Source organism: Lactuca serriola, chromosome 1, assembly GCF_051521515.1.
Source record: "Lactuca serriola cultivar US96UC23 chromosome 1, Lser_US96UC23_V15, whole genome shotgun sequence".
Lineage (NCBI taxonomy): Eukaryota > Viridiplantae > Streptophyta > Magnoliopsida > Asterales > Asteraceae > Lactuca > Lactuca serriola.
The window spans coordinates 10,952,165-11,023,735 of NC_136408.1; the positions used below are offsets into that span (position 1 = coordinate 10,952,165).

The window sequence follows — 71,571 nt, forward strand, 5'->3', positions numbered from 1 at the left end:
GCTTCTTACCATAGATACAAAATCACTATAACTAATATACTCAGAAAATATCAAAGCAAATTCAGAAATACCTCCCTGTGGACATATGTATTCCAGATTAGTTCCATTAACTTGCCATCTCCCACCGGTTACAAGACAAACCAAATATTCAATCATTTTTTGAGCAAATTGTAGAGATAGAGAGTATTTCACAAACCAAATAACAACCAAAATGATATTTTTTCTACAAAAATTTTTATATACCAAAGCCCATTTCGTAGTCAAACCAATTCATTTCGTAGTCAACCTTAAAAAAAAAAAAAAAAAAAAAAAAAAAAAAAAAAAAAATTCATCATTTCGCAGATAGGATCAGAGGATTTCGCAGATGGGACCTATTCCATCTGCGAAATTACCCCTATTTATACCGAAAAAATTTAAAAAAAAAAAAAAATTCTCATCTGCGAAAGTACAAGTGCCTGAAGCACAACTGTGCTTCAGGCACTTGTACTTTCGCAGATGAGATGCCCATTTCGCAGATGGGGCCTTCTCATCTGCGAAATGGGTGGCTAAATATGTAATCCCGATTTTTTTTGGCTATTTTTGTAATGCAATTAGTGTAATTGGCTATTTTTGTCATTTTCTCTTAAAAAATTGCTTATTGAAGCTATAAAGTAAAATTAATATTTATTGATAAACAATATATAAATTGAATATTTAATTTAAGAGAAAAAGATAAATCATGCTAATCTCATGATACATTTTCTAAGATTTAAGAAAAAATAGTTATTTGAATTTTCACAAATGATTGAGATTTCACAATATTGAAAATCTTCAAAACGATGTTGATCATTTTAGAGATTTTTACAGGTGTCATATGCAAAAATCAAAGATAATTTGGTCCGGTAAATGTGGTTAACATGATTAGCCTTATTTATCTTTTTCTCCTAACTTAATGTTATATATTTTTAAACTTTAATAATTTTTAATAATTTCTACTATATGCAAAAAATATTTTGATTTTTTTATTAGTTACTAAAATAATTAGAACTTATATATTAATATTTTTTCATCTCATATATATATATATATATATATATATATATATATATATATATATATATATATATAAAGTGAGTATACCCTTAAAGATATATACGCTTAGATACTCAAAAACACCATAATACGTCATTTTGTTTGATATATTCATTATAATTTTCTTATAGTTTAACCTCTAACTTGATTTATTTTTAAGATTTTAGAAATTTCACTATTATCTTCCTCTTACATCACTTTTTTTTGCCGACCACCTACTAGGCTATATATATTAGTTGAAAATGAAAATTATGTAAGAGGAAGATAAATGTTTAATTTATAAAAATCATGGAAATAAATCAAGTTAGAAGTTAAATTATAAGAACATTGGACAATTAAAATGTATTATATAATAGAAAACGACGTGGTATGATGAATTTGGATACCTAAGATTATATACCCTTAAGGGATATTCACTTTTCCATATATATATATATATATATATATATATATATATATATATATATATATATATATATATATATATATATATATATAGAAAGACCATTGGTCAATAAAAAGTGTTTAGGGTAAAAATAAATTAAATAGAAAAACTAAGGACAAACACACCAAACATATTCTTACTAATCCTTGTAGTAAGTCTTTTGTTTTCCTTGATTAGGTATATATCTGTTCACAAATTGATATATTTATCATATACGATTATGGTTGTTGGTGGCAAAGAAGGTGGTGGTCGTGGTTGCAGTGAGGATTTTGGCAATGAAAAAAAGAAACGAATGACACTAAATAATCATTTACAAGTATAACTATCCGGCTGCACCAGACACCAGTACACTAAAGTGTAATGACAAATGAAAATATGTGGTTTAAATTGAATCTTAAAATCTTTATTTTTTTACGGAATTTAAACGAAACATCTCTCTCTCTCTCTCTCTCTCTCTCTATATATATATATATATATATATATATATATATATATATATATATATATATATATATATATATATATATTGTTAGGTTATTTTGTTTTCACTATCTATTGTGTGCATTTATGACTGATTCTATACCAATCATTTTAGTTATTTTAAGAAACTAATTAATGCATATTACATGTTGAAGATATAATAGGTATTAATTACATCTTCAACATTTAATAAACATTAATTACTTTCTTAAAATAATTAAAATGATTGGTCCAGAATTAATCACAATAGATAGTGAAAACATTTGAACCTATATATATATATATATATATATATATATATATATATATATATATATATATATATATATATATATATATATATATATATATATATATATATATATATATAGTGTGAGCCCAAAAACTAACTATGAACAACAAATTTTACTGGTTTTTTTTTCCTTTGTGTTTTGGGGTTTAAAAGATGTTTTGATTTAGCTGGTTTGACTTAGTCGATCTCTTCATTTTGGGTAATTATTTGAACTGGAAGTTTGATTGACATGCCAATAGATATTAACGTCTTTATGGAAATTACTAATAACAGTAATAAGTTTTGAGATTCTCTCTCTCTCTCTCTCTCTCTCTCTCTCTCTCTCTCTCTCTCTCTCTCTCTCTCTCTCTCTCTCTCTCTCTCTCTTTTCTTTGTTTTTCCTTGAAAGATCTGGTTATTTGAGGTTCTTACAGTAGGTTTGCCAAAAAGATGTCATGTAACATAAAACATGAATTATATGAGCAAATCTACATATAGATCGAAGAGGATCCAGCTATTTGTCAAAAAGAGTTTATGAGATGTTACATCCATCACCAGATCTGGTAGTAACTTCTTTCCTCTGTGTTCCTTTTACTTGCAAAAACCCAAGTAATCTAGTGTTTTATACTTTGATTGAAATATATGGAGACAGTGAAACAAATTATCCACCACTGAGTAGGTATAGGTTTAAGACAGATCTTTATTTGTTTGATGATTGATGTTTCCTGAAATTGATAGAATCAAGGAAGAGAACAAGTGAACGCAAATTGAACTCAAGTACTTTTCTAATGTTTGTCTGTGTGTTAATTAAAGAACAAGTTTTAAGGAGGATTACACCAACTTTTCTTCTTATGATTAGGTTACGTTCTTATTAAATTTAAGGGTATTCATCCTATAACTTTTTTTCTTTGTAAGCCATTTTATGAAATTATTATATTTTCTTAACTATTTACAAATAACCGAACTTAATTGCGATTTTGAAAAAAAACTTTCAAAATACTTGTTTTTTTTTTCTCTCATCTTCTCTTCTTCCTATAAATTCATTTTTTTAGTGAATACAAATACAAGATTTAGTATATTTTTTCTCCAATCTCTTTCTATTATATCACTAGGTGTGAGACCCGTATATTATACGGGTTGATTTAAAAAAAAATTAAACATTAAAATGTAAACATAAAATATTTTTTAATATATAACTTTAAAATAAGAAAGGAATAAATGTATTTATTGTAATTTAATATCATATATATGATATTTAATACTTTACATATATAAGTATATGAGTTTAATTTAAAAATTGAAACAAACCAAAAATTGACAAGTGGATAATATTTATTTCAAAATTACTACAAAATGACAAGTGTCAAAACTCACGAGAGATTGACACGTGGCAAAAAAAAACCTTCATTTATTAAAGAAGATTTCAATGCAGCGTCGCACAATATTAGTAGCCCCTCATATCTTCAAATTTTTTCAAAAAAATGTAATATTTTTTATAAAAAGGAAACTAGTTGTGAGACCAATGTTTTATATTAGTTAATTTAGAAAAAAAAAGTTAAATATAAAGGTCAAAATATTTAACAACTTTGAATTTATAAGAAAAATAATGACTTATTATAATGAAAATGTTTTTTATCTTTTAAATTTAAACAAATAATTTAAATAAATAAACAAAAGAAACTAATGAGTTTTAATTTGAAAATTTTGAAATTAAAAGACTTTTTTTAACCGGCAAACGAGGATATTATATGTAAAAATGAAAAGCCATTCCTAGCAAGTTATTGGGAGTGGAAAATTCAAAAACAAACAAAGCAGTAAATCAAAACAAATCCAAAAAGAACCATTGTAACGAATTGAAGGGAAGAACATTCCATTCCGTCCAATTTAAACCACCACCATCGCCTCTGTGCCTGAACCAAAGGAAAGTTATTGATTGGATTATGTTCACCACTTTCAAAGCACACATCAATTGGTTATTGAACAGTCTTTCATTTCTTGCTTTCCAGATACCCCATAATGTTCCATAGCAGATTCCTAGCAGTCTTTTCTTTTTCTTTGGACAGTTTCCCTAATTGGATGCATAATCTAGAACCTCGTTCACCGTGTGGAAGTTAACAATTGTAATGTTACACCATTTGAGTATCCATGTCATGACCTTTCTTGCAAAAGAGCACCGTATCAATGCATGATCAGAGGTTTCCTCCACCAGGTTGCATTGGCAGCACGTAGTGGATGGTAATATTATCCCCTACTTAGAGAGTGCCATCGCAGATGGGATGCGACCCATTTTTGCCCTCCAAATGAAACACTTGACCTTTAGTGGAATTTCCTTAATCCAGTTAATCCTGCCAATATCCATGGGGCCAGTGTTTTCCAAGGCTTGACGGAGGGCACTTACAGATTACTTTTCGTCCCTAGTAAGATCGCATTTCCATAAGACTTCGTTTGCCTCCTGATATTTTTTTAATGATTTTTCATGTGGAATGCCTGCTTTGTCGAGATCGTGTTTGATGCATGTTATATTATTCCATACCTCAGTCAACGTCTTTAAGGAGTAACAATCATCATCTTTATCATGACGTTTATGGATACTTGTAATAACCTTCGCCCACAACGAGAAGGGTTCTGAACGGAGTCGCCACCACCATTTCACCAGAAGTGATATATTTAGGGATTTAATTGATCCAACCCCAAGCCCGCCCTTTGCCTTATCTACAATAATTTTATCCCAAAAAACTCAATGTATCTTCTTTCTACCCTCTGAACCACCCCAAAGAAAGCGCTGTCTAATTCCTTCCAATTTGTTCAAGACTCTAGTGGGGGTAGCAAATAATGACATGTAATAGTTTGGTAGATTTACCAACAGTGATTTGATTGTTGTCAAACGTCCACCAAAGGATAACGTTTTCGACTTTCATAGTGATAACCTTTTTTAGAATCTTTCAATTATGGGCATCCAGTGTTTTGTGAGTATCATATTAGAACCCATAGGTACTCCAAGGTATGTAAAGCGTAGTGTAGAGGGTTCGCAACCAAGGGGCCGAGACCAACGGGATACTTTATTCATGTTAGCCCCGACATCAAATACTCTTGATTTGTTGATGTAACGCCCGTAGATCCGGGCTAGACAATGTAGAGGCAATAAGTGTCAAAAATGACTTTTCAACAAAAGATTATTTAGAATAAATAATCTTAACCAAGTTGTAGAATACGTCACGAGGTTTCCGTACATATAAAGAATGCCGAGATCCGAGTTATAACGAAGAAGTTATGACCCGTCGAAGTTTCGCGACGGAACCGACACAATACCGGGAAGCGTAAATAGTGAATTTACGATAGAGCGAGTTTTAGCCTTAGCGACCTAAACAACAGTTGTAGAATACATTAAACCGAGAGCGTCCATAAAAAGAACGCCCAAATCTGACTTCGTATGAGGAAGTTATGATTTTTCAAAGTTTTGGCTTAGCAATGAACAACCCGAAGTTCGAATATTAGATCGGGTGGTTTTTAGCCGACACAACCTAAACAAGAATCGAATATCTCGTTATTTTTAGCGTAACGATAAAAAGACTGACGAAAACAGACGTCGGATGAAGAAGTTATGAGACTTTAACGGACCAATCCTGTCCCGGCCTGTTAAATATTATAACTTTTAAAATAAATTCTAAATTAGTTGATGGAGTCTAAACAAAAGTTGTAGAGTACGTTCCCGCCTACGTGTGGATATAAAGAACGTTGAAATCAGAGCTCGTATGTGAAAGTTACGAATTTTTAAAGTCGAGTGTGCAAATTATGAAATCCGATGTGAAATTGATGACGTGGCTCGATCAGGGCTGTCGCTTGCTGACCACGGTGCTCGCTTCGGATCTTGACATGTCGCATCTCGGACGCCCAATGCTCGCATCGGACACCCCGCGTACCGTGTATGCCTCACGTACAAACCTCGCACGCTCCGTGTTCTAGCCTTCCTCGGTCCACAAGCAGCCACGTCGCACCAAGAGACTTCGGACGCGTGTCTTCGGTGTACGCCCAACGTAGTGCAAGCCCTCGCGGCTATAGAAGGAGGCCGAGGGTAGCCTAATTCTTCACTCCGAAATTCACTATCTCTCTACAATCTTTCTCTCTCTAACCCATTTTAATCCCCCAAAACCCTTGGAAAACCCGCTAACACCCGAAGGAAGCCCCGAAGCTCCCGGAGTCCCGAGAAAGAGGGTCTTTCGGTTTCGAAACGCTACTCCAAACAAAGCCCCGGTTTTCTATAAAACCTACTGTAAGTAAGCTACGCCTACGCTATTTTTAATATAGCTTCTAATTAATTATAATAACATCATTAGGACCTTAAGATAATTATTTGGGATATTATTATGAGTTATATAGAGTGTTGTTTAACGCTTATACAATAATAATAAAAGTTAGACTATTAATTAGTCGTGGTTAACGTTAGACTAAACCCTAGTGGTATTGATACTAGGTTTTGTCGAGGGAGAACTATTTTGAGATAACGAAGCGTTGTTTGAGTACAGAGTCACCACCTTTCAAGTGAGTGCATAGTACCTTATCATGAACATGATTTTAATACAAGTATTGATTGAATGTATTAAATATATGTTTATGTGCGAATTATTTGATGTTGTCTGAATTACGTGTTAAAGAACATACCTAGTTATTTATAATGATTTTGGGTAATGAGTAAACCTAAAATATATTATGAGGGTCATTGGGTAGTATCTCCTTATGAGTACGAGTGAGATATATACGGGGAATAGAACCCTTAAAAATGTCATTGATCCAGAAGCACAGATTAGACATAATCATTCGTCCCTAGTCCGAGAGTATGGATTGGACTCAGTCAACTGTCGTTAATCCGGGAGTATTGATTAAGACATAGTCAGTTGTCCTTAATCCGGGAGTATGGATTAAGACATAGTCAGTTGTCCTTAGTCCGGGAGTATGGACAGGACATAGTTATATGTCATTAATTCGGTAGTATGGATTTAGACACAGACCAATTGTCCCTCATCCAAGAGTATGGAATAGGTACAATCAAGGACTCGAGAGAATGGATTAGATCCGGAGTAAGAGGTAAAATTTAAGGTCTGTGAGTATGGATAGTCTCGTTGTGAGGATTGACGGGGTGGGGTAAGAGTCGATTATATAAATGGGGAAATCCTATATTGTGTGAATATATATATATATATATATATATATATATATATATATATATATAACATTGTAGGATTGAAATCCCGATGTACTCACCGGGTTTCCCAACCTGACCCACTCAGTTTATTTATATCTCAGGTGTTGGTATGAAGTCACATTACACTGAGAGATTAAGGAGATATAAATCACTAGTGATAATAAGTGTAAGTTCTGTTTATGCTTATGTTTCTGTATTGATGATGACATCCCAAATGTTTTAAAATGAATAAAAATACATTTCTTCGGAAATGTATTGATAATGTAATTATCACGTTTTTCTGGGAAAAAATTCCGCAACGTTTTTTTTTAAAAGATACTCTGGTTTTTATAAAGCATAAACAAAATCGGTCTTTTCTGGCCGTGAAAATGGGGATATCACAGTTGGTATAAGAGCATTAGTTTAAGCGAGCTAGGAATTTGTAGGATTTCTAGACTTAAACTTAGAATTCTAAGCGATAATTGTGAGGTGTGAGCACTAGCTTATTTTAGGAATTGTGCCTAAAATGCTTTTATGTGCTAAATGCTTGTGCCTGATATGTTGTTGTTTGTTCGGATCAATGGTCTATTGCCGACCAGATCTGGGAACCTTATGTGTTTAGGATTCTAAGCGTTTAACTACGATATTAGAACTAGTATATAAACGTTCCGGAGTGATAAGGATGATTTAAACGTCTATCCTAAGTAAAAATCTAAATTCACCCTATTCGGTGTGAAGATCAAAATGGCAAGAACCCGAAGTGGGGTCGGGAATGCAAATGGGAACAAGAATCAACCTCTAGTGATTGAGCAAATACCCGTTATGGTAGCCTCTCCAGAGCCAATCACCATGGCCGGAGTGCAAGCAATGATTCAAACGATGTTGGATCGTCAAATGAAGGAAACAAGACGTTTACTTAAACAACATTGAGAGGAACTTACGATGCCTATTGAGCAGCCCGAACTGAATGATGGGCAGTCGGAGGAAGGGAACTATAGTGGGACCGTTGGTCAAGCCGATGCACTGATGATTAGGAGGATTAATCAAGATGACGGAGTCGAGAGGAATGGATGCAATTACAAGGATTTTCTGACTTGCTACCCATCGACTTTCACTGGAAAGGAAGATCCGATCGGAGTTATGGATTGGATCTCGGAGATGGAGTTGGCCTTCATGACATGTGGTTGCAGAGGCAAATTACAGACCACGTTTGCAGTACGACAGTTCCGAGGAGGTGTTGTTCGTTGGTGGAACACCCTGGGGATGACTTTAAGTCCCAATGAGCCCCTGCAACTGACATGGGCAGAGTTTTTGGTGTAATTCAAACGTAAGTACTGTTCAGCCCAAAACCTGTTCGAACTGGAGAACCAATTCCTAACCTTGAAGACAGGAAGCATGACCATCGATGAATACAACAACAACTTCACGGACAACATGGAGTTTTCTTTGCGCCTTGTCCCAAACAAGCTAACAAAAATTGACAAGTACGCAAAGGGACTTCCATGGGAGTATGCGGTGCCAGTACGTCAGGCACCTACTCTGGAGGCAGCTATCTGGGCTGCCAAGTCTGTTGAAGATATGATCAAGGGAAGAGCCGCCTTCAAGATGGAGGTTGGCGAGAAGAGAAAGTTTGAAGGATCCTTAAGGTCCGACGAGAAGAGAAAATTCTCGAAGTCTGGTTCAAAGAAGTTCGAAGAAGGAACGCAATGGTGTGACAAGTGCAGAAAGAAGCACATTGGGAAATGCTCTAAAGAGATGACCTACTTTAAATGCGGGAAGACTGATCATTAGGCCAACGAATGCACAACCAAGAGAGAAGTCTGCTTTAAGTGTGGTGAAGAGGGACACTTCAAGCAAGACTGCCCAAAGAGAGAAGGGGATACAAAGCCAAATGTGCCGCCAAAGCCAAAGGCGAGAACATTTCAAATGATCCTTGACGAGGCAGATGACAATGCAAGGATTCAGGAGTGAAGGCTTGACATCCAAAGATCGAGTTATGAAGTAGTCGTGTAGATAGTATCACGTGATGTAGCCTGTTAGAGGCATAGTCTAGGGTGAACTTGAACACCTATGTAATCATTTCAAGGAATATTATAAAACCTTCATTTTGATAGTTGATGTGTTAAGTTGTTATGTGATTTTCTTGTATGGTGACTTGGAAAACTGCGGGACAATACTTGGGACGAGTATGAGTAGGTGTGAATGGTAGTAGAGGCCTATACTACCGGAAGCACAAGACTCGCACTTGGATCAGGGAAAGTCACAAGGTTACCAAGAAGCTAGTAATTGATTTCGTTTTATTCAAGTATACCGTTACCATAGTTTCGGTAATGACTAAGAAGATGATTTTTATTCCGACCCTAATGGTCATATCAAATTGAGTCCGACTACGATGAGTATGTTATATGGTTCAGAAAACCAAGTTCGATGTAGCATCTGACTTAAGCCGGAAGATTAAAGAGAAAGACAATCAATGCAATCAGTAGAGGTATCGTGATAGTTGTTTGTAGCTAGAAATGCTACCTTTTAAGATGAGATTAGAACATGAATGAAAGTATAGTCTGTTTTGGAAGAATATAAGAGACTTGAGTCTAAGCATTGCAACATACAATGATAGGTCAATAGAATACGACACATCATTCCATTGTAGTAATAAAAGAACTTATCTTAAGTTCGTATCCAGTGAGGATCGAGATTGTGACTTGAAGGTTTTAATTTGCAGTCTAACGTGAGATAGGGAGCAAGTGCAAGATCGAGCACCGCCTGTAGTCAAGAAATCTTAGAGTTAGATACTCGTTCAAAGAAACATGAAAGTTACGGTTATTACTTAGTATGAAGAGATAGCGTATGGAGTCATCATGTGAGCCTTGTTTCGTTGATGATTCTGGGACGTAATCATCCTAAAGAGGAGACAATTGTAACGCCCGTAGATCCGGGCTAGACAATTTAGAGGCAATAAGTGTCGAAAACGAATTTTCAACAAAAGATTATTTAGAATAAATAATCTTAACCAAGTTGTAGAATATGTCACGAGGTTTCCGTACATATAAAGAACGCCGAAATCCGAGTTATAACGAATAAGTTATGACCCGTCGAAGTTTCGCGACGGAACTGGCACAATACTAGGAAGCGTAAATAGTGAATTTATGATAAAGTGAGTTTTAGCCTTAGTGACCTAAATGAAAGTCGTAGAATACATTAATCCGAGAGCGTCCACAAAACGAACGCCGAAATCTAACTTCGTATGAGGAAGTTATGATTTTTCGAAGTCTCGGCTTAGCAGTGAACAGCCCGAAGTTCGAATATTAGATCGGGTGGTTTTTAGTAGACACAACCTAAACAAGAATCGAATATCTCGTTATTTTTAGCGTAACGATAAAAAGACAGACGAAAACAGACGTCGGATGAAGAAGTTATGAGACTTTAATGGACCAATCATGTCCCGGCTTGTTAAATATTATAACTTTTAAAATAAATTCAGAATTAGCTGACGGAGTCTAAACGAAAGTTGTAGAGTACATTCCCGCCTACGCGTGGATATAAAGAACGTCAAAAACGGAGCTCGTATGTGAAAGTTACGAATTTTTAAAGTCGAGTATGCAAATTATGAAATCTGACACGTCGCATCTCGGACGCCCAACGCTCGCATCGGACGCCCCAGGTACCATGTACGCCTCACATACAAACCTCACATGCTCCGTGTTCTAGCCTTCCTCGGTCCACAAGCAGCCACGTCGCACCAAGAGACTTTGGACACGTGTCTTCGGTGTACGCCCAACGTACTTGAAACTACGCACAGCGTAGTGTGAGCCCTCGCGGCTATAAAAGGAGGCCGAGGGCAGCCTAATTCTTCACTCCAAAATTCACTATCTCTCTACAATCTTTCTCTCTCTAACCCATTTTAACCCCCCAAAACCCTAGGAAACCCCCTATAACACCCGAAGGAAGCCCCGAGGCTCCCAGAGTCCCGAGAAAAAGGGTCTTTCGGTTTCGAAACACTGCTCCAAACAATGCCCGATTTTTTATAAAACCCGTTGTAAGTAAGCTACGCCTACGCTATTTTTAATATAACTTCTAATTAATTATAGTAACATCATTAGGACCTTAAAATAATTATTTGGGATATTATTATGAGTTATATAGAGTGTTGTTTAACGCTTATATAATAATAATAAAAGCTAGACTATTAATTAGTCGCGGTTAACGTTAGACTAAACCCTAGTGGTATTGATACTAGGTTTTGTCGGAGGAGAATTATTTTGAGATAACGAAGCGTTGCTCGAGTACAAAGTCACCACCTTTCAAGTGAGTGCATATTACCTTTTCATGAACATGATTTTAATACAAGTATTGATTGAATGTATTAAATATATGTTTATGTGCGAATTATTTGATGTTGTCTGAATTACGTGTTAAAGAACATACCTAGTTATTTATAATGATTTAGGGTAATGAGTAAACCTAAAATTTATTATGAGGGTCATTGGGTAGTATCTCCTTATGAGTACGAGTGAGATATATATGGGGAATAGAACCCTTAAACATGTCATTGATCCAGAAGCACGCATTAGACATAATCATTCGTCCCTAGTCCGAGAGTATGGATTGGACTCAGTCAATTGTCGTTAATCCGAGAGTATGGATTAAGACATAGTCAGTTGTCCTTAATCCAGGAGTATGGATTAAGACATAGTCAGTTGTCCTTAGTCCGGGAGTATGGACAGGACATAGTTATCTGTCATTAATCCGGGAGTATGGATTTAGACACAGACCAATTGTCCCTCATCCGAGAGTATGGAATAGGTACAATCAAGGACTCGAGAGCATGGATTAGATCCGGAGTAAGAGGTAAAATTTAAGGTCTGTGAGTATGGATAGTCTCGTTGTGAGGATTGACAGGGTGAGGTAAGAGTCGATTATATAAATGGGTAAATCCTATATTGTGTGAATTTATATATATATATATATATATATATATATATATATATATATATATATATACACACAACATTGTGGGATTGAAATCCATATCTACTCACCAGGTTTCCCAACCTGACCCACTCAGTTTATTTATATCTCAGGTGTTGGTATGAAGTCACATTACACCGAGAGATTAAGGAGATATAAATCACTGGTGATAATAAGTGTAAGTTCTGTTTATGCTTATGTTTCTGTATTGACGATGACATCCCAAATGTTTTTAAATGAATAAAAATACATTTCTTCGGAAATTCCTTGATAATGTAATCATCACGTTTTTCTGGGAACAAATTCCGCAATGTTTTTCTTAAAAGAGATACTCTGATTTTTATAAATTATAAACAAAATCGGTCTTTTCTGGCCGTGAAAATGGGGATTGCACAGTTGAAATTGACCTTTAGTGCAGAGGCAAGTTGGAAGCAATGTAGGACTCGTGACAGATTTTTGAGATTTTGTTTAGACCACTCACCCACAAATAATGCATCGTCAGCGTATGAAAGATGTGAGACTATTGGGCCATCGTTCGGTAATTGCAGTCCTAGAAAGACCCCCGTTTAATGGGCTCTTGCATCGTCACGCTCAAGCCTTCCATGGCAACAATAAAGAGGAAGGGGGAGAGGGAGTCTCCTTGTTGAACGCCTTTCGAGGTCTTGAATTCTATTGTTGGGTTTCCATTGACTAAAACAGAGGCGTACGATGATTGTAAACACCCTTTCATCCATATTCACCACCTATCACCGAAACCCATTTGCATTAAATTGTTGTCCAAAAATTCCCAATTTATTGAATCGAATGCCTTGTCAAAGTCAACCTTAAAAAGCAGTATCTTTTTATTTGTCTTTTTTGCCCACGAACAAATCTCGTTAACCACCAGCAGTCCATCTAATATGTTCATGTTGTCCACATATGCCGACTGCACTTCATTGATGCATCTCCCCATTACTTTCTTTATCCGCATTGCAAGAATTTTGGCTATGATCTTGTAAATACACCCAATGAGGCTGATTGGATTAAAGTCACTAATCTTTAAAGGGTCTTTAACCTTGGGTATTAAGGAAATGAAGGAAGAGGTGCATGATTTGTCGAGTTGACCATGCCACTCAAAATGTTTAACCACAACTGCGATGTCTCCGAGTAACACCTCCCAATATTTTTTATGAACTGGAACGTAAACCCATCTGGACCCGACGACTTTTCATTCCCACATGCCCAAACGGCTGCCTTTATTTCTTTGAGTGAGAATGTCATTTCTAAGGCTTGAGAATCCGATTATGGTATTTTCTTAAACAAGGGACTCCTAAATTTAGGTCTTTGAGACCATTGTTCAGTAAATTTCTCCTGAAAGAATCGTAAAACCTCTGCTTTTATTTTCGTTGGATACGTGCACCATTCACCATTGATCATAATATCGTTGATTCGATTACTTCGACTTTTGTTGTTTGCATAGCTATGAAAAAATCTAGTATTTTCATCTCCGTCTATTAGCCATTTAATTTTTGCTTTTTTTGCTCCGCATCAATGACCGCTATTTTTTCTTTTTCAGCAATCTCTTTATATCCATTTTTCCTAGTTTCCATTTCCGCCTAATTGTGAGAGGTTTGGGTTCAGCCTCTCTATCAAGGTCATTCACCACCTTTTGAATTTTCAAAATGTGTTCTTCTTCTTTTAGGTAATCTACCGCCATTTATCTTTCTAATTCCTCTTTGACGTGTTTGAGTTTTACAGCTAAGTATTGATATGGGTTTCCGAATCCTTTAAAATTATTCCACGCTTTTATAAATACAAGCTCAAAACCTTCTCTCAACATCCATGGGTTGAAAAGTTTAAAAGGTTGGGGTCCGAAGTCGCACCATGTGGATGAAAGTAGGATCGGATAGTGGTCTGAGTGTTTCCTTGGTAATGTTGTGACTGAGATGGATGGGATTAGGTCAATGAGACTTAGGCAAACAAGGAATCTGTCAAGTTTGCTTAGTTTCGAGTCTCTATTACAAAAACAGGTAAAACGATGTCCCCCCATTTTTAAATCAGTAAGGCCAACTTGATGGATGAAAAGGTTGAAGTCTCTAGCGGATCTTGAGCAAAACAACGAATTGAATCTTTCATCGAACCTCCGAACTACATTGAAATCCCCCACTATTACACATATTCCTTCCTTCTAGTTTTTGATGTTTACCGATTCTTCCCAAAGCACTTTTTTGTTACAGGATGCTTGTGGCCCATAAATTTTTGCAAAAATGATTTGCGATTGAATACCAGACTAGTGTACAATATTTATCAGGTAATGTCTTGAGGTAATAACCTCCGTTGAAGTGAAAATTTGATTATTCCAAATGTTTAAAAGACCTCCTGATCTCCCCACCGAGTTTGTTCTTTCTACCCCAAAATCACTAGACCCCCAACATGCTGCTACATCAATGAGATCTGCATCCAACAGTTGTGTTTCTTGAATTGCAACAAAAAAAAATTTCTATGTTTAGCCTTTAGTTTCCTAACCCACTTCAGCTTATATTCTTCCCCCATCCCACGTATATAAAGAGATAATAAATTCATTGATCTACATTGTCCTCACCGTTTTATCCGATGATTTCAGCCAATATTGGGTTCCTGGCATTCACTTCAAAACCAATTAAACTCCCAATTGTCGTAGTGACTTCTAGTTCTAGTAGGTTAGGCTCTCTTTCAAAGGTGGTATACCCAACCTCAATTGTTGTGGAAGTCTGAGGTCGAGGATGATTTCGACAATCTGAAGTGAGTGTGGGGTGAGCTGCAGACTCTGGGGGTCTATCATAAATCGGAGGGGTAGGGTGTTGGCGATCAGCGCAATTAAGATGGAAGGGCACAACTTCGGGTTTCGATGATCTCTCATTCCTTTTCCTTTTAAGTGTTGATCTCCCGTTATGTAACGACCCAAAAATCAAGGGTAAAAATTTCATTTTTATTATAGTCAAAACACAAATATCTTCTAAATCCAAGCATTCCAAAAAACATTGCTATTTAAAAACATTTATCAGAGTTCGTCCCAAAATCACATTTTGCGGAAAACACGGGTGTGTGAGCTGCGATCAAGTCGGACCCTTCCTTTCCAAACCAGTGACATCTGAAACCATAAACAAAACTGTAAGCATGAAACTTAGTGAGTTCCCCAGATCATACCCCACATAATCCACATAATAACATAATCCATGCATATAACATATAAGGATGTCGTGGGCTCCCCCCAAGGTCTTACTCTAGGATGTCGTGGGCTCCCCCGGGGTCTTACACCTATGTGCCATGGGCTCCCCATGGTCTTTACCCACAAAGCCACGGGCTCCCCCACATGATCTAATATCCAAGTGTCATGGGCTCCCCCACATGGTCTGACATCCAAGTGTCATGGGCTCCCCCATGGTCTTTCATGCAAATATCACAGAGACAACTAGCATACCACACAACACATAACCAACTAGTATACCACATATCACTAAATCAACTAGTATACCACATATCACAAAATGGGCCGGCCTTGGTGCCTTCGACACATTGGTATTATGAGGAGACTCACCTCGAATGTTGAAGCTCCTCGAATGAAATCCTTAGTTGTTGCCCTGCCGGCTTCGCGAGCTACCATTACCAATCAATATACCCAATTAGCAATTGGGTTCCCTGCTAAAATCCTTAATCCAAGGACTCCAAACCTTAGATCTCTTCCACAATGATGTCCAAAAGGGTAAAGTTTCTAACTTTACCCTTAAGAACCATCCATTAAGCTTCAAACTCAAACCTAGGTTCCTTAAAGCGGGTCTTGACCCATTAAGCCCTTAAATTCCCACTAAAATGTTCCAAAACACAGATCCGGTGTCCCAAAGTGGGCAAATCATGTAAAGTTTTCGACTTTACTCTCATGCATGCTAGAAACACCCTCTAGGACTCGTTTATGGCTTCATAATGGACATATTGCATGAATGGGGCCTAGAGGCCAATAAAGTTTGCAATTTTAAGCCTCAAGAGGTCATATAGGGGTCAGATCTACTCCATCAACCCCTGGAAACCTCTTCTCTTTGGATAACTCAACCAAAGTCCCAAAAATCAAGCTTAAACTTCAAGAAGGGAGATCTAGTTAACTACAAGTCAAGGTGATGACTTTATACCTCAGAGATGCAGCCATTGATGAAGAGTTTTTGGATCTAGTAGCTCTTTCTTGTATCCCCAAGCTTTCTTTCCTTCCAAGTGGCTTCAAACACACACAACACCCTAAATATGGCTCACAATCACTCAAAAGTGCCTTAGGGTTTCGAGGTGAGGGTTTAGGATAGTGGAGGCTAGAAATGAGGCTAACTCCTGATGTTTAAGTTGTTTAAATAGGGTACAAAATCCTGGAATTAGGATTTCCCAAACTCCTTGCAACTCGTCAAGTTGGACCTCCCCAACTCTTCGAGTTGGTCTTCCAAAAAAACGTGTGACAAATTTCCAACACATCGAGTTCTTCCCCTTGAACTTGACGAGTTGGACTTATAAATGAAGTTTTCTCTTTCTTAACTGACCTTCTAGATTTCGGGTGTTACATCTCTCCCCCACGTAAACTAGACTTCGTCCTCGAACTCTCCCCCACTTACAACTCTCCCCCACTTAAACTAAACTTCGTCCTCAAAGCCCATGACTTCCTCTATCCACTTACTACTTCGACTGATGTTTCCTACTGCACCTTTACTAACCTTGCTACCTTACATCTGTAGGATCCTCATTTTCTGATCGATATTTGCCACTACTTCCTCTCCTGATTCAAACGTTCTTTATCATGGATATCGACCAAAGGAACTACACGAAATCATTGTGCAAACACTTACGTGCCTGAGACATAGTAAGCACTATGAATCAGTCTGAAATTCCATCATAATCCTACATGATGCATCACCTTGCCCATCCGCGCCAAATCTTGACAAAATCACTATACCGGGCCTTCAGCCCTGCTTCCCGAATCGGGGTGTCGCTCTTTAAGGTGAAGCCTAGAGAGCACTTCGACCTCGATAAAACTTAAGTATCCAATGTTTACCACAAATCGACAAACCGTTCGGAACACAACAAATATCGACACCCGACATCCCGGGGGACGCAGCCATCACCCTGAGTTTCCGATGGCCTTCCCAAGGCAACTGATCCCCACCAAACGAGACTCTATCTAATCTCGGCAAAGGGTAAATCCTTCGTCTCATGCAAGAAACTACTCCTACCTCCCCGGATCTAGGGGTGTTCGTTTGGATGGATCGGTTTGATCTGATCCAATCAAATGAATCCAAATTGATTTCGGTTTTCAAAACATAGATCCGAATAGTCCAAACTAAATTTAAATCCAATCCGATCCGATCCAATTACAATTCGGTTGGATCGGTTTTTATAATTCGGTTTTCAAAAACCGAAACATTTTAAAACGACAAATAATTATAATATTACTAAACTTTACACAAGAAGCAAAAACAAATTACTTAGGGGTCGTTTGATATGGTCTCTAACTGGGTCCAAAGAGGGACTGGGTCCATAAAATACCAATTGGCATGTTTAATAGCAATTATAGAAGTGAGGACTCGGTCAAAAAAAATAAAGGATTCGGTCCTTCATTTCTACTTGATGGACCGAGAAAAGAAAAACAAAAACACGTCGCCCTACATACTTTCGTGTTGCGTCACTGTTTCATTCCTCCCTCGTTATCTACCATCGAAGAAGAAAGGACCGTGATCAACAGCAACAATACCATGATCAATCTTCATCAAAACATACCGTGATCAAGAGTAACAAAATCAACAAGTTTTTTCTTCGTTTTTTCGTTATTATTTCTATATTCAGGGGCAAAATTGTCCTGCACTTGATAATAATACACACACAACACCAAAAATATTTCTGTGTTCTTTTGTTCCGTTCAAACCTGTTGTACACAATATTTCTGTACCTTTTGTTGTTGTTAGACAAGCTTCCATGGAAGCATGAATGGTTTTTCTGTCAATACCCTATAATCAGGGGCAAAATTGTCCACAACTGTCCATATATTTTTGTGGTAGTGTATCTCTTTAAATCTGTCAATGTTCTATCTCAAAGACATGAATTGTATTCAGGGGCAATATTTTCCTGCATTTGATAATAATACACACACAACACCAAAAATATTTCGATGTTCTTCTGTTCCATTGAAAACTGTTGTGCATAATATTTCTGTATCTTTTTGCTTTTGTTAGACAAGCTTCCATGGAAGCATGAATGTTTTTTCTGTCAATACCCCATAATCAGGGGCAAAATTGTCCATAATTGTCCATATATTTTTGTGGTAGTGTATCTCTTTAAAGCTGTCAATGTTCTATCTCAAAGACATGAATTCTTGAAGCTTTGTGAATGCCAACCAATCAGGAATTCTTGAAGATGTGTGGTTGTCATCATTTTTATGTCATTTGATTGAGTAATCATGTTTCTTTTTCTTGTGTTTATCTTTTTCGCTAGTCATAAACTTGTTTAATCAACAATATAGTAGTACAAAAGTTTACCATACTTGGGATGAGAAAACAATTTTAAGCTACAAATGCCAACAATAAACATGGATTTTACTCTTATATTTATATAATTTATTTTAATTATACTAAAGACACCAAAGTGTGGTATTTTTGTTACTATAAATTAACAATTTATTATTTTTGATGAATTATTATTATTATTATTATTATTATTATTATTATTTATCATTTTGTATCTTTTCATGTTAATCACATTTTTTATTTTATCTCATAATAATTTTGTATATTTATAAATATGAAATATTTGTGACTATTTGTGTACATGTGTGTGTGTGTATATATATATATATATATATATATATATATATATATATATATATATATATATATATATATATATATATATATATATATACACTTGTGTATATGTGTGCAAATTTGTGTTTTTATAGGTGTATACATTTGTGTACTTTTCTTGAACTAACAAGTAACAGTCGGGAGGGTAGTGGTCTCAAAAGTACCTCATGGAATATAATAGCTGAAAAACTAAAAAAGAACACGACTTTGTTGTTGACAAAAAACAAATCAAAATATCGTTATGCATGACTACTTGAAAAGCAAGTATGTCGTTTGGTTGAAATTAAAAAACAAAAGTGGGAATCTCTATAATCCTGTCACAAACACGTTTCAAATGACGGATGAAGAATGGAAAGCGGAGGCAAAGGTAAACTTTTAATTTAAAACACATTATTAGTTTTTAATAAGTTTAATAATAAAACCATTTTTTCAAACAGTTGAACAAGATGGTTGAGAAATTAAGAAATGCACCCCTCCTTTACCCTGATCTATGCACCCAATTGTTTGACGGTGCGACCTCGACCGATGCTGCTAGTTGGGGACCATCTTCAACACTCCTTCATCCTGCAGAAGTCTTTACTACACAATATTGTGAGGATATCGAAATGGTAGATACTCCACCTCAAATGGATATCCCAGCCTCAGCTTCAACAGTACCCCCACCTACAAGTGCATCACATGCAAGTGGAGATTCTTCTGCTCGGTCTAAAAATAAAAGAGGAAAACGAAATGCACCCGCGGAAACACTGGATGATGACATAAGAGAGGTTGGCAAAGAAATTATGAAGGCGGCTCAGGCATTCGCACAAACTAATAATCTTGACAAGGAGATGGATGAATGTATTGAAAAATTGAAAGGCTTGGAGTTGGATAATTCTGATCCGAAATATATCACTGCTCTTATGTTGTTCGCTGAAAATGCTGGTAACAGGAAAATTTGGTTACGCCTCGAGTCTTCGACTTGTGAGTTGTGGGTGAAAAGTGCGGGAAAGAATTTTGGATTACTTGGTTGACTTTAGTATGACTTTAGGATGTTTTTGTCTTTATGCTTTATGGATTTATATTATGGTACATGTTATGGATTTTTAAGTGTAAGGTTGTTATTTGTTATGTTTAGGATTTTGAAGTTTAGGTTGTTTATGTGTTATGTTAGGGATTATTATTTGGTATTGACTTTTATGTTATGGATTTTTATTTGATGGATTTTAATGTTATGGAATTATATGTCATCCATTTTAATGTTATTGATTACTTTCATGGTTTGGTTATAAAATTTATGGGATTTGTATTTAACATGTAACAGGTTACATATGGATAAGGAAGGTGAGTTTTTAGGTTTCCTTATACTCTCATGCTATTGGTTGATGTTGGTTCGAAAAAGAAAAAATAGAATTGGAAGAATAAAAGCTAACGAATCGGAAGAAACCGGACATGCATATATACAAGATTTGATGCACGGATGTCCTATACAATGCGTCTTTCACAAGATGCATTGGTATTATTATGCAATCATTTTACTCAAAGAAATTGGTTGCAACATAGTAGGACAATAAGCGTTGAAGAGAAGATGACTATATTTTTACATGTTATAGGACATAATGAACGTTTTCGAGCTGTTAAAGAAAGGTTTCACCACTCCATACAAACGATTCATCAATGTTTTCATGAAGTGCTAAAAGCAATGATGTGTTTTGCAAGAGAAATTATCATACCAACATCTTCAAATACAACAAGAAATACCTCAGAACGACATAGACGACTAAAAAACATATTTCCTGGAGCATTAGGTGCACTAGATGGAGCACTTGTACATGTAGTTGTGCCCGTTGATGAACAAATTCGCTATAAGGGAAGAGGAAAAGGTGAATGTTATCAAAATGTAATAGGAATTTGTGATTTTGATATGATATTCACCTTTGTATGGGCTGGATGGGAGGGCATAGCACACGATTCTAATGTTTTGAAAGAAGTTGCATTTGATCCGACTTTTAGATTTCCATTCCCTCCACTAGGTTTGTCATTTTTCTACAAGTTTTATTATCTATAGTATTCATATGATTAATTTGTCACCCATCTACAGATAAATATTACCTTTGTGATGCTGCATACACCAACACCCGTGGATTTATGGCTCCTTACCGCATTACTAGGTATTGGTTAGCCAATTTTCGAAGAAACGGAGCTTTAACTAAGGAAGAAAGGTTCAATAATGCTCATGCACAACTTAGAAATATCATTGAACATGGTTATGGTGTATTGAAGGCAATATTTCCAATTTTAAAACGTATGGCTCCTTATCCTTTTTCAGTGCAAAGAGACATAGTCATTGTCTGTGTTGTGGTCCATAATTTTATAAAGAAATATGATATTCAAGATGGCCTTTTGATAAACTTTGAACAAAACACTACAGTTACTCCTAATGTGGGAGGTGGAGGAAGTGAGGGCCAAAACATACAAGGAATAGAATGGGGTTCAGAAGCCGTTGAGTATATCACTACTTTGCGTGACCAGATTGCTAATCAGTTACTTTCAAATGGTTCACGTTAAATGATATACCTTTTTATTATCTATTGCAATGTGTATTTGGGTTTTGTATTTCACTTTGTATTTGGATTTTAAATTATGTATGTTTAATTTGGATTTTATGTGATAATTTTTATTTTTATAATTATTTTATCCATCACAAAAGGAAAACATAAGGATAATATGGTCATGTTTATCATTCAGCACAACCAGTCAGATAAATAATCAAACAACATGAATTCAGTCAGATGTGAACTCAGTCAGCATTTCTAACTCAGTCAGCTCTAACCCAATCAGCAAATCAAACGACCCCTTAGTTGTGATTTCAAATTTATAAACAACTAATAAGAAGATATATTATTGTTAAATATTTTATAGATAGAAAACTTTTGAGTGAAAATGCATATTAATGTTTTTCTATCGGGTGAAATGTTCATATTTGAAAAAATAAATTATAAAATTAATAACTAACTATAGATATATATTATAAATAGATAAATAATAAATATTTATTCGGTTTTTTGGACTATTCGGTTCTTATTTTATAAACCAAAATCAATCCGAAATCCAAAATAATAATTCAGTTTTGTTGAAAACCAATCCAAAAATCTGAATATCCGAACCAAATAGTCCAATCCAAATTGTCCAATTGGATAATTCGGTTTTATCCGAATAGTGAACAGTCCTACCCGGATCCTGAGTCATCACATTGGTCTGACTCCTCGACAGACCTCCCACCCGGGAACCGTATCGTACAATTTCCCTTCACAGATAATTGATCAAACGACCATTTCCAGTCCTGATTATCTCGGTGTTACCAACCGGATGAATTCACTTACCACGTACAGATGCCGAATGCCCGTCTTAACAGGTAGTCCAGATAATCCTTCGAGTAAAGGATCTATCTCCACAACGGTTAGACTCAGACGAGAGCTGTGCAGCAGAGTCAAATCGATTACTCGGAGATTATTTAATCCCATTGCAAGTGGATTATCATCTCCCGGTCAACAACTATTCCACATAAGGATCCCAAATCACTATTGCTACTCACAATACCATACCGTCGTCTAGCTAATTACCATAGTAACCATGACTTCCTTGGATCTCAATCTTGTCTGCCACTATCCGAAATATCGGATTCCTGCTCGGTTGCTGAGCCAACAAGCAACCGGTGTCGGAGTCGGTGCCGGAAATTGATTGCCATAGTCTGGCGTGGTGGTATCTACTTTGGTTACCGCCTTAGTGGTGGTGGCATCATCTAAAATTTCTCCGTCCTCCGCTTCATCCATACGAGTATCGGATATTCCTTCATCATCACTACTGTTAGCCTTTGAATCTTCCTCTTCCCTGTGATCTCCTTCTACATTAATATCATCACACTCCTCCGTTTTTGACTCATAAGGTGCATCATTATTGTCGAACTTAGATGGGAGCCAAAGTTCATCTTCGTACTCCATTATTCCCACTTTAATTGGTCCATTGTTCAAATAAACTATGATCTCCTCATTTAATTTATTCATCGTTCTGGTTAGAATGCTAAGCTTGACACACGACAAATCCACGCGATCTTGAATGCCTTCGAATGGTGCAATGATCCTCCCAATAGAGTTGATGACCGCACTGAAGTTTGAATTACACCAGTATTGTTGTGACAACCATTTGAAGATACCCGACCAATTTTTTTGTTTTCCAGGAACTCTTCCGCTGCAACAGTACTATCAAAAGTGAGCAAGGCTTTCATTCCCCTTAGATATTTCATGCCCGCCACCTTGTCACTATGTATGGAGAGCAAAGTTGGTAAGTGAAGAAGGTGATCGATTGATAAAGTTTCTCCGATTAGAGTACTTTTATGAATCCATCTCTCCATCCTTTCGCCGGTCTGCAATTTGATTTCATTTGCTTCTTGTGCACGGTTAGTATTATTAAGGATTTCATTCAAGTTTTGATTTTTTTGCCCCAATGACTTCTGCATATGTCCTACTTCCCACAAAGGCAGAACCTCCTACCCCTTGCCTAGCATTTCAAAGGGCAAATTTGGTTTGTTCACGTGACTGATGGTATGGCGATATTCCTTCCTTTCATGCATTGCGATATTTATTTCCAGAGTATTGTTCCCGCATTTTTCACCATTTAGTTTGATCTCCAGGTCCTTGTCGTAAATCACTCCAGTGAATCTGATGAACCCATAGTTTTTCCCAGTTTTGCCCCTTCTATCTCCAAACTAAACATCTGATAGTTCTCTAAACTTGGAGAAGATTCTCCTAAATTCCTCCTTGGTAGCTCCGTTCGGTATGTTTGAGACGAAGTAACTTGTTTCTTCTTTCCTGACCTCAATTAACATCGCCGAAGTTTTCTTCCAGCGCACATGCGTCCATTCGTCTTTCGTATAGAGCGTTGGGTAAGAGGATTTGTTTTGTAATTTACCTGAATTCCTCCTTAAAAGGTAACTTTATTAATGAAATAGATATTCATTTATTACTACATTTATTTTAATTATTACATTAAAATATTATATGGAATTTAATAAAATAGAAAAAACTCATAAAATAACATGTGGAAAAAAAATTAATTCAAAATAACCATAAAATGACATTTAGTAAATTGAATAAGAGTGTGACATGTGGCAAAAAAAAACATTCATTTATTAGAGTAGACTATATATTAGTAATTACCCTGAAAAAAGACGGAAAGATTGATGTAACACTCCAATTCAGGTATTACTCTTTAGACCTTTGAAAAAGAAAAGATGGCATAGAAGGTCCCTTAGTATGCGGGGGGTACTCCAGGAGTACGCTTAGCATACTAAGAATGCATGATCACGGAAGTTGGCCGCGTATGCAGGGCGTACACATAGGTATGCGGGGCATACGCAACAGAGGTCCAAAACCCTAATTCTCGTACTTGACACCTATTTAAACTCCCTTAAGCCTCTTGGACTAAACCCTAGTCAGCCTCCCTCATATTATTTCGCCCTTCTACACCATAGATACCTTGTGAGAGTGGTTTTAAGCTTAAGGAGTGTATTTGTGGCCATTTTAGTGTCCATTCAAGAAGGAGTTGCTAAGAAAACTTGGAGTGGCATTAGGCTTCAAGAATCTGCATCTAGTTCACCTTGAAGAGCTTCTGGAGGTATAGAGCTTTGATCTTGCCATCTTATTCATTAGATCTAGCTAGGGTTTTCTGTTTTATCCCTTTAGTTGGTTTTGGAACTTCTCGTGAGAGTTGAGCAACTCCAGAGGCTGAAATGGTTAGATCTGAACTTTGTGAGCATGCTAAATGCACAAAGGTGCTAGCTTGAAGAGTATCTAAACTCCATGCATGAGTTTGAAGCTTTCTATGAAGTCCTAATATGAAGAATGAAGTTTTTAAGTCCCATATAGCATGCAAGGGCATTAAGTACCAGGGTGATACGTAAGGCGTACGCACCTCAGATGGGCTCAGACTTGTTTTGGGCTTGTAAGCTTTTAGGCCTTAATTAGTCATTGGGCCTGGTCACGTTTTGGAGTTCGTGGGCCAACTTATCTGTTTTGAGCCATGGATACTATGTTTGGGCTTTATTGGGCCATGAGGCCCATTAATGATTTTGGACATGGACTTTGGGCCCATTAGCAAAGGAAGACTTTTTGGGCCATTATGAAAGGACTTGGGGGTTGGGTTCTCTAATTAGATTGTGTTCAGTCCTAACCTTGGGTAATATTATTATTATTCAGCATAAGTTACGAACTGCTAGGAGCGTAGCTTTTGGATTCATCAGACAGAGGTGAGTCTCCTCACCATACCAATGGGTCTAAGGCACCAAAGCCAACCCATTTTGTGATATGTGGTACACTAGTTGTCGTAGAGATATGTGGTATGATAGTTAGATGTATGCTATGTGGTACGCTAGTGATTATATGATACTTGCAGGGAAGACCACGGGGGGAGCCCATGGTACTTGGACAAGACCATGTCGGGGGCTCATGGCTTGATGGTTAAACACCATGGGGAGCCCATGGCAGTCGAATGAAAGACTATGTGGCGGAGCCCATGGCTTGTCGGTTAAAGACCATGGGGGAGCCCATGACACTTTGGTATAAGACCATGTGGGGGACCCCATGACATCCTTATATGTTTGTATGCATGGCTTATGTGATATATGTAGCTTTTATAGCTAATATGATATGTGTTATGTGGATTGTGTGTGGGGTATGCTCTGGGGGACTCACTAAGCATTAGTTTACAGTTTGTGGATTTGTTTTAGGTAAATCTGAGCCAGAGGTCAAGGGCAAGGCTTCATGGTGCGGCGTACACACACACTCTCTCTCTCTCAGGCGTTTTTATGGGACACTCTGATGATTTGAAATAAAATTGTATTTGTTATGAATTTTGAAAACAATTGTATTTGGGATTTCATGGTTTATGGAAAGTATTTAGGTTAATCAAAAATGAAAATTTTCTTTTGAAAATTGGGTTGTTACAATTGAGTAATTACTAAATGATTTATGACAAAATAGCAACATATGTCTTAATTCCGTCACTAATCCGTCGGTCCAAAATTGTCATTTTTGTCCAAAAAGTTTTGGATTAGAACTACTGGTCAAAACTTTGATTTTGTTGCGAGTTTGATCCGATTTGCTTTGAACTTTTTTATGATGATGATTTTGTCCATACTTTTTTCTGTTTTTAGTTTTTTTTATTTATCTTATTAAAACAAAATTTTCAACATACCATATGGACCCTTTTGCAGTTTGTTTTTTAATTTTCATTTTTTGAGCGTTGTACATCGGTTTTTTTCGCTCCATTTTTCTCACCCCTTTATTATATACTAATTACTATAAATTGACCAATTGATAGCTAACATACTTGTATATATGCACAACCATGTATACCATCAGAACTCATTATTCATATTATTCTTTGATATTTAAATGCCTAACACACACACACACACACACACACACACACATATATATATATATATATATATAACACATACATAGACATACATGAATAAACAAACAAAGATAGCCATATACATACACATACATGCATATACATTAACATAAACACATACATACACACACACACACACACACACACATATATATATATATATATATATATATATATATATATATAAACATACATAGACATATACATTGTTATTATTACTTATTATTATTGTTGTTACAATTATTACTACTTATTTTTATTATTATAGTTATTTTTATTATTATTGTTAGTAAAAATTTCAAAAATGGTCCCTGATGTTAAAAAAAATCGAGTTCAGTCCTTAATTTTTTTTTTATCCTCAAAAAAATTCCATGTGGTTTCAAAACATTTAATGATTGGATCACTCCGTCAACTTGGATCCATTATCTCCCCTCACGTGCAGATCATGTGAGGGTACTTTCATCATTTCATTTAACCTTTCTCATTTATTATTGGTGATAATTCTTGAATACATACTTTTTTATTCCTTTCCTTCTTATCAACTCCATCCCTATCCCAAGAAACCCACATCTTCTTCATCCTCCCAACTTCAGATTAACAAAGCACTGTCAACCTATTAGGGTTTCAAGCTAACAAAGAAAAATGGTCCTTTGTGTTTGGAATGTCCGTGAAAAAAAAGACTTGGATGCTTTGATGGGTTTTCTAGGTTTTAAAAATTACATATGAGCGAAAAAAATACTTAAATCCTTAAGTTCACATGCAACCTAGAAAGGATCTATGTTTTTTCTCTATTGACAACAACAAACTATGAATATCAAGAAACCCTAAGGAGAGGCTATGGAAATCAACACTCATATAAAGATTAAAGTTACATACGTTTTTATTATTATAAAAAATAATCAAGTCAAATCATCTTGAAGTTCCTTGGAAAGCAAGCACAAAAAACTTGAATGTCTCTAATGGCTTGTACCCAAAACCCTAGCAATTAGAAGACTTGAGGAGAAGGGAAAGCGAGAACAAAATTTTGGCTCTATGGAAGTGAGGAAGAGTGCACCAAAATAGGTACCCTAGGGGTCCTATTTGATAACTGATAAGGAAGTCTTGGATAAACCTAATTGAATATTATAATAAAATCTTAAATTAAGCAATTATCAAACTCCTTATTTATCTATAAGAAGCATTATAGAAACCCTATTGGCAAGCCCAAAAATTGGCCACCTTTGGAGTATTTTAGAATTCATCTCTTGTTCAACTATTAAACAATTATAACTTAGCCCTTATACTTTCAATTAATTCTAATTAACCCAAAATTAATTCCAATTAATTTCTTATTAATTCTTAATTAATAACTACTATTTCTAATTAAAATATTAATCATATAATATATTAATAAGTAATATATTTCAATTTTTCTAATAATTTATTAATCAAATAATAAATTAACAAATCAACATCTCTCTCAAAAAGTCATTCTATTGAGTTACTAGTTATGAGGACAACCCAAAAAGGACTTTGCTTCTAATTCAAGAATATTTCAATTAGTTATTGGCTTAGACACCTTAATCCAACAGTCTCCCACTTGGATAAGTCTGTAACTACAATTGCAAGTATATATATATTGAACTAAACAGCAAAATGTGCTTTCCAAAGCTATTGCCAAACTCTAATTCAAATTAGCCATTGGCCCTAAGATAAGTGATCAACTATTCTTTCGTTCTTAATGATATCGTATGGACACGAGACATGGAGCATAATCAATCTCATTGTCCGAAATTATGTTTCCTAATTTCCAGATGTGTAAAGACTTTATTAGACTTCAAACTGAATACATCAATTAATCCTGGTTGGGCCCAACACTATAATGTCAACATCAAATCATCGAAGGGCCCAATGATATCGCTTTTCCTGTTAGGGAAAAAGAAACAAATAAACTTTGGCTACCTAATTGTAAGCTTTACTTACCAAATCATATATAATGTTACAATTTATAACATTAAGTTATCGATGCATTTACGCAACACCAATATAAAAATGATTAAGTATATTATACACGTTAATCATCAAGTTAAATAATAAACTGTTATGTATATTATACACATTAATCATCGAGTTAACCGAGTTTTATAACACTGCTCAGTTCAGTAAGGGGTCGACGGGGAGTACTCGAGATTGTATAACTCGCCTTGGTAAGGGGGCGAGTAACGAGTACTTAAAGGAGTAATCGGCCAACTCGGTGAGTTTTACAACATTGCATTTATGTACTATTTAGATACATTTGGTTGTGTTAAACAATTAACTAGATGTTGTAATGTTGTTTTTATGTTGTTCTATGTTTATTTGCCAAATTGACATTCTATAATGTATTATTTTCTTTAAGTATTTAATCATCAAAAAATTGGTCAAAAAACCAAAGCAAATTTACCATTTCATTGCCTACATTTGAATACATACATAGAGCTTTTCTACCAAGAATATAACTAAAACTCCTTTCCATTCCCACCTAACAAAATTACTACATATTTGCAATTCCTACAACCAAGATAACATAAAATTAAGAAAATTACCAACATCAAAACAAATTAAACCTTAATAGGTGTAATAATACCAAACACAATAAAAACCCATGAAACTAGTAGGATAAACTTCATCGTTAACACTTGAAACTGTAGGACTCCATCCATATCTTGGATTCTATTCATTGCTCTTAGCAAACCCCGAAATCATCACTGTTACCCTAGGGCATATTGGAGGGTAAATCTACCCAAGGAACCACATATCTCACCAACCCTTGAACAAATCCAAAATTGCCTACCTGGGTTGCGATCGGTCCAAGAAGTGACGATCCTTGCTTGAGCTCTACATCTGAAACTACCATTTTTATTACTTCAACACAAGGAAAGAAGTATTCAAAAAGAGAGGGAAGATGATCATGGTTTACAAATTGTGCCCGTTGGAAACTTATAAATGATGGAAGATTAACTAAAATGACGAAAGTACCCTCGTATGATCTGCACGTGAGGGGAGATAATGGATCTAAGTTGATGAAGTGAGCCAAAAGACTATTCATTAAAAATTTTGAAACCACGGAGACGTTTTTTGAGGATAAAAAAAGTTTAGTACCGAACTAGATTTTATTTTAGAACCATAAGGACTATTTTTGAAGTTTTTTATTATTATCAGACTAAACTACAAATTTGGTCCTTATGGTTAGCCAAAAAATGTGGATGAAGTCCAAAAAATTTCTGACTTGCACCATTGTTCCAAAACTGAATCTTTTTTGTGGTTTTGGTCCCTGATAAATTTAAAATAACTTGAAAGGACTATTATGCCCTTCTTATTTTCTTTTTACTTTTCTTTAAATATATTTTATATTTAAAAAAAGAACCACCCCTACATTCGGTAAACCCTCCCCCCTCTCTCTTTCTCTCTCTCTCTCTCTCTCTCTCTCTCTCTCTTGTAGCAGTAAAAGAATCCCTATTCATGGATGTGACATCCCCATTTTCACGGCCAGAAAAGACCGATTTTGTTTATGCTTTATAAAAATCAGAGTACTTCTTTTCATAAAAATGTTGCGGAATTTGTTCCCAGAAAAACATGATAAATACGTTATCAAAACATTTTCGAAGAAACATATTTTATTCATTTTGAAACGTTTGGGATGTCATCGTCAATATAGAAACATAAGCATAAACATAACTTACATTTATTTACACTAGTGATCTACATCTCTTTAATCTCTCAGTGTAATGTGACTTCATAACAACACCTATGATATAATGTGACAACTCGAAACTTTCATTCAGTCAAACACTAAAAGTCAATCACTTCATATTATAAGTCAATTTCAGTTCTATTTGTTTTTAACAAATTTAAAGTTCGTTTGACTATTATAATAATTATTCTTTAAATGAACGGGTGAAAGAATGTGCCGTCTCGGGTCTTGAAATTTCAAAACCGCGAATACCACGTAGCTTAGAAGTTCACGGCCAAACTTTTATGTTTGGGCTGTAAACTACCCCAAAAACCGTAAACTCATGCTTAAGCATGAGTTTACTCCTCAAAACACATCACTTCTCATTTTCACCCTAAAAGAGTAAACTCCAAACACTCTCAACTATCATCCCGGTTTTCGCCCGATTTCCCGAAAACGTAAGTACTTCTTGGCTTGATTTGTTGTTATATCACAACATCTAGTGATTATACATCCTTTAATCCATCAAATTTCATGTTTTGATTAGATTTCCAAAACACCAAGAACACACACTAGTTTTCTTGGACTTTTAGTTCATTTCAAGCTTCCACAAAGTAACTACTTCTATCCTAGAGTCATTTAAAGCTTGCTATACATCTTAATATCAAGGAAATGTCCCAAGAACACCAAGTATAGTGCCAAAGGGTGCTTTAGGGTATCTAAGTTCTTCACAATGCCTTAGGGACTTGTCTAGATCCTTCATTGATGAGTTTGTCACACAAAAAGCACAAGAATCACTCATTTATATGTGTTTATGGTTTGGGGATCTCCCAAAACCGTAAACACCCCAAAAGGTGTATAGATGTCCCATATTTATTCCTTATGCCTAGAATCTAACCTAGACTATTACCATGATGAGCTAAGGACTTGAAAACACCCCAAATACCATAAACCTTATGAGTTTACTGTAGTAAACTCAAAGAAAATGGTAAAGGGACCGTAAACTCCATTTAGGAGTGAAATGGTGCCCTAGTTCCTTCCATGGTCACATACATCAAGTAGAAAAGCTTCTAGGGACTCTAAAAGCTTCAAGCAACACATGGTCACAAATGGGGTGAGCTTACGACCGTAAACCCAAGGGTTTACGACCGTAAACCCTTTTGGTTATGACCACAAAACCGTAAACTCCCTAATGGAGTGTTCCTTGAACCCCAAATACACTAGCCTTTCCCTACAACACTTAGATGCAATCCTTGAGACTTGTAACACTTGTATAAGGTGTTTAGCATGTCCAAGGGTATCTTGACTTTGCTCATTAGTTGTTTAAACACTAATTGGATACATATATGTGATATTATATGTTAACTAGGATCATATAGTGTGTTCAAGACTTCACTTGACACCTAGCAATCCTACATCTTCAGTTCATCCATACCACTCACTACCGATGAGTTCATACCCCTTAATCAATGGTTTAAATGTTTTTAAATGTTTTATGGGGGGATACAAGTTTAATACTTATAGTTATTACATCAATCACATGTGATTAATAACTACAAAACCAGTGATTTTCTTACTGTTCAAACTGTTTATCAAACTGTTTTGCTTCAAACTGTTTTACAAATTCTTATACTTATCAAATACATTTACTTAAGCTCTGTTATAATTATTATTAAATGCATGATTATGTATGTATAGTTATATAAGCAATGTTTAAAAGGCTTAGGAAGGCCAGCTCGCTTTATTTCCTTTTCCCTGATAGGATGTGGTCTGGTAAGGTATCGGGTATCCGTCCGAAGGTCGTTTAAATATTAGTTATATATCATGTGTACATATATAGTCATAAAGGTTCTTCCAGTCCATTCAATACCTTGGGTAGCAAGGGTATACTTCCATGTTCATACGTACCAGTTACATCACTAGTAAGTTACCATAGGGGTAGCACAGGAGAATACTAATACTATTACTAGAACAATGAAACATACAATGAGTCGGTTCATTCATGAGTCAGTACATTACTATACATGCTAGATAGAGAGAGAGAGAACATACATTACAGCTAGCACACGCAGAACATTTCAGTACATACAGGCTAGACAGAGAAAGAGTACACTTTTTAGCTAGCACATCCATTTCATGTACATTCATGCAGTTATGTGAACCATTAGACGGGTCATGGCACTTCCTGCCATGACCGTTTTTGTATCCTGAATCTCCTTAATTGGGTACGTATGAGTTTGCGTATAGATCTATACTGGATTGACTATCCTACACCTTGTTGCTCGCTACAGTGGGACTTGCAAGTCTACGGGTGCTAAATGTCATTTCTTACGGCGTCTTACATCGTCGTTTTACTAGAGTCGGTAGCAGGATACAGGTCAATCACATGTTACTTTGAACACCTTTTGTTTTAAGGTAGTTAGTACAACGGTAGTCACTTATTACAAATACTACAGTACTATAATATTTTCCCATTACATTCACTTCGTGAATATTCACACGATGCACGGTAATGTAAAAACTATATTTTGGTTAATGATAGTCAGAATTGGGAAAACACACGCTCTAACAAGAGACAAATGCACAGACACTAGATGCCTTGGTAGAAGGCTACAGTTAGTAGGAAACATAGGGTTTTCTAGGAGAGTTCAACCATTTTACAAAACATTGTACAAAACATCTTACGGAACATCTTACAAATGCTTTCATACAAAGACAGACATTAATATACTTATGATCTCACCAGCTTTAAGCTGATACTCGCTTTCAAAATAACTTGTATTCTCAGGTCACCAATAGACAGGTACAGGTGCCAGGCTTTTGAGAAGATGGAGTTCGTTCAAGGCTCGTCTTTTATTTTGATATGTATATTTTTGGTGTCTATAACTTTGACAGAACACACATGTATGAAATTATATTATTAATGCAATGGATGATCACTACTAGAAAAACAGCCTTTAATGACGTGCAAACAATGACAAGCAGTGATTTACGATACGCAAAAGCGTGCATCCAAAAAATAATGTCATCTATTATAAAATTTGAAGGATGGAGGACACTCATTTGTGTGTGCCCTGAAATTAGTGTTAGAAAAGAGAAAAAAAGAAATACGGAGGACGCCTGTTATAAAATGTGTGACGTGTAAGTGTGTCGCTTTATATTTTTTTAATGAAACACGCTTTTTGAGCGGGAAATGAAATCCCCAAAAATTAAAACCCTGCCATGTGAAAAATTAAACCCCCCTTCCAATCAGCAAGAAAGAAGCTAGGTTCTTCGCCTTCCTTTCTCTCTGACCTAAAACCCATCCTTTTCCCTGTAGCCTTTCTCGCCGTTACATCCATTGGCGCCATCACCACCACCGTTAATCCCCTATACACCGCTAAGGAACTCTCCCACCAAATCAGTGATTCAAATCAACTGATTATCAGATTTGATTCAGAAATCGCGTAACCATGCCGCTCTGTCTCCCTCCGTTTCTCAATCCGATGTCGCCGTGATACTTTATTCTTCCGGTACAACCGGATTGAGCAAAGGAGTGGTGTTGACTCACCGGAGCATAATTGCGACGTTGTTAATGGTGACATCCCATCAGGAATTCTATAAGGAAGGAAGAAGTGTGTTTCGATGCGTGCACGTGTTGACACCCTAATTCGGTCAAAAACCCTTCCTACCGGTAAAAAACCCTTCCGGTGGACACCCTAAGTCGTCGCCTTAAGCAGCGTCTCCATCGCCCACCAGGTTTGTCATCATCTTCATCTTCTTTATATTCTGCCATATGAAGTGATAGAGAATTCAGTCCTATGTCATTGTCAGGAGGTGATTTGTCTCGAAGGGAGCCTAAGATCAATATCCATGGTAAGAATTTAGGGGGTGTTTGGTATAGAGAAATGAGAGGAGAGAAATGGAATCGATTCCAATTCTCTTGTTTGGTTAACGTCCAAAAATAGAGAAACGAGAAAATTTTGGATTCCTTTTCCATCCTTTTAATTCTCTATATAATTAAGAGAAATGGTGAGAAAATGGAGATTGGGAATTGAAGAAAAGAAGCGGAGAAATGAAAAATAGAAACAGAGAACTGGAACGAATAAGGGGTACGCTTTCTCACCTCTCAAATGTTTACCCTCCTTAACCGATACTTCTCTCTTGCGATTTTCAGTTGCCTCCTCATCTAATTGAATTCAACATGCTTCTTTGATTTAGGTACGTTTCTCTATCTCTATGTCGATTTCTGAAACCTTATCTCGATCTACATTACCTGTGTCAATTTCTAGAACCCTAACTCGATTAAACATTACTTTTTCTTCATTTCTTTCAAATCGATATGTGGGTGTTGAATGATTGTTCTTAATATGTTTTGGAGTAGAGTTTTTCTTCAAGGAGTAGGGTAGCATCTCTGAAATAAATGGTGTATGATGCTATGTTCTTTCTGTAGTTGTTAATTATATGTGTAGTGCTTAATGGGTGTACACTGCTTCCATTGAATTCACCAGCCATCAATTTTGTGGTGCTAACTGTCAGATGATTATTCTATTCTCATTCCCAAATTAATTTTTTATTGGATTATGCCCAGTTTGATTAGCAGAAGACATGATGAAAAGAAGATTTACAAGCAAGAACATAAAGATACTATTTTGTTGGATATATGTTGTTGCACCAGTGGATGGGCATTCTTTGGTGATGTTTAGCCAATTTCATTGTTTTGAAAATTATGAACTTTATTAAATGTTGTTGCACCAAACATCATAACTTTTTATATTTAACAAAAAGCTTCAAAATTTGATGTTGTGAATACATTCATGAGCTTCTTGATGTCTTTTTGAAGTCAACATTCTAATGAACAATTGAGATAAACATTTTTATATTTCCAGCAGTTGCATCGTCTTAGTACAGACTAAGAGCAACGGTAGGTCCCACATTATTTTATCTCCTCATTTAGCCCTGTCATGGTATTAAGTTTTTAGATTTTGAATGTTTTCCAATTATTACATGGATGAATTTGGCTCACAGTGTCTTTCTGTGTTTAGAGTTCTTAGTTTACCAAGTTCTGCTGTTTTCATTAAAGTGAGTATTTATGAAAATTCTTTGTCTCTAAATGGTAAGTATTTAGTTTTTATTGACAGTGGAATAGCTTTTTTTTGTATATCCATCACTGCATAATTTACCTTCTGATTTAAAAAAAAAAAAAGAAATGATATTAAGAAGCCATGCATTTCTAGCCTTTCTGGTGAATTCCCTAAAGATTGCAAGTTTTACCGTGCAGACACAAAAAGATGACTTACACAAGGTATGTCCCCCCAAATCCCAATGAACAACTTAGGATCTGTTTCTTTTTTCAAACCATTTGAATGAGCCTAAGTTACTATTTTACCCTTACTGCTCTTAAGATTGTCTTCCAGAATGTATCATCTTGATCCTAGTGTACTCTATGTGTTTGCAGCTAATGATCCAACATCACACATCAAGCAGTCAATGGGCAACCAGCATCAACATCAACATGGGCATGGGCCTAGTGTGGTGGTTGGAACTTTCAAAAAAGTATAAATCATTATAGTAATTAATAAACAATGTCTTAGGCTTAGCTACTGAACTAATTTTTGTATGGTAGACTGTTTCTGCTGTTCTTGGCTCCTTTGGAATAGCAATGCTGGAAGTGGTGGTAAAGCATTAGATTTGCAAGTAAGTGGCCACCCACCTATGTAATTTTTAATTCTCTACCTCTAGTCATTCACCATTAGTAAGTTTGTAATATAATATTAAAAGTGTTTTTATGTTTTTAACATTACTAAATAATATTATTTTGTGCAACAGCAACACATCTCTGAAAGGCTTTCATTGATACCTGGTCTTAATGAAATAAGAAGCTCCAACGGACAACAACCACAACAAAATGAAGATGGTTCTGAAAGGGGTGGTTCTACCTTCACACTTCCAAGTGATGTTTCCATGCAATCTCTGCAGCTCCCTGTAAGTAGAAAGAATACATACTTTTGATTTTATGCTTTTGTGAGTTGATTGTAATCAGCAAGTGTAGCCACATCTTGTATTACTTTGGTGTTTGTGCTTGATGCAGAGAGATCAAAGGCGGAGACGTGGTGGTCGGTAGCCTTAAGAAGAGGTTTGAGCGTAAACCAGCACCAGTTGCCATTTTACATTCCATCCAGTTGTTTGTGTGATTATTTAAAGAAGGATCCGGAGGACCAAATAATCAAGATATACATGCATCAGTTGACTTGCAATGTTGTAGTGAAATAATCAAGATATACATGCATGTCTGCAACTTTGAATCATAAATCATCATTTTTTTCTCTTCAATTCTTTCTGTTTTCATGTTTTGGTTGTAAATTTCTAAACTTCAAGTTTAATAGTATTTTTAGTGATCTTAAGCTTGCAACATATTTATCTAAGAAGAAATATATAGGAGCCCCTTTCTATCGAAATGGTTAGTAATAATTAAATAATAATACCCAAGTTATTTTTTTATTAATGTATTGGATGATTTAATAATTCTCCAAGTTATTGATATCATACAGGTGTTCCTTCACTTTTGGCTTTTCCACATGGCTGTAAATCCTCATATTGCATTGTGAGGTAAGTTTACTTTATGTGGATAATAATAATAAGTTAATAACCATATTATTGTTATTAAAAAATAAAAATAAATAATTAATCTTCTGAGTAATTGCTTAGATTATACTTTTGCAATTTGCTAGGTACACCAGAGAGTTGTTTGATGATGCTATTACTGATTGGTTTGCAACAACCATACTAAGCTTACCTCGTATTTTTTACTAATCTAGGGACGCTTTGGTAATTTCCATAAACTCTCTCCTCAACAACGGTTTATATTAGTGATTAATTTAAATTATATATAGTAATAAATCCAGATTTGGTGTGGAAGAAGCTCCTGCCATTGTTATTCTAAGAGACCCCGACGTCAAACATGTAGTCTACCATGGTTCAATCAACAATTCAAGACTTATTGATGTCATGGAACAAAATAAACATCAATGTGCATAAATGGGCCAATCTTATAGTTGGCTTTGAACAGGTAAAAAAATAGTTGTGTTATTTGAAATTGAACATGATATTTTTCCAAAATTAACGTTCTCTTTAAATCTTGATGTTATATAAAGTTAAGATAACATTTTTCCTTTCAGCATGCAAGTTTTATTTGCAAGGAAAGCAATGTGATTATGAGACAGATACATTCTTGAAAACTGGCATAACTACCTTGATTTCATTGAAGGATGTGATGACTTGAACTGCCAACTCTCACTGATAAAGATAAGGAGGTGAAGTTTCTCTTTTGTGATTCCATTAGATGTTTCTTATCATATACTCATTTAAGTTGTAAGTTTTATGGAAAATTGTAGGTTATTAGCACATGGGGAGTGCGTAACAAGATTTTTGCAAAGATAGAAAATTTTGATGTCGGATGCCCACATTTTTCAAGTTGTATGTAATCAAATTGTCTCTTATTTCACACTGGGGAGATTACTTTAATGTCACATTGAAATTTCATTGAATAGTATAGCGATAAATAGAAGAAATAGCAATGTAATTTCATCTATTATTTGTATGACATTAAATTTTATGCAATGGATTTTATTTTTTTGTATATGGTATTTTATTTTTTATTATGAGACATTAAATACAAATTTAATTTGAAAATTAGTAAATCTATAAATAATATTTTTTTTTAAACATTTAAAATTATGATACGCAAAAATGTGTGTCATCTTCATTTATGACATGTCCTTTCTTGACAGGGGCTTTCTTGATACGCAATGTGTGTCATTAACACGCGCGTCGTAAGGTTACGACATGCGAATGTTTGTCGTCTTCCTTTATGGCAGGGTCTTCCTTGATACGCATTGCGTGTCGTAAACGAGTGTTGTAACGCCCGCAAATCCGGGCTAGTCAAATTAGAGGCAATAGGGGTTAAAAAACGACTTTTCGACAAAAGATTATTTAGAATAAATAATCTTAACCAAGTTGTAGAGTATGTCACAAGGTTTCCGTACATATAAAGAACGCCGAAATCCGAGTTATAACGAAGAAGTTATGGCCCGTCGAAGTTTTACGGCAAAACCGGCACGACACCGGGAAGCGTAAATAGTAAATTTACGATAGAGCGATATTTAGCCTTAGAAATCTAAATGAAAGTCGTAGAATATGTTAAACTAAGAACATCGATAAAAAGAACGCCCAAATCTGACTTCGTATGAAGAAGTTATGATTTTTCGAAGTTTCGGACTAGCAGTGTACAGCCCGAAATTCGAATATTTGATCGAGCGGTTTTTAGCCGACACGACCTAAACGAGAATCGAAGATCTCGTTGAGAGTAGCGTAACGAGAAAAAGATGGGCGAAAACGGATGTCGGATGAAGAAATTTTGAGGATTTAACGGACCAATCGTGTCCCGGCCCGTTGATAATATAAAATTTAAAATCGAGCCAAAATTAGCCAACGAAGTCTAAACGAAAGTTGTAGAGTACGTTCCCACCTTCGCGTGGATATAAAGAACGTCGAAAACGGAGCTCGTATGCGAAAGTTATGATTTTTAGAAGTCGAGAATGCAATTTGCGAAGGCTGATAAGGAGCTGATGACGTGGCGCATTGTGGGCCGTCCATCGCTGATCAGATCTCGCTTCGGATGAAGAACACGTCGCCCTCGCTTACACCCCGCGTCCGAAGCCAGTACGCGCCGCGTACCCTCGCCCTGATCTATTCCGAGTGAGAGACAGCTGGAACCTCGCTGGAGCTCTTATCCGATGACTACGCCCCGCGTAGGTCCGAGGTACGCCCAGCGTACCGAGGCCTCGCAGGGCTATAAAAGGTGATGATAGGAAGATGATGATAATTAGGTGAGGATAGATAGGTGATCATGAATCGGTGATGTAGGATACTACAACCTTGTCCGACAATTTGGAGATGTAGTCATCTACTAGACTATAGATGGCGACCACGGACTATTATAGACAACCCCGTGGAAACACCAGCAGGCTAGTAACCTGTATGTGATGAATTACGAGTTCAGGCGATGTTGAAACTACGTATTCATGCAATGATAATCTAACCCTTATTATGAAGTACGAGTCCAGGCGATGTTGTGGCTACGTATTCATGCGATGATAGACTAACCCTTATCATGATTTACAAGTCCAGGTGATGTTGTGGCTGCGTAATCATGCGATGATACCTTAACTCTTGCTAGACACATATTGAGGGAGTAATCCCCGGATTAGTATTATCTATGCAATGTGGGCGATGATCCTTAGGTAAAGTTCGTAGGGACACTCAAATAAGGAAATACGATGTAAGGAGATGAGAAGTAAATATGATATAGGAGATGACCCTTGAGATAATATCCTTAGGGAAGACTAGAAGAAGATAATGGGGATGGGTAATTGGGTTGATTGTTTGATTGTTTAAACATAATAACTATATTATTGTGGGTTGAAAACCCTATGTACTCACCAGGTTTCCCAACCTGACCCACTCAGTTTATTTACATCACAGGTGACGATATGAAGTGACATTACACTGAGAGATTTAAAGAGATGTAGATCACTAGTGTAAATAATTGTAAGTTCTGTTTATGCTTATGTTTCTGTATTAACAATGACATCCCAAACGTTTTAAAATGAAATAAATACGTTTCTTCAAAAATGTTGTAATAACGTATTTATCGTGTTTTTCTGGGAACAAATTCCGCAACATTTTTATAAAATGAAGTACTCTGATTTTTATAAAGCATAAACAAAATCGGTCTTTTTTGGCCGTGATTTTTGGGGATGTCACAAGTGTCGTAATTGCGCGTCGTAAATGAGCGTTGTAAATGCGCGTCGTCTCTCTTTATGACAGGGTCTTCCTTGACGTGCATTTGCGCGTCGTCTGAGCCTTTTACGACGAGCAATGAGTGTCGTAAATTGCTATTTTTCTAGTAGTGGATGTTGTTGCTTGTTTACTACTATTCATTGTTGTGATACTGTACATGACGTCCTCCGCCCCAGAACGTTTCCGCCGTTCATGGTTTTGGGGTGTGACACATAAATAAACTGAGTGGGTCGGGTTGGGAAACCTGGTGAGTACATAGGGTTTTCAACCCACAATAATATAATTATTATGTTTAAACAATCAAATAATCAACCCAATTACCCATCCCCATTATATTCTTTAGTCTTAAGGATCTACCCTAAGAATCAGCTATTCCTCGTTTATTTATTCCTAAGGATCATCCTAAGGAATCGGCACGAAGTCCATCGTTACCAAGGCTTATAGATTATAACTGGTGAACACATAGTCCAAAACATCTGGTAAACACTTAGTTCAAAAGTAACTAGTGAACACACTTAGTACAAAATACCTAGTGAACACGCTCAGATCAAAAATACCTAGTGAACACACTCAGTTCAAAATACCTAGTGAACACACTCAGTTCAAAAATACCTAATGAGCACCTAGTTCAAAAACACCTACAGGTTACGAGCCTGCTAGCGTTCCACTGGACTGTCTAGTATCGTCGATGGTCGTCATCTATACTCCACTAGATGACTGGATCACTGTCAACATTGATGTCTTTCATCGTGTTATCACACAACAACTATTTCATCTACCCATGTTTTACCCAACACATTTTGTAGATATAAAATACATATACAGTTTAAATCATTTAAAACATGTATAAAAATCTTTCACCCAGCATAGACAGCAAGTATTCAGACAATATGCACACATAGCATGTAATTTATATTAAAATACGTCATATCTATGTGTAAGATGAAAGAGACTATGCACTCACCTGATTAGGTGGTGACTTGGCGCTTGGGCAGCACTTCGTTACTCTTAACACAATTTTCCTTCGGCAAAACCTAGTATCAATATCACTAGGGGTTAGTCTAACATTAACCGCGACTAATTAATAGTCTAACTATTATTATTATTATTATATAAGCATTAAACAACACTATGTATAACTCATAATAATAGCCCAAATAATTATTTTAAGGTCCTAATAATGTTACTATATTAAAACATAAGTTATACTAAAGATAGGTTAGGTACAGCTCACTTACAACGGGTTCCCTTGGAAACCGGGCTCTGCTGGAGCAGCGTTCCTGAGCCGAAAGGCTCTTCTTCTTGGAGCCGTAGGGCGCTCCGGGGCTTCCGCCTCGTGCTAGGGAGGTTTCCTAGGCTTTTCGGGGGGGGGGGGGGGGGGGGGATAGAGAGAAGTTCTAGAGAGAGGGGGAAGTTATGGGAGATGTGAGGAATGAATGGAGGCCTCACCACTTATTTATAGGGGATGGAGGAAGTTTCACGTCGTGAATTTTTAATATTCACATCGAGAGCCAGGCTGGCTACAGCCAGGCGCATCCTGGTGCTGACACGTGGCATCGTACACAGGGTGGAAATTAGCCAATTTTCAAAAATTCATAACTTTCGCATACGAACTCCGTTTTCAACGTTCTTTATATCCATGCGTAGGTAAAAACAAGAAATACAATTTTCACTTAGACTCCGTTGGCTAATTCTCGACCGATCTTAAATTTAACAGTAGGAGGAGATTACACTGCTAAATGACGGCGAAGAATTCGTAACTCCTTCATATGGAATCCGTTTTCGTCTATCTTTTTACCGTTGAGTTCCTATTAATGAGATCTTCAACTCTCATTAAGGTTGCGTAAGCCAAAAACCACTCGAACTAAAATTCGAGTTCCGGGTCGTGCACTACTATGCCAAATCTTAGAAAAATCATAATTTCCTCATGCGAAGTCAGATTTGGGCGTTCTTTTTTTGTATGTTCTCGGTTTAACGTATTCTACAACTTTTGTTTAGATCACTAAGGCTAAAAAGTCTTCTATCTTAAATTCACTATTTACGTCTCCCAGTACCGTGCCGGTTTTGCCGAAAAACTTCGACGAGTCATAACTTCTTCGTTATAACTCGAATTTCGGCGTTTTTTATATGTACGGAACCCTTGAGACATATTCTACAACTTGGTTAAGATTATTTATTCTAAATAATCATTTGTCGAAAAGTCATTTTGGACCCCTGTTATCTCTAAATTGACTAGCCCGGATCTATGGGCGTTACAATGGATATTCAAGGTCATCAGGAGAAAACTAATAAATTGGGTTTTTATGATCTATAAATCCACACAAGAATCAAAAGAAATCTCCAAGATAATCAAAGTATCAAACCCATTTGAAGAAGTCGATGGTTGTTATAGGTTTAACTGTTAGGGTTTATAAACCCACTTGACTGGTTGTCGATGTGCTCGTCATTTCATTCACAGAGGTGGGTGGTGGGGGTCACCGTTCCATTCCTGGTGCTTCCTTCATACTTGCTCGATTCGAAAATGAATTCTCGATGAACACACACAATGGATATTGATGTGAAGATGATGAACTTGTTGGTGTGAAGATGACGATGACTCAACGTGTTTGTTCCAAGAACTATGAGATAGAGGGGGGAAGAGATCAAGATCAAAGTTCCGGTAAGCTTGATAATCATAACGACGACTCTTTGTCTAGGCTATCTTCGCATCAAACATGCACACACACATAATCAAATCATAGATTTTGGGTGTAAGTAACTAAAATCATAATCAAATAGCACCATCATGGATTGTCTTTTAAGAAATTTTGCACATGCCTATAGAGTAATTAACATCATTATCAGACCTTTGTTCCTGAAAATTTGTAACTGGTGGGTACATCTTAAGAACATACTTTGCACCTTGTGAGTTTGAGAAATTTATTAATCTAGTGGGTTCATCCCAAGGACATGATTTTGAACTCTTTGGGTTAATCCAAGTTGCAGGAAAAAGATGAGATACATGTGCATAATCTAAGTGTCAAAATTGTGAAAGGGATACAATCCAAATGCAACAATCGGTTGTTTGAGAAGGGAGAAATAAGATCTTTGTTGGTGGAATCGATTATTTGAAAGAAAGAAATCAAATCCTTTTGTTGATAGTGATGTTGATGGAGCTTTAATGGAATATGGGTGCAGTCATGACTCGCCGGTGGGTTTGCCTCAAACTAAAGCTTCATACCTGAAAATGGAGATCCCATGGAACATCCTCCTATTTTCATTGTGTTGTGTGTATGTGTGTGTTTTGAGTTGTAGGTATGGATAATATAAGTATGTATATATGTTTTTTAATCTTTAGTGAATATGAAGATGACGAAGACGATAAGAGATGATGTATGTGTGTGTGAGAGAGAAATCTATATAGGTGAGGTTTTATTTTTATTTTTTAATTATAAAAATCCTAAACCAAATTTTAAAAATACAAAAAACAAGTTAAAAGAGTATAATAGTCTTTTTATGTTAGACAAAGACCATAACCACAAAAGAAATTCGATTTTGGACCCGTGGTGCAAGCTGAAAAGATTTTGGACTTCATCCACAGTTTTTTGCTAACCACAGGGACCAAAAATGCAGTTTAGTCTTATTATTATCACTTATTATTATTATTATTATTATTATTATTATTATTATTATTATTATTATTATTATTATTAACTGTTTTCCCGATTATTATTATTATTATTATTATTACTTGTTTTTAGGGGTGAGCATAGGTCGGTTTGGGTCGGTTTTGACCTAAAACCGAACTCAACCCAATAAAATCGGTTTTCAAAAAAATAAAAACCGAACCATGAACCCAAACCGTCGGTTCGGTTTGTCGGTTTTCAGTTTCTTCATGGGTCGGTTCCGGGTTTAAACCCGAACCCAATGATAATCCCAATTAAACTGATTTGAGGCTTGATAGAGGTTAACGATTCCTTATATTAAGGGTGAAACATGCGCAACTTTCATACACCCATCGATGTGGGATAGATCAAATTGCAAATTAAAATAGAAAACTTAGGGAAAACTTTGGCAAGCAGCAAGATTCGAACCCTTGACATCATGTTCAAAGGGAAGGCACTCAACCGTTGGGCCAAGAGCATGTTTGTATATCTAATTCGTGCCTCAGATATATATATTCTTATGATTACATATAAAAAGACATGACACTCAACCATTGAGTCGGTTTCTCGGGTTGGGTGGGTCGGTTTCTAAGCAAAAACCGAAACCAAACCCGATTTTTCGGTTTTTAAAAATTTGAAACCCTAACCGTCGGTTTTGCTTCGGTTTCGGTTTCGTCGGTTTTGATCGGTTTCCCGGTTTCTTGGTTTGGGTTTGCTCACCTCTACTTGTTTTGATTGTAATTACTGTTACGCGCGATTATATATTATTATTATTATTATTATACATTTTTTCATATTTATTATTATTGCTTATTATAATTCTTTTTCTGTTATTATTGTTACTTATTATTTTTATATTTTTATTTTTTTCATTATTATTATTATTATTATTATTATTATTATTGAATTATTTTCTTACTAATACTAATAAAAAATATTAAATTATTTGCTAAAAAAGTGTTTTCATGAAAATTAGCATTGATTACCGAATGAATACCACAAACTCAAAAATTAAACAAAAGTTTCTTATTATGTTAATTAGTCATCAGTGATCACCGACAGATTCCCGAAGCCCACAATGTCGGTCTCTATTCGGTCACCAAAATTATGGTTTTTAAGTTCGTCACCATTTTATTGGAATTTTTTAATCATTACTTATAGAAAAATTCCGTTTGGGATTTCGATATATGAACTATCCCTTTTTTCTAGTAGATAGTTTATGTATCTACAAGAAATGGGACCTATAGGGACAACAAATGTTATTTCTATAGGTGAAAAAAATCGTCCCTATAGGTGTCCGGGACGACATGTTGTCCCTATGGCTCTCGTCACCATAGCCCCGTCGCAATAGATCTTTTTGGTCGTCACCATAAATATCGTTGCAATAAGTATCCTTTAGAGACAACATGGTGTCCTGTTCTAGTTCGTCACTATACGGTGCTGGTCTCCATAGATGAAGCTATAGAGACGACATGTCGTCTATACAGGTTTATCTATAAACACAACATGTCGCCTCCATAAATAGAGATGTAGACTCGGCTCGTCTTACCTTTACCAACGACATGTCGTCGTGGTAGATGCATCTATAGAGACGACATGTCGTCTCTATAGATCCACCTATAGAAACAACATGTCGTCTCTATAGGTATGCCCATACAGCTGCTCTTTTTTTTCCCTATACTTTCCCAGTTTTCACATCACAAAATTGCTAAAGCAGTAAATTTACAAAACAGCTAATACAGTAAATTTAATTGCAAAACATTAAAATTCCATACAATCTCAAAACACTAGATTATTGCAAATATAATTCATATGAAGAACAAAATTATTAACTTGAGGAAATTTTCATAATCATCACACACCTTATCATTTGTGTACATAACACTACATTCTACATGGTTTAAGAAAACACCATCAACAATGGATTGCTTCTCATCATAGTGTGTCCTTCTTTGCTCCCTAAAGCTTCTTACACTCTTCCCACTTTCATTATCTGAAACATCATCATGAATTCAATTTTAGTCATTTTTTTTTGAAAAAAAAAAACGAAAGGGACGAAGGAACTAGGAAGAAGGAACCTTGATCTTGATCCATGGCATCCAGAATGTAAAGTTACTGTGTTGCTACTGGAAGATGCCATCTAATTGAGTGTTGAACAGATTGCTTAAGCACTGAATTAAGCTAAAACAGCTACCAATGTGCATTTGAGAAATTACATGTAAAGTTTAAAAAAAAAGAACATGGACAAGATTTTCTATTTTTAATTAAAATGAACAAAAGAACTTTTTTTGCGGCCTATCATAAACATGTCATAAAGCAAATCAAGGGAACGTCCCCTGATACTGTATTTGGGAGATATGAATATATGATTAACAAATTGTAAAATAATTTAAAAAGATGATAATTTATTAAAAGGAATCAAGTATGATGACCTAATGTCAGGATCTTTAAGTGAAGTGATAATTTGTGCTTGATGTCTTTTAATTATCTCATGAACATCTGTAACCATCAACATTCGAGTCATATTCTCCCGCATAAGCCATTTTTATTAACATCAGATTCACCAATAAAGATAAAACATTATATACTGCAAGTCTTCAAGGGCAAAAAAGGCAAAAAGGGGAAAAAGATTGTAACTTACCAAACCTAAATACCGGATATTAGGTTCACGCACAACTATGAATTTTCCAAGAAGAGCCACACATTGTGACATCATCTCTTTCTCAGAGTCAAATTCAAGATGCATGACCTGTATTAGTCCCAATTTGTTTGTTAGATTTGATAATGACAAGTTTTAATAAATTGTGTTACTCCAAATCTGTTTGTTAATTTGATGAGGAAAACTTGTATAAACTTACAAGAGCAAGAGCTTCAAATAATACAGCATGAGAAGCATTGTTCTTGTTAACATTTTTCACCACATCTGTTCCCATGAGTATCCGTTGTAAAACCTAACCACAATTAATAAGCTTTATATCATTGTTTCTTATGTAAAGAGAGAGTATTTTTTTTTTAATAAAATATATAACCTCAAAGAGTGCTCTTCTTGTGGTTGGATCTTCAACAGTTGGGAAATACTGAAGGGCTCTCATTGTTTTGACTTGAAGCCATGGAGAAGGGATACCATAGTATGTGTATTCTTGAGGAACATCTTGATTTCTAGCAAGTCTTTCTAAAATTTTAACACATTCTGGAAGACAAATTGAGTATGCTTCATGGTTGTTGGCTAATAAAGCAACAAAAAGATTCATTAATGATTTCAAAACACCAAGATCACGTTCATCTAATAGTTGTGCCATTCTATCCGACCTGAAAGTTTGACCGAATAATAAAAAGTCAAAGGTGTAGATTAAAAAAATAAAAGGGAAATAGTAAAATGTAAAGGTGGAAACAAACATACCAGCCATCTACATTCACAACATCAGATTTTTTCCTGAAGAGTCTTAATAGACATAGTGCAGCTTTCTTTCTCACCAGTGGTCTGCAACTACTTGAAAGCTGAGGTAAACAACGTAAGTATAAAGTAGCAATTGAAATTATAATTGAAAAACAATTAAATTATATTCCATGTGTATTTTTGAACTTACAAGCAACTTCTGAACATCAGGTGCTAGTGATTCAACAAATTCTTGCCACCAATATTCCCCACCTGTATATTAACTAGTTATTATTTATTGAGTGATAAGGATTACCATTGTTTGTTGTAATTTTCCATAAAACCTTTAAATTCACAATCAGAAAACCAAATATATTAATCACCATGTGTGATGTGTGATGCTGATTACATGCTCTAGCTCTACCAAAATCCTCCTCTATCATGAACATGTCTGAGCAAACATTGACACAATTTTTGCAGCCTATCATAAACAACAATAATTAATTAATTATATATATATATATATATATATATATATATATATATATATATTCTTCACAAGCAAAGTTAATTGTTTCTGTAGAGATGTTAATCTACTTAGAAATAAAAGGAATTAGAATATATGAACAACATTACAGCTCTGTCTCGAAGCAATCATTAGAAAAGTGACACCATTATCATACACAACTGGACCTTGAGAATCTTGATCACCCTAAAGTTCATCAGAACATTAACACGTTATAAACATACTCATTACACACAGCTTCATATAAACGTACCTTAACCTTGATATATGTTTGAAGGCTTAGTATTACAACAATGATTTAAACTAAAAATAAAAGTGCAAAAACCCTATGCAATATAAACTCTGCAAACATATTAATCTTATTATTAAAATCTTCCGCTCAACCAATGAATTTCAATGCCCAAACTAACTACTTCACTAGTTCTTACTGAATTGTTTATTAAATGAAGGCATGAAATTACAAAAGAAGAAAATTGAATGGACTTGTGGATTCTTGACAGATTTATCTGTGTGCAACAAATCAATTGGAAGCCAACTGGAACATATTCTTATTCAAACACTCTCGATTTACCAATACCTAACTCGAAATACAAACATATTTGCTTAATCAACCTACTTTATGAGCACATATTGTTTTACTTATCGTGTTTTGGTTTCTAACCAAGATAAACAAAATAAAAAAGCTATCTGAAAGAAAGACGGACATGAAAATACATTTTTTCAATCAGTTTGGTGAAGAAACGTTCGACCTGAACTGCAGACACGTTGCCACGGTAGTCGCAGCACACCAGAACATGGCCTTTGATGTCGAGGAGGAACAACGCAGAGGCCGCCCCTGCCATCAATTATCCGGAGCCACGTAGATCAAATCTGTGTTGATTGATTCTGAATTAAGATATGGTTTTTTGGTCGATCGATAAAGAACCAAAGGTGAAAATGAAGCCAGTAGTTAGAATCGTCGGTGTTGAAGCTAATCGTCGTGGTCTTCGACAACTAGCATGAGGATCGAGAAAAAGGAAGAAGATTTGCCGGGAGTGGGAGGTGAGGAAGTCGCCAGGGGAGAATTGTCGATCGATCGAGAGAGACAGACTGATGATTGAGCGTGCATGAATGAAACGAAGGGGATGCTCTCCTAATTTTGGGTATAGAAAGCTATGGGGACGACAAGTCGTCCCTATAGTTATCCCCAAAAACCACGTACCACATTTATTTCCATGAAGCGATTAAAAAAATATGTTATTTTTAATTTTCGTAATTTGTTAGAGCGATAAGTCGTCGCTACAGGTATTTCAAGAACGCGGCAAATCCATTTCCTTTCCCGCTTAAAATGCTGAGACGAGAAGTTGTTGCTATAGCTTCAAAAGTCAAAAAAAATCCGTCAACCCTATGGCGACGACATGTCGTCCCTATAGGTAGCCAATTGGGACGACAAATGTCGTCCCTATAGATCTTGTCCCTATAGATGTTTATTCTTGTAGTGATAGCTTAATTACACATGTAGCCTACGGATTTTTTTTTTGCTAAATCGTGTTAGTTGCACATTTGGTAAAACAATTAAATTTATTGTATAAATTATATAAGTAGGAAAATGAAAAAGAGGAGTATTAAATATATATTGAACCATTGTTGTAAGATAACTACTTCCCCCTTAATATTTTGATAGTATAATACATATTTAAATATCCTGTCTCAAAAGTAATTATATTACGTAAACTACAAAAATTAAAAAGTTAAAACGTTGTGAGCTAAACAAACGTTTAACCTTTTGTATATGATATATAATATTATATATGGGATCCTCCACCTAGAGCTACCGTCTTAACCTCAAGCTTCAATAGAGAGGCATATGTAATTCATCTTAAACTTTGACTTGACCCCTCACAAACTTTCATGAATTCAAATGCGACAAGTGTAGATGTGGATAAACAGAACCCCATTTCCAACCCTACTCCCCTTTGCCATTTTATTTTTGGACATACTATTCAAACAACATTGGTGGTCAAAGCATTCCATCTGCTTTTTAATATTCTACCTTTTTTAATTTAAAATTGGAGAAAATAATCAGTTTTAGATTTCATAATTTTAATTGCTTTATTCATAAATCAATCGATTTAAGTTATATTTATTTTTTTTAATGAATCAAAAAGGTAAAATATATCATCTAATAAAAATATATATAGAATATTTGAAAAAATCATACAGACTAAAATTCATAAAAAGCATATCTAGTCATTTAGACACCACCAATTTGCCAATTTGTCAATAATCAAATAAGTAAAACTTTGATTAAAATTTGTTTTTTTTTGGTTTCTTTTTCTAAATTATTAAACATGTTTGATAATTACAACTTTTCTAATGTTTGAGGTTGATAAGATAGATCAGTATAGGTTGATAATTAAAGCTTTCAAACTAAAGTTTGAAGTACGTAATAATAGTATATAACTTAATTAGTTCTATATGTAGTCCATAAAATGTACACAATTTGTATTAGTATGAATTTCTTCATGATGTCTAAGTTTTTCCCATTTGGTTATGATAAAGTTAATTTGTCATTTTGGATTGTAGAAATCGGTACGGGCTTAGAAAAATTAGGGCTAGAAACACTCTTATGGTAATAAAGTGTGTGTACGTTGTCATCTATATGTCTCTTTTAACTTTTTCAGTTTTTTGTAACTTTAGTAAATATGTCTTTCAGTAAGAAATGGTAAACTATAGAGTTATAAAAATGCTAATCATTTTTTAAATACTCGATCTACTCTTAGATCAAACGTTGAATTTTTTTTATATATTAAAAAAAATTGCATTTGGATGGACTTAATTTGATAACATTATTTGATTAATGAGGATATATATGTCTAGACCTTGTGAATCAAGAACGAAGTTACTAACTTCGAGTAATTATTAAAACCAATGTGTAAATTAACCAAGTGAAAGATCTTTGATTAACAGTTAAAGATCTTTTAGAGAGGAAGGAGAGAGGAAATGTACCGAAGGGTAATGGGATGAGTCTAGGGTTATGAAAGTGGCGTCCAGTAAAACACAGAATTGAGATTAAATGATTCGATAAGCACAAGAGATAATATGTGCAGTTGGGTTGGCCATGTCAAAACCCCACAAACAATCACATTCTTGCTCACCCATTTGGAAAGTCTCTTGTCTTCCAGCCATTACAAGAAATCTCTCTCTCTCTCTCTCTCTCTCTCTCTCTCTCTCTCTCTCTCTCTCTCTCTCTCTCTCTCTCTCTCTCTCTCTCTCTCTCTCTCTCTCTCTCTCTCTCTCACACACACACACACACACACACACACATACACACACACATACACATTCTACTAATTAACTTTTGTTGTGACGCTTTATTAAATATCCCCACTATCATCAGAGCTTACGGAAAGCAGTTTGAGAGAAATGGGGAGAGGAAAGATAGAGATCAAGAGGATAGAGAACACTAGCAACAGACAAGTCACCTACTCAAAGCGAAAGAATGGAATCATCAAGAAAGCTAAAGAAATCACTGTTCTTTGTGATGCTAATGTCTCTCTTGTTATCTGTGGCTCTTCTGGAAAGATGTATGAATACTGTAGCCCCAAAACCAAGTATGTATACCTCGCGAATTTTACTGGATTTCTTTTCCTTTTTGTGTTTAGGGTTTTCTTTCTTTTTATTATATGGTTCTTTGGTTTCCATGAGCTTTCCTTTTGTGGGTTGATGTTAATTTATTTTTTCTTGATTTTATTTTGTGTTACAATTTAAATTGGAAGCTTGATTGACATGCTGGATCGATATCAAAGGCTTTCTGGAAATAAGTTGTGGGATGCAAAACATGAGGTATGTCGGTGTCTCTCTCTGCTCTTTTGTCTCATGTTTTTCCTCGAAAGATCTGGTTATTTGGGGGTTATCGCAGTGGGTTTGTCATGAGTTCTTTCTATGCTAAAAAGATGTCAAGTAACTCGAAATATGAATTATACGACCAGATCTACATATAGGATAGGATCCAGCACTTTCTCTCACTAAAACTATATGAGATGTTACATCCACATAACCAGATCTGGTACTAACTAGTTTTTCTCTCTCTACCCTTTACTTGCAAAAACCTAGTAATCGAGTGCTTTATGCTTCGATTGAAATATATGGGAAGGAAACACATTATCCACTTCACTTTAGGGTTTAACACATGTCTTTGTTTAACATCCCTGATTAATTAATTAATTAATTTAATGATGATCAACGTTTTTTCTTGATTATGTCGGGACTCCCTGCCACCTTCCTCCAGAATCTGCAGAATGAAATTGATAGAATCAAGAAAGAGAACGAAAGCATGCAAATTGAGCTCAGGTACTTCACTATTTTCTTTCTCTCTCGCTCTCTAAGTCTTGTTTAGTTGGTAACATAAGTTAGTATATATATTTTGTTTCATTCAGGCACTTAAAAGGGGAAGATATAACATCGTTGAACTATGAAGAGCTAATTGCGTATGAAGATGCACTTGAAAATGGACTCACCAACATTCGTGAGAAAAAGGCAAGTCTGCTAAGACCCTTTATTTAAATGCCAGTAGTACAACTATACATACATATATCAGGGTTTTAATATATATGTATGTGTATATACATTTTGATGACATCTTTTTACTATATTGAACAGGATGAAATCCCTAAAATCATGAGGAAGCATGTAAGTTTTGGCCCCTCCAGTTTGTTCGTTAATATTTACCATGGATCGAGCTTGTGTTGCTTCAATTAATATCTTAAAACTAGTTAACTGTGAGCAAGCATGCATGCTAAACTTATGCATTTGTTTTTGAAATAGGAACAAGTACTGGAGGAAGAGAATAAGCATCTAATGTATCTTGTGGTAAGTCCATAACATTCTTATTTTATACATCAATACAATAAACATGACGGTTTTCAATTCCATTCTGGTTATGGGTAGACTGATATCTTTTCTTACATGTGTGTATACAGCAACAAAGTGAAATGGCAACCATGGGAGATTACCAAGGTCAAGAGCCTTTTTCCTTTCGTGTCCAGCCAATGCAGCCTAACTTGCATGAAAGGATGTAATTGCAATGTTTTTATATATGCAAGCCTTCAACTTCATGAAGCTTGTAAACCCAGTGCTATATGGTTGGTAATATTTCAAGTATGCTGATTTAGTAGGGTATCTTGTTAATAAGGGTTTTCTCTTGGGATTGCCTTGGTGCATGTAACTGTGTTTCAAACTTATGGTGTAGGCCTATTGAAATTGGGTCAATATTTCAGCTGGTCATTTGCACCGATAGTGTTCGATTGTGTGTATGATTTATATCTCATATAATATTAGAACATCATCTATACAAGTTATTTATAAACTTGTATTTAGAAATATTTATAAAAGTGTTCGCTCGTATCATGCAATAAAGGCTCTATCATCAATGGATTGGTAAAGATTTGTTATGAAAATATGATGATAGAAAACAAAGCAAAACAAGATCACCAAACACATGGTTTAAGAGCCGACATCTAGCTTATCTTTGGCTTAACACATGCTACTATATCCTCATCAATCCTCCGTCTGTGGGGGTAGTGTTACCAACACATAGGCTGTAGGGAAATTTAGGGTTTGTGGTGGATATCTGGATACTAACTTGAATCGTGATATCATTTTCCGAACCAATATTTCTACCATATGTCTGGGTTATAAGAAATTCAGCCTAGGATAATCCAAGTGGACACTTACGATTCTAGACACAGAAATCGTAAACCAATATGCTAGAGGATTCTGTGAAAGTATGATGAAAAACGAGAGTTTAAGTTTGTCACCCTCTTCTGAAGAGGAAGAATTGTTTTTATATTAAATGAGATTAAGGTTTCATTAGAGTTGGGTCGTTATTAGTTGCTTTGGAAGCAAATCATGATAATCCGGATTTAATGAGGATTTAGGATTACCAAAACTAACGAGTTTCGTTAGTTTTACCATAATCACCCTCAAGAAATTGAATTTTTCACTATGTTCCTAAAGCATAGATTTATCAACATTAGAAGCAGAAGATACAAATGCAGAATTCTGAACAGATAATAATTTGTCAACAAGATTTAAACGAAACATTCTATTATTTAAATATCCAAAGCCAACAAACATTTCACCCTTAGACAAAACAAACTTATCTGACTCAATAATTTGTTTAAAACCATCATAATTCAAACAACTAGAGCTAACAAGATTCTTGCGAATCTTGGGAACAAACAAAACATCAAATAATATAATTGTCTTTCCAGAAGTAAATTCAAGACACACGACACCTGAACCACAAATAAGAATAAAAGAATCGTCTCCCATTTTCAGCACCGACCCATCTTCAAGCGGAGTTAATGTTTCAAACATCCGTTTATCCTTGCATACATGGTTCGTTGCCCCGGAGTTGATCCACCAAGCAACATCATCATCATGCACATAGAATGATTCAAGGATAAATGAAACATAATAAACATAATTCTGCTTAAAATTATCAAAGTTAGTCAAAAACTAACCTCCTTTAACTTGGGCCGAAGACCCGTTCACTTTCCCATTGGCTCCACTGTTTCCAGTACCATTGTTGCCCAAATTCACACGACAATCACGCTTGCAATACCCAACTTAATTGCACCTCCAACAAACCAGATCCTTTCTCTTTTTGTTGGAGTTGCTTGGGACATGTTCTTGCTTACGTTTTTCATGTCCTTTGTGGTTCTGGTTCCTTGGTTTGTTTTCAACCATATGAACCGAGGGTTGTCCAAGTTCAACTTTTCCTTTGGGTTTTTTAGATTTGTCACTTTCCTTCGCACGAAGAGATTCTTCAATACGAATGTGACTAGCAAGTTGAACCAATGACAGTTCCTCCTTTTGATGTTTCAAGTTGTGTTTGAAGTCTTTCCAGTATGGAGGCAGTTTGTCAATGATAGTGGACACAACAATGGATTCATCCATATTCATACGGTGTAGTTTAAACTGACCGTATATGCCAAGGAGTTCATTGTATTGTTCAGTGACAGACCTTGAATCTTCCATCTTATAATTATTAAAGTCACTGACCAGAAACTTCTTGCTAGAAGCATCCTCAGTAATGTATTTCAGTTCAAGGGTGTCTCATAACTCCTTGGCACACAAGGCTTCACTATGGATATCAAATAAAGCATTAGACATACCGTTCAGAATGTGTCCCACTTCTGTCTCTTTCTTGTCTCTTCAGCCGTCTCAGCAACACCTTCTGCAGGCTCTGCTGGTCTTGGTGTAATCAACATGTAAGCTGCTTTCAGAGTGGTCAGCATGAAGTGCATCTTTTTCTTCCAATGCCTGAAGTCAACGCCTTCAAACTTCTCCAGCTTGGCAAACTTAGTGGTCATCTCGCGGATTGAGTCACCCATATCCGGAAACAAAATATCAGTTCAATTGTAGGGAAATTTATGGTTTGTGGTGGAGATCTGGATACCAACTTGGATCGTGATATCACTTTCCGAACTTGTATTTCTACCATATGTCTGGGTTACAAGAAATTCAGCCTAGGATAATCCAAGTGGACACTTACGATTCTAGGCACAGAAATCGTAAGCCAATATACAAGAGGATTATGTGAAAGTATGATGAAAAACGAGAGCTTAAGTTTGTCACCCTCTTCTGAAGAGAAAGAGTTGTTTTTATATTAAACGAGATTAGGGTTTCATTAGGGTCGGGCGGTCATTAGTTGCTTTGGAAACAAGTCATGATAATCCGGATTTAATGAGGATTTAGGGTTACCAAAACTAATGAGATTGTCAAGCCACCATTAGGGTCTGCCCCTTGGACCCTGCCAAAGGGGCGCTGCCCCTTTGGGAACCCCGAACCCTCAACTAGTCGTCGAACCGGCTTCTAATTCGATCTTATACATGCATGCACTCCGCACAACCCCGTACATATATTAGAGTACAAATTATGAAGCCTCTTAGCTCACATGTTAGTTCCAGTTACTTAAAATGACATGGTGACACTAAAATCACCAACATAGGCTAGTTTAAAATGTCTCATCGAAAAGAAGGAGATTGTCTGAAAAAAGAATGGAGTCATCGGAAAGAAGTTAGGATTAAGCCAAGGTTTGGCGAGTTAGAAAACATCGATAAAAAGGACCCGATAGTAGAAGAGGAAAAAACTCTACTGGGAACCGATGTAGCAGCGACAATCAAGCAAGAATTATTATATCTCAAAGTGGTCCTCAACATCCTCATGTATATGTTATATATGAAACAACAGTACAACCATAATTTCATTATGACGAACGATACAACCATAAAATAATGGACATGTTGGATATGAAACACAATTTCTGGATCAATTGATTCATTCAGAAACTTATAAGTACGTTGGTCGGTGATGATGATCTTGCTAAATATGAAAATGTAGTTCCTACAAATGACAAAGGCATTGGTAAATATGAGGATGCATGTGTTGTTAAAGATGATGATATTAATTAGCGAGAAGTACTTATGTTGGTGGATGATACTAATCTGATTCCTTATACGAATCCAATAGATATTTATATAGGCCATTCTAACCATGAAAAAAATGATAGAGAAATTGAATGGTTGGATGATGATTACACATACACAAGAGATACACTTTTTTGGTCTGCCTCATATACCAACAAGTCTAGACCCATTATATGCACCTACTCCATCAAACAACCAAAAACCGTTAAATTAGATAAAAAGAACTACAAACCTTTAAAGTGAAAAAAGCTTTTCAGCTAGCATGGGGATTGAAAAGTGTTTAGGAGGCCTTTCATTACAAATCTGATATATTAAACAAAAAAGTTCTCAAGCTTCTTGTTACCAAGAAAATTACACTTAACTGGCGGGATGTCAAGCCACCAAACAAATTGCACAATTTTGCTTGCAAATAAATGTAATATAATGGTAAAAATGATTGATCTATAGAAAAACGTTTGTATTCAATTACTAATGTAATTCAATTGAACAAGTGAAATACAACTAAACACCTAAAATTAAACTAAAGGAGGGGGTGTTTGTTTGAAATTAAGCAAATGGAAAGATGCTCAAATATTTAGAGAATTGGTCGACTACGGCAATTCAGCACAATGAATATTTGTTTGTCTGTCACTAGGATTCAATATGTAAGCTTATCATTCAACCCAAATTGGTTATAGCAATCATAAATCATGATATGCCAAAATCCCTCAAAGTTAGTATGGAGGTTGTGGAATCCCACAACATATCTTTTTAATCAAAACCAATGATTTAATTGAAGTAATTGAACTCAATAATACTAATTAGCCTTAAGAATTAAGGAATTCCCAATTCCAAGAGGATGTCAATGCTTACACATTCATAAAGGAGTCATGATCTACAACCTAAGGATGATTTCTACCATCATAAAGCCTTTGTTCTAAACAAATTTAATGATTCATTACTAAATCAAAGAAAGAGACGAACAATTGTTCATCAAATACCAAGCTCATGTTTAAAATATTAAATAAGCATAAGAATTATGAACTAAGAATCATAAACATGAGATAAATGATAACCAAATATGAATCCTTCAAAACTTACAAATATCCAAGGGTTTTAGCCCAAGTTAACCAAAATAAAGTACCTAGCCACTCATGACAAAAATATAATATATCATAAAAGTGTTTTAACATTAAGAAATTAGTAAATACTAGAAGAATGAAATAGTCTTGTATGGACCAATCATCTTTAAATATGGACCAATCATCTTCAAGCATCAAAATGGATAGTCTAATCCCATCTTCAAGAGTCTATGGTCCATCCAAGTCTTCCACCCATCAACCCCAATACTCCAAAATGGATCTGATAAAACCCAATAACTCCTCGAAAATCCATAAAGCCCAACAACTCAGCAACAAGATAATCTGCCATCGCAACGAGACTCCAAAACCTACAAAACACCTTATGCAAAAGAGAAACCACCTGATACGATCCAAGATAAAGAAAAGATAAAATATAAAATGTAAAAACAAAAAAAATGCTAAAATAACTATATGAAAGAAGTAAATAAAATAACTTATCATTAACATAATTCAGCTATAAAATTGGAAATAATAGCATTTTTCCCTTAGCTTATTTGTTCTGATTAATTTATTTTTAAATAATCTTTTTTATCTTTTACTTAAAGAATCAATCCCATCCCGATCACCACCTCTTTCAGTCTTTCACCGCCACCACCACCACCATCACATCCCCATCTCCTCAACCGGAAAAACACCCCATGGATGTTCAAAAACAGAAAAAATACAAACCCATAAATCCATTAAACTTATGAATCATAACACATTCAAACCTAGAATCAAATATGGCAATCAAACGAAGAAATACAATTAGAAATCTAACCTAGAAATTCATACCAACCAAAAATAAAATCAAGAAATTGAATCCATCAATCCAATATGTACAAACCTATAGGCAAATACGAGTGAAACATGAAAATAGACATGGGAAGGTATGGCAAGAACGAGGTCTGGGTTTTGTTTGTCGGAAAAAGCCTCAACGTCGGCGACTTTTTGTTAAACGGTGTTCCATTGGATGTAATATCGATTCCACCATGACCTTCGATTCCAATCTACCCTTCATCATACTTGATTTCTCTGCTCCAGCCCTTGAACAAAAACCAGAAGAACACCAAATCAAAACAAAATCGAACTTACACCCAAACAAATCGGAAACCAAAATCGAACTTGAAACCAAAATCAGACCATCAAAGAACCTCAAATCAAACTCCATGTGAAGAAATCAATAAACATCAAATTAAAAATTGGGTGTAGAAAACGATGAATCTCATATTACCACCGGTTTCACAATGGGTTGATGTACCGCTGGTTTCAAGGGTGTGCTTCACCAGAAAAGTTACCAGTGGTGATACTCTGTGCAATGGCGGTGATGGAGAAATCTCTGATGGATTAAAGGGAGAGGAAGGAGACGGTGAGGGTGAAGGCATGTGTGGGTATTGGGAAAGATAAGAAGTCGTAGGAGGGTGGGTGTTGCTTTTTTTAAAAAAAAATAATTTAAAAATGATAAATGAACAATATAAATTTTTTTAAAAAATTATCAACGACAAATTTTATGTCTGGAAAGGACCAAACACGTAAACAAATACATTTGATGGACCGTCCGAGTTAAAAAAAGATTTAGGGACCAAAGTACCTAAAGAAATTTGTCTTTCAGTCAGCTTTTCGATATTTGATGTTAAGTGTTACTTGATTTTTAATAAAACCCTTCTTATTGCCTTTGTGTATTTTGTATAACCTATAATCAAACATTCTAAAACTAAATCACCATGGTTCCCCTTGTATTTTGTGTAACCTATAATCAAACATATGTTAGTGTCTTTATTAGTCTGGTTGAGATAAAATCAGTTTTATAAATTTAAAACTTGAGTAACTGAAATATGTATAAAAACACACATCAAGTTTTTTGTCACACCCCAAAACCAAGAACGGCAGAAACGTTCTAGGGCGGAGGACGTCATGTATAGTATCACAACACAGTATAACAGTAAATAAGCAAACAACATCATCCATTGCATTAAATATATAATTTTAATACAGGTGTTCTGTACAGTTATAGACACCAAAAAGTAAATCAAAATAATAAGATGAGTCTTTGATGCGCTCCATCTTCTCAAAAGCTGGCCTCGGTACCTGTCTACTGACGACCTGAGAATACAAGTTATTTTGAAAGAGTTTATCAACATTAAGCCGGTGAGTTCATAAGTAATTTAGTGTCGGTGTTTGTATCAAAAAGTTTGAACACGGTTCTAAAGTATGAGTTTGTAAACATTGGTGATAAAAGTATGTGAATGTTTGTAAGTGTTTGTAAAAGTTTGAATCTCTCAGAAAAGCCTATATTTTCTATTAAAAGTATCCTTCTACCAAGGCGTAACTGTTTTGTACGTTCGTTTATTGTAAAAGTGTGTAATTTTCCCAAGTGTAACTATCATTATCAAAATATAGTTTGTACATTAATGTTTAAGTGAAATGATCACTAAATGTATATATAAAGGATAAATTACTGTAGTACTGTAGTGTTGTATTATAGGAACTACTGTTGTACTAACTACCTTAAACCGGATTTATATTAAGGTATCATGTGATTAATTGTGTCATACTATCGACTAATAACAACGACAAAGGTATGGTCGTAAAAAGATATGACGTTTGGCACCCGCAGACCTGCAGGTCCTGCTGTAGCTAGCAGCAAGGTGTAGGATAGTCAATCCAGTATAGATCTATACGCAAACTCACGCTCTCCCTCCAAGAGACTCTAGCTACAACTTGGGCCATGACATTTAAGGCATGCTCCGATACAGTGGATCACAATTCTGTCAATGTATATATGTATATGTAATGTATTGTTACTCGTTCTAGTATCGTTGTATATGTTCTCTTTCTAGTATAGTTGTATATGTTCTCTTTCAAGTATAGTTGTATATCTTCTTCTCCTAGTATAGTTGTATATGTACTCATAGTAATGTAATGTATATGTTCTCATAGTAATAAGTATTGGCTCATGAATGAACTGACTCGTTGATCTAGCAATAGTATAAGTATGATCATGTGCTACCCCGATGGTAGCTTACTAATGATGTAACTAGTACGCATGAATATGGAAGCACTTTTATGTCTATATATGTACACATGATATATAATCAATATTGAAACGACCTTCGGATGACTACCCAATATCCCACCAGACCACATCCAAATCGAGGAAAAGGAAACAGGGCAGACAGCCTTCCTAAGCCTTTTAAACATTGCTTATATAACTATACATATATGGGCATGCAATTTATATTAAGTGTAACAAATTTTAAGTAACAGTATTTGATAAGTAAAAGAGTTTGTAAAGCAGTTTGAAGTAAAACAGTTTGATAAACAGTTTGAACGGTAATAAAATCATTGGTTTTGTAGTTATTAATCACATGTGATTGATGTAATAACTATAAGTATTCAACTTGTATTCCCCCCCCCCCATAAAAGCATTTAAAACATTTAAAAGTATTTCAAAGGTTAATTAAAGGGGTATGAACTCACTTGTGGTGAGTGGATTGGATTGAAGTGTCGGGTACGGTGCTAGGTGACAAATGAAGACTTGTACACACGCACGAGCCTAGTTATCATATAATGAACATATATATAACTAATTAGCCAAATTATAACTAATATAATAATTTGGGACACTCTATAACATGAAAACACTTTGTTTCAAGTGTTAAAGATCACAAGGATTGCATCCAAGTGTTTGTAGAGCAAAGCTAGGGTGTTTAGGGTTCAAGGGTAAACTCCTTTGGAGTTTACGGTTTTGGTGGTCTTGACTGAAAGAGTTTACGGCAGTAAACTCTAGAGTTTACGGTCGTAAACTGTAGTCCTAATGACTAAGTGTTGTTTTGTGGTTTAGCAAGCCTTTTGTAGTAGTTCTACTAAGTGGTTTGGCCTTTGGAATGGACTAGGGCAACAAAACACCCCCTTTGAGGAGTTTACGGCCTCATGACATTTTCCTTTGGGTTTACTACCGTAAAACCTTATGGAGAAGGGTATTGCCATGTTTTCAATTCCTTAACACAATTAGGTAAGTGTATGTGCTAGTTTCTAAGCCTAAGGAAGGAAAATGACCAACTTAAACATACTTTAGGGTGTTTACAGTTTTGGGAGATCCCCAAACCGTAAACACCTATAAATGTTGGATTTTGGTGTTTTTCAAGGCTTAGACACATCAAAGGAAGGTTTAAACATATCAAGGAAGGCTTATACATCAAACTAGGGCTTAGATAAGGACTTAGGCACACTTTGGTGCCCTTTATGGTGTTTACGGCCCAAGCATCTCCTTGGACCGTGAACACCTAAATTCTTGTGTTCTTGACATATTTTCTTGATGTTTAAATGTAAAGCTAGCTCAATAACACTCAAGGATGGAAGTACTTACTATAATGAAGCTTGATTTGAGCTAAAAGGCCAAGAACACTTAGTGTGTGTTCTTGGTGTTCTTGGTGTTTTGGAAAATCTAGACAAAATACATAAATGAATGGATGAATAGATGCACAAACACTAGATTAAGTGTTTTACTAACTTGAAATGGTTAGAACACTTACAAGATTGAAGATTTGGAATTAAATCTAGGATGATACTTGAGAGAGTTTTTGGAGTTTACTCTTTTGACATTTGGGGAGTAAACACAAATGACTAACTTTTTGGGGAGTAAACTCATACATAGGCATGAGTTCACGGTTTTGGGTGATTTCTAAACCCAAAACATAAAAGTTTGGTCGGCTGTTTCTAATACGCAAAGTGTTTGCGGTTTTTAAAATTAAAATAATCAAACGGACTTTATATTTCTTAAAAATAAGAAATAATGACATTAATTTATGATACGAAGTGGTTGACTTTTAGGGTTTGACCGAATGGAAATTTCGGGTTGTCACATTTTTGGCGCCGGTGCCGAGGAATGGTTTCCAAATAATTTAGTTTGTTTGATTATTCGTTATTTTGTTTTTAATTTTTAGTTTTATTTTATTGTTATTTTTATTTTTATTTTCGTTGATATCATGTCACTTGTCGAGAAGGTTTTGTTGATATGTGTAGTAATTCTTGATCATATGCATTACTTGGTTTTACTTTTTGCATGGTATTGAGATTGCAAGCGATTAAGGAATTCTTGACTTGTTTAGTCTACTACTTTGGTGATTTGTCCAACTCAATCCATAAGGCGTAGTATTGCAAGGCCTATCGAGGTGGTTAAGTGGAAGACCGAACTCTTGCTATTCTTGACTAGTTGGGTCAACTCTTGTTCTACTTATTAGTTAATGGTGCAAAGAAAATAAAGGAAATAATCTGACATGTCCTGAAAGTTTTTGTTTTCACAAACCACTTCCTGCATGCAAGCGATTTAATCAACAATTGTAGCTTGATTTCGACGAATACGATTGATCGTGATATCATTTTTAGTTATTTTGGTTTTGCTATTTTTTTAGTTATTTTAGTGAGTTTTTATTTTTATTTTTTAGTTTGTTTAAATTTTGTTTTCCATGTTGATGCTCTTGATGTTTCAGATTTTTGCAGAATTTTTACCCTTCGGATGCTTTCAGAAATTTCAACAATTGGGGTTGAATGTTGATTTGCCACAAGAGAAAAAGTTGTGTGATCATATTTTTGAATAAGTATGGGGTTCCCTAATTGATGAAGAGACGAGTTTTGAAGGAATTCTACAAAAAGAAGAGTTCGGGAATGGTCCTAAGCCCTTATGAAGAAAAGATGCATTATTTTGGGTATTAAAGACATTCTGAGAAGTCACCACGACATGGAACCATTAGACCACATCGTGGCGTTCTTATTTTTCACGATCATTACGACTCCTCACTCGACACCACAACGTGGTGTTGCTTTCCCACGTCGTGGAAGAGGATCAGCACACTTTTTGAAGATGGTTCTTTGATTAATTTCGATTCAGCACATTTGCATTCATGCGAGAAGAGCCCAGAAGTAATGTTTCCAACCCTTATACGAGATGTCTAAGTCTTCCAACACATTCAGAAGCAACATTCCAATTTCTAGTCTTCCAACAATTTTTGGAGCAACTTTTAACAGCCCTATTCTATCTCGCCACTATTACCTCATGGGAGTCTATTCCAATTCTCTCTCTTTAATTTTATGTTCTTTAATTGTTATAGCATGCAACGTGGACACTGCTTCAAATAAGTGTGGGGTAGGGGGTCGAATATAGGAATACAAGATTATTGATAAATTAAAATTTTGAAAAATGAATAGGATTTAAAAATTATCAGAAAGATTTGAAACAATAATTTAAAATTGAACCTAGTTAAAAAAAATTGTTGTGTTGAGATCTAGGTTGTTAGCGTTGTGTTGGACGATCCGATACGAGTTTCAATGTTTATTTGAGTCAATATATGTTATAGTGTATTTATGGTTTCCCTGTCCTAGTGAAATCATAGAACAAAAATACGACCTTTCTTAGTTTGAGAGTCACAATATGTTTAGCACCGTGTACCAGAAATGTATCTAGGAGAGATTATATAGTCATTACACATTAGACTAATATCTCTAACCAATAAGGGTTGAAGTTAAGTTCTCTTGCTTAAGCATATGTTTTTAGGATTTTTAGTTTTGAGTGAAAAAAGTGATAAAAGAAAAAAAAAATGAAAAAAAAGTTGTGAAAAAAGAAAGAAAAAGAAAAAAAGTTGCAAAGTTTGAAAAGAATCTACAAAGCTATGAAGATCAATAAATATCATAAAGAAAAGCTCCAAATTATCAAAGACTCAAGAATAAGGCGAAAATGAATGTTGTTCAAAAGAAGTGGACAAGTGTTTATGAAGATTTTGAGTATTTAGGATTGGGGAGGTACTTATGAAAATTTAGACACAAATACATGCATTGCGGTCTTGGAGTAATGGAGAGGCTCAAAATGGATTTTCTTGTGTGATGTTGGTAGCTAAAGTCTTGATATGATAATAATAAAATCAGTTTTGCTTGAGGGCAAGCAAAAGGCTAGTGTGGGGTAGTTTGATAATGTCTATTTTATGCATATATTTATGACGTTTTCTTATTATTTTATACTATGTTTTTATGTGATTTAGAACTAAAAGATACTTGATATGCTTTGAAATGTTCAACTATAGATTGTTTCATTCATAAATAGTGAGGTTAAACCTCATATAAAGAGGGTTATATAAGAGACCTAATCTAAACCCTAAAGGGGTCGAGCCTAAACCCTAATCACTAACATCCCCCCCCCCCCCCCCCCCCCCGCGGTTTGATCGGAGGGGACGATTAAACTGGAAAAACAAAAACATAAAACATAACATAAATGAAGACAGCGACAACGGCGGTGGCAGAGCTCTAACGATGACGACTAACAACTGTTTGTCGGAGAAGGAGAGAGAAGAAGCGACGACCAGCAGCGGTTCCTTTGTATAAGAAGAGAAGAGCAGCGGCGACGATAACGATCATGCAACCGGTGGCAAAGAGGTCCGGAAAAAGGCAGCGAGGAAGAAAAAGGGCACGAGTTACGGCGGATAAAGCCAATTCAGGCGAGATCGGGAACTGCAATGTTGATAGAGAAAGAAACGACTACAAATCAGAGGCTGCCTAATAGAGAAGGTGCCATCAGAGAGAGGCAACCGCAACACCCGAAGGGGTTGAATCGGAAAGAGATCTGAAGAAGTCTCCAGCCGAGGAGGAGGCAGAAGATGAGGAGGCAGAAGTAGACGAGGCAATAGAAGAAGCCAATGAAAGGGATCTGGTTTGGTGCCATCTGGCTGTTTTATTAATTAGGCGGAGAAGAAAAGAAATGGAAAAATAAGGAACATAATGATGGCACCTCCGACGACTATTAGAGAAGGTCGTCGGAGGTGGAGGGTGGTGGCTACGGGTTGTGATCAGAAGTAAGGTTTTAACCTAGAACTCTGATACCATGTAAGATAATAGATTGTTTCATTCATAAATAGTGAGGTTAAACTTCATATAAAGAGGGTTACATAAGGGACCTAATCTAAACCCTAAAGGGCTCGGGCCTAAACCCTAATCACTAACAAAAGATACTTAATATTCTTTGAAACGTTCAATTATAGTTGAAATGGGAGTTAGAATGCAAAAGGAGGAGAAAGAAGCTAAAAAGTTACATAAAAGATGTTGCTGGACAACTTGACCCCTCGTCGGTGTTTTGGTCATATCTCATGATTAGTAACTTCGATTGATGAGATTCAGAATGATCTGAAAACTAGACAAAATTTCAGATGACTTTCATGTTCTGAGAAAATGATGATTCCCAATTACAACGACGCAGTGACACCACCACGATGTGGTAAATCAAAACATCACGATCATTGAGACTAACTTGGAGAATACGGGATATACACGAGGACCACGACGTGGTACCATTACCATGTCATGGTGATCATATTTTTGGGAATCTATATATTTCAAGAATCTAGACGATTTCGAGGGGGGGGTTTACGACTTCTATTGATCATTGGTTGACAAGAAAACTCGGAGAAGCTGTTTTGAGGGTCTAGAAGGTGGCCGGAAGGCCGTTAAGCTAACAGGAGCGAATATATGAGGGATTAGAGAGTGGGTTCATGTCAGAGATCATGTGGTTTGTTGGCGTGACCATGATTAGCATTCCAATGTGATTCCATTATGTGTTACTTTCTGATTTGGGTGTTAAAACCTTTTACTTTGTGTTTATGAATGAATGAATCTTTGTGTTTATGGTTTAATTGCTATTTGGATTGTTTATTCTTATTTAATTTATTTTTTTCAAGTTTGATTGAAAGATCCATATGTGTTAAAGATTGTTACTTTGTTCCCTATTGCTAAATTAATAGAATTTAGATGACCATTTGACTGTGTTAATTTGAATCATAGTTGTCCAGTGACCATTGGTGATTATGACTAGAGTTGTACCAAAACCTAGGGTTATGAAAGAAAGTGGTGAATTTTAATGTGTATGCATGAGTATAGGGGTGCAAACGAGCCAAGCTACTCGCGAGCTACTCGGGATCGGCTCGTTAAAAGCTCGACTCGAAACTGATTTTAAACAAGCTCGATCCGAGCTCGAGCTTAATATTAAGCTCGTTTATTAAATGAGCTCGAGCTCGATCCTATGTCACTAAGCTCGATTAGGCTCACGAGCCTAACTGAGCCTTTATATAATATAATTTATTATTATTTTCATATATTAAAATAAAAACATATTTGGGAAATTAGAGATTTAGGGTATTAGTAAACGAGCTTTTTAACGAGCTCGAGCCGAGCTTAAGGTTATTTAATCACGTCAAACGAAAAACGAGGCAATCCCGAGCTGAGCTCGGTACAAGAAAACTCGAATCGAGCCAAGCTCGAGCTCGAGCCTCATATAACTTAAACGAGCCCGACCAGGCTCAGGCTCGGCTCGGCTCATTTTCACCCCTACATGAGTAGATGACCATTCTATGCATGATTTAACTCCTATGATCATTAGGGTTAAATAAGATCAAATCTTGCTTAATATGAACTAAATATTTATTTGCATGATTGTTTGTTCACTTGATCAATGAATTAATAGTTGTGTTGAAATCAAAGGATTAGTAGTGTGACCATGATGCTAGTCATATTAGGAATCGGTGAATAATGAATAAATATCCATTCTATTATTAGTTAGCCATTATTTTGAGATGTAATCTATCTAGACCAAAGTACCTAAAGAAATTAGTTTTCCAGTCAATTTATCGATATTTGATGTTAAGTGTTATTTGAGTTTTAATAAAACCCTTCTTACTGCTTTTGTGTGTTTTGTGTAACCTATAATCAAACATTCTAAACTTAATTTACCACCATTCCCCTTGTGTTTGACACTTGGTCTTACAACAACTATACTATTACACAACTAGGTACACTGCCTAGTGTGTTTATTAGTATGGTTGAGATAAAATCAATTTTATAGATTTAAAACTTAAGTAATTAAAATATATATAAAAACAAACATCAATAGAGGCAAGGCGAAGGTGTGATTGTACACATAATCCTCATATACTCTATTAATAAAATGATATTGGGATACTCTGATTTATGACTATGGCTTTTGGGACACATGTTTCGTATGACTTATGGATTATTATATGGTTTTGAAAATGAAAATTTTTACTATGATTGTTGGGATGTTATAGAATCTCAGTCGCCATTTAGTTGTTAGGATGGTGTCTTTGTAATTGTAGTAGGTTCACAACTAAGTACTCTTGCTCCCAATATAAGCAATGTAATATATCTTTTAACGTTAATAGTAACACATTTACACTTTTTATACATAATAACAACGTAGTTACAAGATCTTTTTGTCATTTGTCCATTTTGGTCAATTTAGATAGTTTTGGTATCTTTACCTGTCAATTTGATTAGTTTCGTCTCCTTTTTAAATTATGAGATTCTTAACAAACTTCTCATATGTAAATAAATGTGGTTGTTGTTGGATTAGGTGTCTAAGCCCATAACTATTATGGTATGTACCTGACCCGATTGTGAGCATGGTCCTTTTGGGTTGCCTTCACCATATCAACTGATAGGGTGAATTAAAGAGAAAAATGATTAATTATGATTTATTAATATATTATATGAATAATATATTAAAAGAGAAATCATATTGTTTAATTAATATTAGTCAAGAATTAATAAGAATTAATTTTTTGGCTAAAAGAGATTAATTAAATAAAGGGGATTGATTGTGTAATTATAAGATAGTTGCATAAATGGGCTAATGGACTCCATGGAAGTTGGAGTGGAAGAAATCTATGGGGAAACCCATTAGAATTCGTCCAAGGCTTATAAGGAGGGAGTCCATGGGCTGCTTAGGGCCTAAGCAGTCAGATTATGGTTTCCTGGTTGAAAACCCTAATAGCCTAAGTATAAAAGGAACCCTTGGCAAGCCAAAAACGTCCCTAACCTTCTAAGAGAAACCCTAGGACATTTTTGGTGCCTCCACCCTCTCTCCTTGTTCATCTTGTCGCTTATGGTGTTTGTGACTCCATCAGAGGTGCAACATTTGAGACACTATGCTTTGAGAAGTCAATAACAAGAAGGATTCAGATTTGTATTACAACATAATAATCTAGGTAAGATCTAAACTCTATTCTTTTTTCAATTTCGATTATTGTATGCTAGAATTAGAGTTTATGAGCTTTGGATGATTATTGCTTGTATATTAGACAAACTAGATCCAAAGCTTTAGGGTTTGCATGTACACCATAGGATTGATGTAGTGCTCAAAACCCATCAGTGGTATCAGAGTCTAGACTGTTTGTTTGATGTATTTGATGCTTATATGATCATTCTTGGCCTGAAAATCGAATTCTTTGTCCTCTGCCTGACTGACTCGGCGAGTCAGTGGATGAACTCGGCGAGTCAGCCTAACTCGGCGATTCCAAGGGTCAGACAGAGAAAATTTCGGGATTTTAATTGATTTGGCTGTGGGATAATTACCATAAACGTTTTTTATTGATAAAATCTGATTTTTATTTTTTGGTATGATTATCCTAACCCAAATAGAAGATAATTGTCGTTTAATAAGATATTTATTGTCTTATATGATAAACTTTAATTATTTGTATTAATTGATGTGCATTATCTTGCCTTGAAATTGAATTAGGTCAAATTTAGATAATCACTAATTATTTGAAACTTAAATACCTTGAATTGTAAAGCATTTGCCTTCTAAACGGATAATCTCACCATTAAGGTTGTTATGTCCAAACGAATAATCTACTAAAAGAAAATTGTTTGCTCTCTCTAATGAATAATATGCGAAACACATTTGGATATTTCATATGGTTAAAGGAACATATAACATTGATGACTCAAAACACTTAACATCTAAATTACTTAGCACCATGGATAGCATTCAGCTAGAGTTCGTAATACTTTAGAAAAACATGTCGTGATATGTTGTTTATCTTATATTTCTTTTTATGTTAAAAATCAACTGAACATCTGAGTCGTAGCACAATCACCTTCTGTTTTTTTCTCAATAATTATATCTATTGTTTTTCTTTTCCTAGACGTCACATATATCAGTTTTCACAGGCATAGGAGCAATGCTATCATTTTGCAACCAAGTGATTCATCTTGGAACTCTATTTCAAAAGGAACAACATTAATAGAAATTAGGCAAAAAAATATTATGTTGATCTATATTTCTGACAAAGATAGGTGCAAAACTTTCATTTTTTTTTTGACAGAAAACATCTAATTCTCATGAGTTTATTAATTAATGGACACATAAAACGTGGAACTACATTCACAATATATAGACTTTAAATGAACCATTTTAATTTTGCATGGAAATAAAGAGAAAATAATCAATTTACCTTGGTAAAGGAGTTCATCTCCTTGATCTCCCCTTTAACATCTCAGCTGGTTCCACCACCCTTCCATCATGACTAAAGGAAAATAAGAACATGCTCTATTAATACATACAATTATGTTACGAATATCATCTAAAACATATATAGAGTTGTAAGATCATTTGTTAAACACACAAAGATTTGCAGTCAAATCCTTAAATTCATCGAAATTTATAAGTTTTAAAAGTAAGCAACAGAAATCGTGATGTATGTAACAGATTCAATATGCAGAGAGGAAGTGAGAAAAGGAAGGGTGAGTATCGAAGTACAGTATGTTATATTTCAATACTAGGTATAACTTGTGAAATTTGACTATCATATCTAAGGTTCTGAATGACAAACCATAAACATAGAAACCATAAATTCCTTTGATCCCCAATAAAAAACCTAAAAATTGGGAATATGACAAACACTTTCTAGTCGAGTTAGCAGAACAAAGCCCTCATTCTACCAAAGATTTTCTCTCCGATTGAGTGTGTGAGAGAGGAGGCCAAGGCTTCATATCAACTGTTACTTGCATCTTCAAGCCAAATAATTAAAACTCGAAATAGAGCAACATTAGTAGAAACTGAAATAGAGAGAAGGAGTAGTAGGTGTCGGCCTCATTGGTCGAGTGGAAGCCAACGATTGGAATCAGAGCGGAGGAGTTATGAATTAAAGAAAGTCGACATAAAAAGAAGCATCCAGTCGAGTCGACAAAGGAGATGGAAGAGAATTTTTTTCTGCAATTGGAGTTGAAGAAAAACCGTAGTAGTCACGGGCTGCATAGGTGGAACAAACTCATCGGAGATGCAGAAGGTCTACCAGGTAAATGCCACGATTGAAAAATATTTAACTTCAAAATGAGAGAACACGTAGTAGTGAAGCCAAGAAGCCGATAAAAACCACACTGGCTCCAAACCAACTGGTATCGAGTCGGATCAATACCAGAAAGGGTTCATAAGCCTATTATGAACTAACAGTATGTATAATGAATAAACGATAAATAGTGTATATATATATATATATATATATATATATATATATATATATATATATATATGGTTAGGTTATAATGTGGATAGACAATTATTGTGCGGACGTGTGGACAGTGTTATTCTATGATAATTACTAAAAGAATAAGTTGTTTAGTAATGTGAATACGTTCAACCCCACACAATTATTGTCATTTCCATTCATCCCACTAATTCTTATTCATATTTTTTTCTCACATATCGTTTTTCACTCCTTTTCATTCTTACAGAATACGACTCAATAAACATCCTGACAATATTCTGACAGAATGTGAATAATAATAATAAAAAAAGTTGATAATAACCTTGTAGACGATTTAATTGGTGATAATGTGTGATAAGGACAACAGTTATATAATATTGAACGTATTCACATTATCAAACAATATATTTTCTTTGTCATTTTCACAGAATATCATTGTCCACACGTCCGCACAATAGATATCAATCAACATTTGAACCTAGTTCTCTCTCTCTCTCTCTATATATATATATATATATATATATATATATATATATATATATATATATATATATATATATATATATATATATATATATATATGGGAAAAGTGAATATACCCTTAAGGGTATATAAGCTTAGGTACCCAAATACACCATACTACGTCGTTTTTTTTTTATCATATAATACGTTGTAATTGTCCAATGTTCTTATAATTTAACTTCTAACTTGGTCTACGTTCATGATTTTTATAAATTACACATTTATCTTCCTCTTATATAATTTTCATTTTCAACTATAATATATATAGCCTAGTAGGTGTTCGGCAAAAAGATGTGATGTAAGAGAAAGATAATCGTGAAATTTCGAAACTCTTGAAAGTAACTCAAGTTAGGGGTTGA

General features: G+C 35.3%; 3 protein-coding genes across 3 annotated transcripts; 1 reads left to right on the top strand and 2 right to left on the bottom strand.

The window, feature by feature from the left end:
- Positions 1-45,732: 45,732 nt before the first annotated feature.
- On the bottom strand, positions 45,733-48,633 carry LOC145051542 (AP-2 complex subunit alpha-1-like). Its single transcript, XM_078999468.1, has 9 exons — positions 48,541-48,633; positions 47,902-47,977; positions 47,582-47,746; positions 47,477-47,538; positions 47,290-47,387; positions 46,919-47,198; positions 46,748-46,840; positions 45,968-46,029; positions 45,733-45,882 (listed from the first exon to the last, which is right to left on the bottom strand). The coding sequence occupies exons 1-9, from the start codon at positions 48,631-48,633 to the stop codon at positions 45,879-45,881; spliced, it is 933 nt and encodes a 310-aa protein (XP_078855594.1). The 3' UTR covers positions 45,733-45,878.
- Positions 48,634-51,071: 2,438 nt separating this feature from the next.
- Positions 51,072-53,085, top strand: LOC145098999 (floral homeotic protein PMADS 2-like). The gene is made up of 7 exons (XM_079036606.1): positions 51,072-51,384; positions 51,550-51,616; positions 52,062-52,123; positions 52,210-52,309; positions 52,433-52,462; positions 52,598-52,642; positions 52,753-53,085. Exons 1-7 carry the CDS (start codon positions 51,197-51,199, stop codon positions 52,849-52,851), a joined length of 591 nt encoding a protein of 196 aa, XP_078892732.1. The 5' UTR covers positions 51,072-51,196; the 3' UTR covers positions 52,852-53,085.
- A 697-nt stretch (positions 53,086-53,782) lies between these two features.
- LOC145051554 (uncharacterized) lies at positions 53,783-54,814 on the bottom strand. The gene is made up of 2 exons (XM_078999474.1): positions 54,425-54,814; positions 53,783-54,262 (listed from the first exon to the last, which is right to left on the bottom strand). Exons 1-2 carry the CDS (start codon positions 54,812-54,814, stop codon positions 53,783-53,785), a joined length of 870 nt encoding a protein of 289 aa, XP_078855600.1.
- Between the last annotated feature and the right edge of the window lie 16,757 nt (positions 54,815-71,571).

Coding starts and splice junctions, on each gene's coding strand:
- LOC145098999 (XM_079036606.1), top strand. CDS start 51,197: ATGGGGAGAGGAAAGATAGAGATCAAGAGGATAGAGAACACTAGCAAC. Junction 52,310..52,432: donor CCAACATTCGTGAGAAAAAG/GCAAGTCTGCTA, acceptor TATATTGAACAG/GATGAAATCCCTAAAATCAT. Junction 52,643..52,752: donor AGCATCTAATGTATCTTGTG/GTAAGTCCATAA, acceptor GTGTGTATACAG/CAACAAAGTGAAATGGCAAC.
- LOC145051542 (XM_078999468.1), bottom strand. CDS start 48,633: ATGGCAGGGGCGGCCTCTGCGTTGTTCCTCCTCGACATCAAAGGCCAT. Junction 47,747..47,901: donor GATTGCTTCGAGACAGAGCT/GTAATGTTGTTC, acceptor TGTTTATGATAG/GCTGCAAAAATTGTGTCAAT. Junction 47,199..47,289: donor GTTGTGAATGTAGATGGCTG/GTATGTTTGTTT, acceptor TCAAACTTTCAG/GTCGGATAGAATGGCACAAC.
- LOC145051554 (XM_078999474.1), bottom strand. CDS start 54,814: ATGGAAGATTCAAGGTCTGTCACTGAACAATACAATGAACTCCTTGGC. Junction 54,263..54,424: donor ACAAAAAGAGAAAGGATCTG/GTTTGTTGGAGG, acceptor AATTTTAAGCAG/AATTATGTTTATTATGTTTC.